Source organism: Lithobates pipiens, unplaced genomic scaffold (assembly GCF_037356315.1).
Source record: "Lithobates pipiens isolate NorthernLeopardFrog02 unplaced genomic scaffold, aLitPip1_a1.2 Scaffold_27, whole genome shotgun sequence".
NCBI classification, from domain to species: Eukaryota; Metazoa; Chordata; class Amphibia; order Anura; family Ranidae; genus Lithobates; species Lithobates pipiens.
Genome location: NW_027507788.1, coordinates 228,875,543 through 228,947,341, shown reverse-complemented (window position 1 = coordinate 228,947,341; position 71,799 = coordinate 228,875,543). Strand labels below are relative to the sequence as shown.

At 49.2% G+C, this 71,799-nt stretch overlaps 2 protein-coding genes across 3 annotated transcripts; both read right to left on the bottom strand.

Moving 5' to 3' along the window:
* Window positions 1-19,214: 19,214 nt before the first annotated feature.
* PARK7 (Parkinsonism associated deglycase) lies at window positions 19,215-27,681 on the bottom strand. Of its 2 annotated transcripts, XM_077458365.1 has the most exons (6): window positions 27,515-27,681; window positions 26,076-26,177; window positions 23,734-23,793; window positions 23,376-23,445; window positions 22,396-22,482; window positions 19,215-19,939 (listed from the first exon to the last, which is right to left on the bottom strand). In XM_077458365.1, exons 1-6 carry the CDS (start codon window positions 27,602-27,604, stop codon window positions 19,779-19,781), a joined length of 570 nt encoding a protein of 189 aa, XP_077314491.1. In that variant the 5' UTR covers window positions 27,605-27,681; the 3' UTR covers window positions 19,215-19,778. The 2 variants fall into 2 exon arrangements, with proteins under 2 accessions (XP_077314491.1, XP_077314492.1); XM_077458366.1 differs by lacking the exon at window positions 22,396-22,482.
* Window positions 27,682-37,357: 9,676 nt separating this feature from the next.
* Window positions 37,358-66,332, bottom strand: RCN2 (reticulocalbin 2). The gene is made up of 7 exons (XM_077458364.1): window positions 66,133-66,332; window positions 60,355-60,460; window positions 59,880-60,076; window positions 58,617-58,730; window positions 55,839-55,935; window positions 41,814-41,956; window positions 37,358-37,675 (listed from the first exon to the last, which is right to left on the bottom strand). Exons 1-7 carry the CDS (start codon window positions 66,292-66,294, stop codon window positions 37,523-37,525), a joined length of 972 nt encoding a protein of 323 aa, XP_077314490.1. The 5' UTR covers window positions 66,295-66,332; the 3' UTR covers window positions 37,358-37,522.
* Window positions 66,333-71,799: the final 5,467 nt, after the last annotated feature.

The following is a 71,799-nucleotide window of genomic DNA, read 5'->3' as shown; positions in this document are numbered from 1 at the left end:
TGACAGGTACTTGGGTACTCTGATGGGCTGTGACAGGTACTCAGGTACTCTGATGGACTGTGACAGGTACTCGGGTACTCTGATGGGCTGTGACAGGTACTCGGGTACTCGGATGGGCTGTGACAGGTACTTGGGTACACTGATGGACTGGTGACAGGTACTCGGGTACTCTGATGGACGGTGACAGGTACTCTGATGGGCTGTTGACAGGTACTCGGGTACTCTGATGGACTGGTGACAGGTACTCGGGTACTCTGATGGGCTGTGACAGGTACTCGGGTACTCTGATGGACTGTGACAGGTACTCGGGTACTCTGATGGACTGGTGACAGGTACTCGGGTACTCTGATGGACTGTGACAGGTACTCGGGTATTCTGATGGACTGTGACAGGTACTCGGGTACTTATATGGACTGTGACAGGTACTCGGGTACTCTGATGGACGGTGACAGGTACTCTGATGGGCTGTTGACAGGTACTCGGGTACTCTGATGGACTGGGGACAGGTACTCGGGTACTCTGATGGGCTGTGACAGGTACTCGGGTACTCTGATGGACTGTGACAGGTACTCGGGTACTCTGATGGGCTGTGACAGGTACTCGGGTACTCTGATGGGCTGTGACAGGTACTCGGGTACTCTGATGGGCTGTGACAGGTACTCTGGTACTCTGATGGGCTGTGACAGGTACTCGGGTACTCTGATGGGCTGTGACAGGTACTCGGGTACTCTGATGGGCTGTGACAGGTACTCGGGTACTCTGATGGGCTGTGACAGGTACTCTGGTACTCTGATGGGCTGTGACAGGTACTCGGGTACTCTGATGGGCTGTGACAGGTACTCGGGTACTCTGATGGGCTGTGACAGGTACTTGGGTACTCTGATGGGCTGTGACAGGTACTCAGGTACTCTGATGGGCTGTTGACAGGTACTTGGGTACTCTGATGGACTGGGGACAGGTACTCGGGTACTCTGATGGGCTGTGACAGGTACTCGGGTACTCTGATGGACTGTGACAGGTACTCGGGTACTCTGATGGGCTGTGACAGGTACTCGGGTACTCTGATGGGCTGTGACAGGTACTCGGGTACTCTGATGGGCTGTGACAGGTACTCTGGTACTCTGATGGGCTGTGACAGGTACTCGGGTACTCTGATGGGCTGTGACAGGTACTCGGGTACTCTGATGGGCTGTGACAGGTACTCGGGTACTCTGATGGGCTGTGACAGGTACTCTGGTACTCTGATGGGCTGTGACAGGTACTCGGGTACTCTGATGGGCTGTGACAGGTACTCGGGTACTCTGATGGGCTGTGACAGGTACTCTGGTACTCTGATGGGCTGTGACAGGTACTCGGGTACTCTGATGGGCTGTGACAGGTACTCGGGTACTCTGATGGGCTGTGACAGGTACTCGGGTACTCTGATGGGCTGTGACAGGTACTCTGGTACTCTGATGGGCTGTGACAGGTACTCGGGTACTCTGATGGGCTGTGACAGGTACTCGGGTACTCTGATGGGCTGTGACAGGTACTTGGGTACTCTGATGGGCTGCGACAGGTACTCAGGTACTCTGATGGGCTGTGACAGGTACTCGGGTACTCTGATGGGCTGTGACAGGTACTTGGGTACTCTGATGGGCTGTGACAGGTACTCAGGTACTCTGATGGACTGTGACAGGTACTCGGGTACTCTGATGGGCTGTGACAGGTACTCGGGTACTCTGATGGGCTGTGACAGGTACTTGGGTACTCTGATGGGCTGTGACAGGTACTCGGGTACTCTGATGGACTGTGACAGGTACTCGGGTACTCTGATGGGCTGTGACAGGTACTCGGGTACTCTGATGGGCTGTGACAGGTACTCGGGTACTCTGATGGGCTGTGACAGGTACTCGGGTACTCTGATGGACTGGTGACAGGTACTCGGGTACTCTGATGGGCTGTGACAGGTACTCGGGTACTCTGATGGGCTGTGACAGGTACTCAGGTACTCTGATGGGCTGTGACAGGTACTCGGGTACTCTGATGGGCTGTGACAGGTACTTGGGTACTCTGATGGGCTGTGACAGGTACTCAGGTACTCTGATGGACTGTGACAGGTACTCGGGTACTCTGATGGGCTGTGACAGGTACTCGGGTACTCGGATGGGCTGTGACAGGTACTTGGGTACACTGATGGACTGGTGACAGGTACTCGGGTACTCTGATGGACGGTGACAGGTACTCTGATGGGCTGTTGACAGGTACTCGGGTACTCTGATGGACTGGTGACAGGTACTCGGGTACTCTGATGGGCTGTGACAGGTACTCGGGTACTCTGATGGACTGTGACAGGTACTCGGGTACTCTGATGGACTGGTGACAGGTACTCGGGTACTCTGATGGGCTGTGACAGGTACTCGGGTACTCTGATGGGCTGTGACAGGTACTCTGGTACTCTGATGGGCTGTGACAGGTACTCGGGTACTCTGATGGGCTGTGACAGGTACTTGGGTACTCTGATGGGCTGTGACAGGTACTCAGGTACTCTGATGGACTGTGACAGGTACTCGGGTACTCTGATGGGCTGTGACAGGTACTCGGGTACTCTGATGGGCTGTGACAGGTACTTGGGTACTCTGATGGGCTGTGACAGGTACTCGGGTACTCTGATGGGCTGTGACAGGTACTCTGGTACTCTGATGGGCTGTGACAGGTACTCGGGTACTCTGATGGGCTGTGACAGGTACTCGGGTACTCTGATGGGCTGTGACAGGTACTCGGGTACTCTGATGGGCTGTGACAGGTACTCGGGTACTCTGATGGGCTGTGACAGGTACTCGGGTACTCTGATGGACTGGTGACAGGTACTCGGGTACTCTGATGGGCTGTGACAGGTACTCGGGTACTCTGATGGGCTGTGACAGGTACTCAGGTACTCTGATGGGCTGTGACAGGTACTCGGGTACTCTGATGGGCTGTGACAGGTACTTGGGTACTCTGATGGGCTGTGACAGGTACTCAGGTACTCTGATGGACTGTGACAGGTACTCGGGTACTCTGATGGGCTGTGACAGGTACTCGGGTACTCGGATGGGCTGTGACAGGTACTTGGGTACACTGATGGACTGGTGACAGGTACTCGGGTACTCTGATGGACGGTGACAGGTACTCTGATGGGCTGTTGACAGGTACTCGGGTACTCTGATGGACTGGTGACAGGTACTCGGGTACTCTGATGGGCTGTGACAGGTACTCGGGTACTCTGATGGACTGTGACAGGTACTCGGGTACTCTGATGGACTGGTGACAGGTACTCGGGTACTCTGATGGGCTGTGACAGGTACTCGGGTACTCTGATGGGCTGTGACAGGTACTCTGGTACTCTGATGGGCTGTGACAGGTACTCGGGTACTCTGATGGGCTGTGACAGGTACTTGGGTACTCTGATGGGCTGTGACAGGTACTCAGGTACTCTGATGGACTGTGACAGGTACTCAGGTACTCTGATGGGCTGTGACAGGTACTCGGGTACTCTGATGGGCTGTGACAGGTACTTGGGTACTCTGATGGGCTGTGACAGGTACTCGGGTACTCTGATGGGCTGTGACAGGTACTCGGGTACTCGGATGGGTTGTGACAGGTACTTGGGTACACTGATGGACTGGTGACAGGAACTCGGGTACTCTGATGGACGGTGACAGGTACTCTGATGGGCTGTTGACAGGTACTCGGGTACTCTGATGGACTGGTGACAGGTACTCGGGTACTCTGATGGGCTGTGACAGGTACTCGGGTACTTATATGGACTGTGACAGGTACTCGGGTACTCTGATGGGTTGTGACAGGTACTTGGGTACACTGATGGACTGTGACAGGTACTCGGGTACTCCGATGGGCTGGTGACAGGTACTCGGGTACTCTGATGGACTGTGACAGGTACTCGGGTACTCTGATGGACTGTGACAGGTACTCGGGTACTCTGATGGACTGGTGACAGGTACTCGGGTACACTGATGGATTGTGACAGGTACTCAGGTACTCTGATGAACTGTGACAGGTACTCGGGTACTCTGATGGACTGTGACAGGTACTCGGGTACTTATATGGACTGTGACAGGTACTCGGGTACTCTGATGGACTGTGACAGGTACTCGGGTACTCTGATGGACTGTGACAGGTACTCGGGTACTTATATGGACTGTGACAGGTACTCGGGTACTCTGATGGACTGGTGACAGGTACTCGAGTACACTGATGGATTGTGACAGGTACTCGGGTACTATGATGGACTGTGACTGGTACTCGGGTATTCTGATGGACTGTGACAGGTACTCGGGTACTTATATGGACTGTGACAGGTACTCGGGTACTCTGATGGACGGTGACAGGTACTCTGATGGGCTGTTGACAGGTACTCGGGTACTCTGATGGACTGGGGACAGGTACTCGGGTACTCTGATGGGCTGTGACAGGTACTCGGGTACTCTGATGGACTGTGACAGGTACTCGGGTACTCTGATGGGCTGTGACAGGTACTCGGGTACTCTGATGGGCTGTGACAGGTACTCGGGTACTCTGATGGGCTGTGACAGGTACTCGGGTACTCTGATGGACTTGTGACAGGTACTCGGGTACTCTGATGGGCTGTGACAGGTACTCGGGTACTCTGATGGGCTGTGACAGGTACTCGGGTACTCTGATGGGCTGTGACAGGTACTCGGGTACTCTGATGGGCTGTGACAGGTACTTGGGTACTCTGATGGGCTGTGACAGGTACTCAGGTACTCTGATGGACTGTGACAGGTACTCGGGTACTCTGATGGGCTGTGACAGGTACTCGGGTACTCGGATGGGCTGTGACAGGTACTTGGGTACTCTGATGGGCTGTGACAGGTACTCAGGTACTCTGATGGACTGTGACAGGTACTCGGGTACTCTGATGGGCTGTGACAGGTACTCGGGTACTCGGATGGGTTGTGACAGGTACTTGGGTACACTGATGGACTGGTGACAGGAACTCGGGTACTCTGATGGACGGTGACAGGTACTCTGATGGGCTGTTGACAGGTACTCGGGTACTCTGATGGACTGGTGACAGGTACTCGGGTACTCTGATGGGCTGTGACAGGTACTCAGGTACTCTGATGGACTGTGACAGGTACTCGGGTACTCTGATGGGCTGTGACAGGTACTCGGGTACTCTGATGGGCTGTGACAGGTACTCGGGTACTCTGATGGGCTGTGACAGGTACTCGGGTACTCTGATGGACTGGTGACAGGTACTCGGGTACTCTGATGGGCTGTGACAGGTACTCGGGTACTCTGATGGGCTGTGACAGGTACTCGGGTACTCTGATGGGCTGTGACAGGTACTCGGGTACTCTGATGGGCTGTGACAGGTACTCAGGTACTCTGATGGACTGTGACAGGTACTCAGGTACTCTGATGGGCTGTGACAGGTACTCGGGTACTCGGATGGGTTGTGACAGGTACTTGGGTACACTGATGGACTGGTGACAGGTTCTCGGGTACTCTGATGGACGGTGACAGGTACTCTGATGGGTTGTGACAGGTACTCGGGTACTCTGATGGACTGGTGACAGGTACTCGGGTACTCTGATGGACTGTGACAGGTACTCGGGTACTCTGATGGGCTGTGACAGGTACTCGGGTACTCTGATGGGCTGTGACAGGTACTCGGGTACTCTGATGGGCTGTGACAGGTACTCGGGTACTCTGATGGGCTGTGACAGGTACTCGGGTACTCTGATGGACTGGTGGCAGGTACTCGGGTACTCTGATGGGCTCTGACAGGTACTCGGGTACTCTGATGGACTATGACAGGTACTCGGGTACTCTGATGGGCTGTGACAGGTACTCGGGTACTCTGATGGGCTGTGACAGGTACTTGGGTACTCTGATGGGCTGTGACAGGTACTCAGGTACTCTGATGGACTGTGACAGGTACTCGGGTACTCTGATGGGCTGTGACAGGTACTCGGGTACTCGGGTGGGTTGTGACAGGTACTTGGGTACACTGATGGACTGGTGACAGGTACTCGGGTACTCTGATGGACGGTGACAGGTACTCAGGTACTCTGATGGGCTGTTGACAGGTACTCGGGTACTCTGATGGACTGGTGACAGGTACTCGGGTACTCTGATGGACTGTGACAGGTACTCGGGTACTCTAATGGACTGGTGACAGGTACTCGGGTACTCTGATGGGTTGTGACAGGTACTTGGGTACACTGATGGACTGTGACAGGTACTCGGGTACTCTGATGGACTGATGACAGGTACTCGGGTACTCTGATGGACTGGTGACAGGTACTCGGGTACTCTGATGGACTGTGACAGGTACTCGGGTACTCTAATGGACTGGTGACAGGTACTCGGGTACTCTGATGGGTTGTGACAGGTACTTGGGTACACTGATGGACTGTGACAGGTACTCGGGTACTCCGATGGGCTGGTGACAGGTACTCGGGTACTCTGATGGACTGTGACAGGTACTCGGGTACTCTGATGGACTGTGACAGGTACTCGGGTACTCTGATGGACTGGTGACAGGTACTCGGGTACACTGATGGATTGTGACAGGTACTCAGGTACTCTGATGAACTGTGACAGGTACTCGGGTACTCTGATGGACTGTGACAGGTACTCGGGTACTTATATGGACTGTGACAGGTACTCGGGTACTCTGATGGACTGTGACAGGTACTCGGGTACTCTGATGGACTGTGACAGGTACTCGGGTACTTATATGGACTGTGACAGGTACTCGGGTACTCTGATGGACTGGTGACAGGTACTCGAGTACACTGATGGATTGTGACAGGTACTCGGGTACTCATATGGATTGTGACAGGTACTCGGGTACTCTGATGGACTGTGACAGGTACTCTGGTACTCATATGGATTGTGACAGGTACTCGGGTACTGAAATGGACTGTGACAGGTACTCGGGTACTCTGATGGACTGTGACAGGTACTCGGGTACTTATATGGACTGTGACAGGTACTCGGGTACTCTGATGGGCTGTGACAGGTACTCGGGTACTCATATGGATTGTGACAGGTACTCGGGTACTGAAATGGACTGTGACAGGTACTCGGATACTCTGATGGGCTGTTGACAGGTACTCGGGTACTCATGTGGATTGTGACAGGTACTCGGGTACTCATATAGATTGTGACAGGTACTCGGGTACTCTGATGGGCTGTTGACAGGTACTCGGGTACTCATATGGATTGTGACAGGTACTCGGGTACTCATATGGATTGTGACAGGTACTCGGGTACTGAAATGGACTGTGACAGGTACTCGGATACTCTGATGGGCTGTTGACAGGTACTCGGGTACTCATATGGATTGTGACAGGTACTCGGGTACTCATATAGATTGTGACAGGTACTCGGGTACTCTGATGGACTGTGATAGGTACTCGGGTACTCATATGGATTGTGACAGGTATTCGGGTACTCAGATGAACTGTGACAGGTACTCAGGTACTCTGATGGACTGTGATAGGTACTCGGGTACTCATATGGATTGTGACAGGTACTCGGGTACTCATATGGATTGTGACAGGTACTCGGGTACTTTGATGGGCTAGTGACAGGTACTTGGGTACTCATATGGATTGTGACAGGTACTCGGGTACTCAGATGAACTGTGACAGGTACTCGGATACTCTGATGGGCTGGGACAGGTACTCGGGTACTCTGATGGACTGTGACAGGTACTCTGGTACTCATATGGATTGTGACAGGTACTCGGGTACTGAAATGGACTGTGACAGGTACTCGGGTACTCTGATGGACTGTGACAGGTACTCGGATACTCTGATGGGCTGGGACAGGTACTCGGGTACTCATGTGGATTGTGACAGGTACTCGGGTACTCATGTGGATTGTGACAGGTACTCGGGTACTCTGATGGACTGACAGGTACTCTGATGGGTGGTGACAGGTCCTCTTTATTGGGGGGGGGCAATCAGTGTGATTGGTGTACACTGTAAGTGGTAACAAGATGTTCCCACAATCTCCTCCTCACACATGATCAGTGTGAGGAGGAGTTCATTCAAGCAGTATGTCTGACTGTCCCTAGACAGACTACGGGATTGTCCTGTCAGGATTCAATCCGACAATGCCACGTCTGTGGCTTACATCAATCGCCAGGGGGGCACGAGAAGTTGTGCAGCCCAAAACAGGTGAATCGTGTTCTAGCTTGGGCAGAACACAACATTCCTTGCCTATCGCCAATTTTCATTCCTGGGATAGAAAATGATGGCGGGCTACTTAAGCCGCCAACTATTATTTCCGAAGGAATGGTCTCTTCACCCCGACATCTTCCTAGCGATATGTCAGAAATGGGGTATTCCGGACGTGGGCCTGTTTGCATCCAAATTCAAAGTCGACAACTTTGTGTCAAGAACGAGGGATCCGCTAGCATGGCATGCGGAACAGACGCATTAGAATTCCCGTGGGATCGGTTTTCTCTGATCTATGTGTTTCCTCCAGTTCTGCTACTTCCGCGTCTTCTCCGCAGGATCAAGCGGGAATGAAAGGAGGCGATTCTGGTGGCCCCAGGGGGGCCCAGAAGATCTTGGTTTACCGAGATCATAAAGATGGCGGTAGGAGTCCCTTGGACTCTACCATTATGGCCAGTCCTTCCCGCACAAGGTCCGGTATTCCATCCTACCTTACGGATGTGAAATTTAACAGGTTTGACTGTTGAAATCCACTTTTATAAAGGATGGTGGGTTGTCTTCTTCAGTAGTGTCTACCTTGATTAATGCCAGGAGTCCGGCTTCCAGAATCCTTTACTATAGAGTCTGGAAGGGGTATGTTTCCTGGTGTGGATCCAGGGGTTGGCACCCCAGGAAATATGTCATAAGTAGGATCCTTGATTTCCTGCAAATGGGATTAGAAATGAAGCTGGCCTTGACTTCTATCAAGGGCCGGATCTCGGCCTTGCCAGTGTTTTTTCAATGGCCTCTTGCTTCTCACTCTCTGGTGCGTAGCTTTATTCAGGGGGTAACATGGATTATTCCCCCTATCAAGGCACCTCTAAATCCTTAGGATTTAATTTTTGGTCTTATTGGCTTTGCAGAATCAGCCGTTTGAGACTTTACGGGAAATTCCCTTGGTTCTTTTGACAAGGCAGATAATCTTTTTTTGGTTGTCATTTTTTCTGCTAGAAGAGGATCAGAACTAGCGGCTCTGTCTTGCAAAGAGCCACATCTGATCATACATAAGGATAAGGTGGTTTTATGTCCTCATCCTGAATTCCTACCAAAGGAGGTGACAGGTTGTCACTTAAACCAAGATATTGTTCTTCCTTCTTTCTTCCCAGAGCCTCAATCTAGGGAAGAGAAGGCACTACATTCTCTTGATGTAGTAAGAGCGATGTAATAAAGGCGACCCCTCAGGTTCGCAAAACAGAGGTTTTGTTTCTACTGCCAGAAGGTCCAAAAAGTGGACAGGCGGCATCAAGATCTATTTTCCAAATGGATTTTTTAAGTGATTGTTCAAGCTTCAGCTTAAAGAAAATTCCTCCTTTTCATGTTAGAGCGCCCTCTACCAGGGTGATGAGTGCCTCTATGGCTGAGATCTGTAAGGCCGTGACTTGGACTTCAGTTCATTACCAGATTTTATCAAATCAATATTAAAGGTCATGAGGATATTGCCCTCGGGCGCAGTGTGCTGCAGGCTGCAGTATGAGTCCTCTGGTCCCCTGTTTTGTTGTGTCCCCCCCCCCCCCCCTTCAGTTGCCATTGTTATGGGACATCCCACATAGTAATTACTACGGCTCTGTGTCCCCCGATGTATAGAAAAGAAAACAGGATTTTTAAAACGGCTTACCTGTAAAATCATTTTCTTTGGAGTACATCAGGGGACACAGAGGCCCCTCCCTTCTTGGTATACACTTGTATTGCTTGGCTACAAAACTGAGGACTCCCAGTAGTGGGAGGGGTTATATAGGGAGGTGGGAGGGGTTATATAGGGGGTACACGTCTTGCCTTAGGGGCGTGCCAGTGTCCTATCGGTGGCCCCTATAACCCACATAGTAAGTATTATGGCTCTGTGTCCTCTGATGTACATCAAAGAAAAGGATTTTATAGGTAAGCTGTTATAAAAATCCTGTTTTTTGTTGTTTCTCCTGATAAATGTGTTTGTGGACAGTGAGGCCAAAAGCTTTGAAGCGCCGCTCAGGGACCCGCCCTGCCGCCTGCATTTTACGAAGCTCATCCGTGAACCAAGGAGCGGAGCGGGTGAAGGGGACTCTTCTTGTTTTAACAGGGGCATGGAGGTCCAAAGGATAAGGCTAAGTTGGCTGATGAGAGATGCTGAAAGTCTACTGCCAAGAGTTCTGGGTTCATGTTTTTTAGGTTTCTGAAACAGATATTCCACTTGGATGGCAAATCCATGGAAATGAATAGTGCCCCATCATTGGTATCAGTGGGAGGAATAGTGCCCCATTATTGGTGTCAGTGGGGGGAATAGTGCCCCATCATTGGTGTCAGTGGGAGGAATAGTGCCCCATCATTGGTGTCAGTGGGAGGAATAGTGTCCCATCATTGGTGTCAGTGGGGGGAATAGTGCCCCATCATTGGTGTCAGTGGGAGGAATAGTGCCCCATAATTGGTATCAGTGGGAGGAATAGTACCCCATCATTGGTGTCAGTGGGAGGAATAGTGCCCCATCATTGGTATCCGTGGGAGGAATAGTGCCCCATCATTGGTGTCAGTGGGAGGAATAGTGCCCCATCATTGGTGTCAGTGGGAGGAATAGTGTCCCATCATTGGTGTCAGTGGGGGGAATAGTGCCCCATCATTGGTATCAGTGGGAGGAATAGTGCCCCATCATTGGTGTCAGTGGGAGGAATAGTGCCCCATCATTGGTGTCAGTGGGAGGAATAGTGCCCCATCATTGGTGTCAGTGGGGGGAATAGTGCCCCATCATTGGTGTCAGTGGGGGGAATAGTGCCCCATCATTGGTGTCAGTGGGAGAAATAGTGCCCCATCATTGGCGTCAGTGGGGGGAATAGTGCCCCATCATTGGCGTCAGTGGGGGGAATAGTGCCCCATCATTGGTGTCAGTGGGAGGGATAGTGCCCCATCATTGGTGTCAGTGGGAGGAATAGTGCCCCATCATTGGTGTCAGTGGGAGGAATAGTGCCCCATCATTGGTGTCAGTGGGAGGAATAGTGCCCCATCATTGGTGTCAGTGGGAGGAATAGTGCCCCATCATTGGTGTCGGTGGGAGGAATAGTGTCCCATCATTGGTATCAGTGGGAGGGATAGTGCCCCATCATTGATATCTGTGGGAGGAATAGTGCCCCATCATTGGTGTCAGTGGGAGGAATAGTGTCCCATCATTGGTATCAGTGGGAGGGATAGTGTCCCATCATTGGCGTCAGTGGGAGGAATAGTGTCCCATCATTGGTATCAGTGGGAGGAATAGTGCCCCATCATTGGTGTCAATGGGGGGAATAGTGCCCCATCATTGGTGTCAGTGGGAGGGATAGTGCCCCATCATTGGCGTCAGTGGGAGGAATAGTGCCCCATCATTGGTGTCAGTGGGAGGGATAGTGTCCCGTCATTGGCGTCAGTGCGAGGAATAGTGCCCCATCATTGGCGTCAGTGGTGAGAATAGTGCCCCATCATTGGTGTCAGTGCAAGGAATAGTGCCCCGTCATTGGTGTCAGTGGGAGGAATAGTGCCCCATCATTGGTGTCAGTGGGGGGAATAGTGCCCCATCATTGGTGTCAGTGCGGGGAATAGTGCCCCATCATTGGCGTCAGTGGGGGGAATAGTGCCCCATCATTGGTGTCAGTGGGAGGAATAGTGCCCCATCATTGGTGTCAGTGGGGGAATAGTGCCCCATCATTGGTGTCAGTGGGAGGAATAGTGCCCCATCATTAGTGTCAGTGGGGGGAATAGTGTCCCATCATTGGTGTCAGTGGGAGGAATAGTGCCCCATCATTAGTGTCAGTGGGAGGAATAGTGCCCCCTCATTGGTGTCAGTGGGGGGAATAGTGCCCCATCATTGGTGTCAGTGGGAGGAATAGTGCCCCATCATTGGTGTCAGTGGGAGGGATAGTGTCCCGTCATTGGCGTCAGTGCGAGGAATAGTGCCCCATCATTGGTGTCAGTGGGAGGGATAGTATCCCGTCATTGGCGTCAGTGCGAGGAATAGTGCCCCATCATTGGCGTCAGTGGTGAGAATAGTGCCCCATCATTGGTGTCAGTGCAAGGAATAGTGCCCCATCATTGGCGTCAGTGGGGGGAATAGTGCCCCATCATTGGTGTCAGTGGGAGGGATAGTGCCCCATCATTGGTGTCAGTGGGAGGAATAGTGCCCCATCATTGGTGTCAGTGGGAGGAATAGTGCCCCATCATTGGTGTCAGTGGGAGGAATAGTGCTCCATCATTGGTGTCAGTGGGGGGAATAGTGCCCCATCATTGGTGTCAGTGGGGGGAATAGTGCCCCATCATTGGTGTCAGTGCGGGGAATAGTGCCCCATCATTGGCGTCAGTGGGGGGAATAGTGCCCCATCATTGGTGTCAGTGGGGGGAATAGTGCCCCCTCATTGGTGTCAGTGGGGGGAATAGTGCCCCATCATTGGTGTCAGTGGGAGGAATAGTGCCCCATCATTGGTGTCAGTGGGAGGAATAGTGCCCCATCATTGGTGTCAGTGGGAGGAATAGTGCCCCATCATTGGTGTCAGTGGGAGGAATAGTGCCCCATCATTGGTGTCAGTGGGAGGAATAGTGCCCCATCATTGGTGTCAGGAAGTCAGAGGTCACGCTCTTGGGAAAGTGGTTCCTGCCTTCTGCATTCATTATTCTCAGTGTCAAAATGGACTTCAAAATCCTTGGGGTCCGGTTTGGAGGTGAGGGGTGCAGCCCTGAAGTCCTGGGAGGAGAGACTGGCCAAGATGGGACAGAAGTTTGGCCTTTGGAGCCTCAGAGAACTCACCATTGAAGGTAAAACACTGGGGTACTCCGCAGTGAGATCCTCCCCGTGTTGCAGTACCTCGCCCGGGCCAGGGGCGGATCCAGAGTCTAATCTCGGGAGGGGCACTGCTATAAAATATGTTTTTTTGGGGGCAATTTATCAGGGAAATGGCTGGTATTGGCGCTTCAATCAATACGGCACCATGGCTGTTATGGTGTCAGGATGATTGAAGCCGATTATTTATATTAATACATTGTAATATAAAGTGAAATGGTTCAACTCACCATAATGCAGAATCAGTGGGAGCCCTGAGGGTGTCACTTGCCACACACTGCACATTGTCACCTACTGTGTCACTTTTCTGCTAAGGTGGTCTCTTGTTGTGTCCCAGAGCGAAGATAGGCAGCAGAGAGATGATGCAATCTCTCTGCTGCACACAGCTTCCCGCACAGTGAGGGCGGAAGTGGAGGGATGCAGGGCAGTGAGAGATGATGTCATCTCCCTGCTCCCCTGCCCGCTGGCTTCCTGATTGGCCAGCAGCCCTCAGACCCTAAGCTGCCTAGCTGTCCCCCACCCGTCCATTCACCAGCACTCGCAGTCACCCCCGGAACCGGCCGCGCTGTCACCTGCCGGCCGTATTCTCAGAGGGGGCAATTGCCCTGTTGCCCCCCCTGGATCCACCTTTGGCCCAGGCCTGGTCCCATCCCCCCCCCCCCCCGGGGTTAACACCTGCAAGGCCATCACTAGAGCGGAGTTTTACTTCATCTGGAGCTCAAAAATGGACAGAGTGAAGCGGCTGGTTATGTTCAAGGAACCTCTCGAGGCCGGTAAGGGCGTGCCCGACATCGCCACTCTACTGGGGGTGCTCTTTGCTTGTAACTGCATCCGCAGGACTTTGGTTGACAGAACTTTGGACTCCGGCGGTAACTCCATGTACCCGGTTTTTTCCTCCCGCCTCTTTGGAGGTCCCTTGGATGGGACAGCTCCATCCCCTACAACTGGGACCCTCCTTGCTATTACTTTGCCAACCTGACATTTATCAGGGAGCCGCATGGAGTGAAGCCAAAAACGATCCACAAGTTGATCGGAGCCTCGGACATCGAGACTGTTCCGGGCCTCCCTGCAGCCACTTACAAAGTAGACATGTGCAAAAGGAAAAAATTTGTTTCGTTTCGTTTCGTTTTAATTCGTTAATTCATTAATTTCGTTTAGTTATATTCGTTTTCGGATTTCGTTTAGTTTTCTACCGAATTCGAAAAATCGGCCAAATTTCGAAAATATTTCAACGAAATTCGAAAATATTTCTACCGGATTCGAAATGATTTCAACATGATTCGACATTATTTCAACCGCATTCGAAAATATTTTGTGACCCGACTTTAGGGCCATGTATCTCGGGATCACTTGGTGCTAGACACTTCAAATTTGGATATGTTGTAGTGCTAGTATTATTGTGTTTGCATACCAAATTTGGGGTTTCTAGCTATAAGTGACCCCGAGATATGTGGCCCCAAAATCGAGTCGCAAAATGTCATTCTCTGCTCTAATAACTAATAGCATTTTGCGACCCGATTTTGGGGCCACATATCTCGGGGTCACTTATAGCTAGAAACCCCAAATTTGGTATGCAAACACAATAATACTAGCACTGCAACATATCCAAATTTGAAGTGTCTAGCATCAAGTTACCCCGAGATACATGGCCCTAAAGTTGGGTCACAAAATATTTTCGAATGCGGTTGAAATAATGTCGAATCATGTTGAATTCATTCGTTATATTTCTTTCGTATTCGTTGTAATTTGTTATTTTTTTATTCGGACATTCGGATGCATCCGAATGTCCGAAAGATGCAAAATTCGGCCGAATTTCGATTCGTTACGAAACGAATTGCACAAGCCTATTACAAAGTAGACTGGAGGAAAGTTTCTTCAAAGAGACTCACCAACCGTCACAAAGATCTGGCATGGATGGCAATCCGGAGGGGGGGGGGGGGGGGGAATGTCGCTCAGGACATTCATCCAAGAAACCTGTGCAGATACAGACACTGCCCCTTTTTTTGCATCATCCAGGAGGAAACGGCTTTGCATGTTTTCTGGGAGTGCCGCTTTGCACCGGGCCTGTCGAGGGTCTTGGAACCAGAACTTCAAGACTTTGTACCACAGACTGCAATCGCACTCTTCTGTGGAACCCAATCACAGGGGGACATTGACAGTGCCTGGCGGGGGCTGAGCTGCTTTATGGTGCACCAGACACCCGCGGCAGAGGATGTCCATCGAGGACGGTCACAGACTGGTTCAGTCTGCTCAGAGACTATCACTTCCCATCACCCGCACGCCGATATACATCGGCACAATGACAGCGGTGGGCAAATGGGCGTACCTGTACGTCCTCTTTAACTGGTGGAGCAAGCGCCCTTCGCATCCAGCGTGACCATGCCCGCGGGTCCCAATGTCTTGTCAGTGTCCTGCGATCACATGACGGAGCCGCAGAGCGGGGAGATGTCCGTGTAAGCAAGGCATTTCCCCGTTCTGGCTTGTGTCATGACAGAGATCACAGCTCCCTGTGAGCGGGAGCAGTGATTGCTGTCATGTGACTTGAAGCCCACCCCCCCCCCCCCCCCCCAGAGTTAGAATCACTCCCTAGGACACACTTAACCCCTTCATATCCCCTTAGTGTTTAACTCCTTCCATTGTCATTCCCGCATTAATCAGTGCATTTGTATAGCACCGAACGCTGTATAAACGAGAATGGTCCCAAAATGGTTTCAAAAGTGTCCGATGTGTCCGCCATAATGTTGCAGTCATGACAAAAAGGTCACAGATCATCGCCATTACTAATTAAAAAAAAAAAAAAAAAAAAAAAAAAAAATCCATAAATATATCCCCCATTTTGTAGACACTATAAGTTTTGCACAAACCAATCAATATACGCGAATTGTAATTTTTTTTTTTTTTTACCAAAAATATGTAGAAGAATATGTATCGGTCTAAACTGAGGAAGAAACTTGTTTTTATATATTTTTTGGGGATATTTATTATAGAAAAAAGTTAAGATTTTTTATCAAAAGGTCATTTTTTTGTTTATAGTGCAAAAAAAACAAAAACAAAAACAAAAAAAAAAAAAACACAGAGGTGATCAAATACCACCAAAAGAAAGCCCCATTTATGGGGAAAAAACAAAAAAGCATCAATTTTCTTTAGGTGTAACGTCACACGACCACGCAAATTGTCATTTAAAGCGACAGTGCCAAATCGCAAAAATTAAGTAAAATTTTCCGGGGCTAAAGTGGTTAAGGAGGTCTGAAGATTTCCCCTCCCCCCTGCGGTACCCTTTGGCAGTTCAATAAAGCTTCAGGCCTATGAACTCTAAGCGTGCAGAATGCCCACTTTAAAAACACCTCCTCTTCCCCCCCATGGCATCAGTTATTGTGACCTTCCGACACTGGAAAACAAAGCACAGAAAACCACACCACCATGCTAGAAACTTAAAGTGGTTGTAAACCCTTACAACCAACTTTGACCTACAGGTAAGCCTAGATTAAGGCTTACCTGTAGGTGCAAGAAATATCTCCTAAACCTACACGGTTTAGGAGATATTTGCCGAAAGACAGGCACCGCTGAAAAGGGGCAAGCGACGAAGCTTGACCTTAGAGGCCGTGTGCACCGACCACGTTTTCAACCAGATTGCCCTCCTGGCCGAATTTACAAGAGCCGAAGACCTGACGACTAGCTTTACAGACTCTGCTGATGCGCCCGCCATATATTTGACCGCATTCAAGATTAGCAGAAAAGGATACCAAGAGATCCTTGCGGGACGTCCCCGCTCCTACAGGACTTTTTAATTTCTCCACCCAGCATTCCAGGTTCCTCGCCACCACTGTAGCGGCCATGGCTGGCTTCAGACTGACGCTGCATCCCAGGCTTTTTTTGAGGATGGAGTCAGCTTTTTTTTTTGTCCATCGGGTCTTTTAGGATTCCCATATCCTCGAAAGCCAGGTCCGTTCGTCTAGATACTTGCGAAAAAGCTGCGTCAACTCGAGGCCTCTTGTTCCATCCCTCCAAGTCCTTGTCCTCAAAAGGAAATCTTCTCTTGAGAGCTTTGGAGAAAAAAAAGGGGCTCTTTCCATTCTTTTTTTTAACTGTATCCGAGAGGACCCTGTGGACCTGGAAAAACTCTACGTTGGGTTTCATCCATCCCCTGGTACATCTTGTCGTGAACCGACAGCTGTACTTTCTCCTCCTGAATTTCCAGAGTTGTGTAGCTGGACCTTAAAATATCATCTACCTCCTCTAGTGATGGCTTGTACCGAGAGGCCCTGCCATCTTCTTCCTCTTCAGAGTCCCTGAGGGTACTACCCCCTTCATCGCCAGAGTCCTCGGTCTCTACTGGTCTAGAAGGTGCCTTGGGACTAGGCGGTAGGTTCTGAGGCTCGGCCTGCCCGATGGGTTTTGTATCAGGATGGACCTGACCGAACGCAATGAGTTTGTCAGCTCTTTAACCGAGGAAAATAACTCCTTATACTGCTGGGATGTTTCCTCTTCCACCAGCTCCTTGATACAAACTCTGCACATCGCCTTCTGCCACGAGTCTCTAAGGGGGTTCTTGCAAGAAGGACATTTCCTCTGGCTTGGTTTAGACTTTCCTTGAAATGACATACAGTTTTAACTCGCTAAGTGTTTAACTGTAACCACACTACCACCAAGCCAGTGCAGGGACCCACCACCAACAGGCCACCAGTGAGACCCCTGAACCATGCTGCAGGGTCCGAGAGACGTCACCTCTGACCCTGCAGCGACAGGGCCCCCCCCCCTCCCCCGACGGGGGGGGGGACATATAAGTTAACCCAAGGACGGCCCATTAGGGTAGCAAGAAGGAAGCGCCGCTGCACCTCACCTACCTGGGCTGGACCGGTGCTGGGGGCACCTGCCTCCGCCGTCTTGCCCTCGTCCATTCCGCCGAGTAGGACAGCTCTTTTTCTTTCAATTCCGCCATTAATTTGAATTTTCCCGGCCGCGGCGTCATCAGTGCTGGGTGGAAGCGGAAGCACCGGTCACCTGACCCGCCCGTTGGTCCCTGCGCACCAGGCGCTTGAACCACAGCGCCACTCCCCCTCAGAACGCCCTGCGTCGCCGGAAACGACGGCCGGGACCTGGACCCGAAAACGGGGGGGGGGGGGGGGGGGCGATGTGCTGCTGACCTGCAGCGACCCCCGCCAGCAACAGAGCCCTCCCTGCGCTATCCAGCGGCCTCCAGGCTCACAACGCCAGCGCTCTGAGGGTCCTCGCTCCCCTGAGATGGCGAGACCATGAGCCCCAGGACACCCCTCACCCCTGGAGAAGCTGCTGGGGGGCCATGAAGAACAATCCACATACTGCTGTTAAGCCTGCTCTCCCCCGGAGAGAGTGTAGCTTTCCCTGGTTCCAGGCACATGCTTCCCCCATGGAGGAAACACAATAACTGAAGCCATGGGGGAAGAGGAGGGGTTTTTAAAGTGGGCATGTGTTTCCTGAGAAGAAGGTGGAGCTACATTCTCCGGGGTTGTCCTGAAAGGCGATATGAGAAAAAATAAAAAAAAATCTACACACACACCTCTTTAAGAGGTATGGGCGGAAGTGGCGTTTTGACGTCGCTTCCGCCCTGCTATGGTATAGAGACGAGTGGGAGCCATCTTAGCCTCATTCATCTCCATACCCAGCTAGGAAGAGGACCCGATCGCCTCCGCCGCTACCAACGGCTCCGGTATGCGGCGGAAGGCGCAGGAGGGGGGGGGGGTGGTACTTCTCCCGCCGTGGAGACCACTGTTATCGTACAGACGACCGGCGCCTGAAGAGATGGATATCTTGGTTGTGGCAGCAGCTGCCACCATTACCGAGATATCCCTCTTCAAAAAAATAGGACGTACATCGGCGTGCGGCGGTCGGCAAGTGGTTAATAATAAGAATAATAATATATATTAAATAACTAATTATTTTATTTATTAAATAATAACTATTTTATTATTATTAATAATAAGAGTAAGAATAAGCGCTGTGTCGCAGTACAGAGTGGAATGTTACGTTTTTTGTATTTTTTTTATGCGAAAAAAATAAAAAAATAAAATAAAAAAAATAGTATACATTTTCAATTAAAAAAAAAAAATACATCCTGCCTAGGAACATCCATCAAAGCATTTTTATATTTGCATAGCTCCTCCCACTGCTCCTATCCGGAGAGGAGATCGGCCACCATCTGCCTCCATTGCATAGAGAAGACGCATCAATTCTTTTCAAGACTTTTTATTTTAAATCTGAGAAGAAACATCACAGATATTAAGTGCTTTCATTTAAGTGCAATTCGATTGATTCTCTGAGGAGGAAAAACGGATCTTCTAGGAAGGAAATTTTTCTAACGTATGGGAGGGGGGGGGGGGGGGGGAAGTTTAAAGTCCAACTTCAGCCAATCAAAAAATGTTTTTTTTTTCCGTTTTGCATAGAACGGGGAGGGGCTCTGGATTCTGTGAGGGATAAGATGTGTCGTTTTCCCTTCATTGCGGTCCAGGTGATGGACACGCCCCTTTTCTTATATCGCGGTCACAGGAAGAAGGGAAAATCCCTACAGAGGGGTCACCGAAATAAGAACTTCAGTCCAAAAGAAATATAAAAGACATTTTTGTCTGAAGCCGGATTTTAAGCCTTTCCAGCTGGATGAGAATTTGGTTCTTTCATACTTGAGGCCGAACGTCTCCCCAGGATGAGATGTGAAAGTCGATCGATGAAAGTTTTTGGTTTCTGAATCTAACCTAGAACCAGCGATTGGGGGAGGGAGGGGGGGACGGGCGGCGGTCTCAGTCCTTGAGGACCAGAGGGGCCTTCACCTGATCCGCCGTCTCCTTCCCCACCAAATATTCCACAATGGCCAAACCAAACTCAAAGCTGGTGCCGGGACCGCGACTGGTGAGGATGTGCCCGTCCTTCTCCACCCGATTCTCAGAGTATTTGTAGTGATCTGGAGGGGAAAGAAAAAAAAAAAAAAATTATAAAATGTCAATTTTATTTTTATTTAATTTGCACGAGTCAAACCCACCAAATGCCCCCCCCCCCCCATGTGACCCTCACATCCTGGGGGGGGGGGGGGGCATTTGGACAGGCTGTGAAAGAGCAGAACTCCACACCCTGTACTCCTATTGCTCCTACTGTTAGAGCCCTGTCACACTGCCAGCGCGGACGCAAAGCGCTGATCATTTTAGCTCCGTTTTTTTGGGCGCTTTTCACACCCCACTAGCGACCGAATAAAAGGGTTAAAAGCACCACTGCTGAGGCGGTGCCCATTGATTTCAATGGGCAGGGGCGTTTTAGGAGGGGTGTATACAGCGCTCCTAAAGCGCCACAAAGATGCTGCTTGCAGGACTTTTTTTTAAATTGTCCCGCCAGCACAGCTCCCCCGTGTGAGAGCTCTCAGGATTGCAGATGAGGCTTTTTCCAGGCACTTTACAGTCATATTCCACTTCATCCTCCGCTGTTACACATCAAAGTGATGATAATAAACTTTTATAAAAAAAAAATTTTTTGAACATAAGTGACAAAGTAAAAACCGATCTGAGATGAAATGATTACAAGAGTTGTACAAAATCACCAGAGAGATCCTCCCAAATCTCCCGGTGATCATCAGTGTCAATCTGGTGATTTTTGTACAAATCATTTCATCTCAGATCGGTTTTTACTTTGTCACTTATGTTAAAAAAAATAAAAAAAAATGCTTTTTATAAATGATGGGGCCTTTGAAGTCCACTTGGGGTAGTTTTCTTGTGTTTAGATACCTCAGATGTGGCACCCCCATGAGGACACAACCAACAACAATTTTCTTTCATATCGAAGTGATGAGAGATCTGCAATATGCAAATTACAGTGGCTATGTGGTCAGCACTTCTGCCCGCCAGCACCGGGGTCATTGGTTTGAATCCCAACCACGGCGCTACCTGCATGGAGTTTGCACGTTCTCTCTGCGCCTGCGTGGGCTTCCTCCCACACCACGAAGACATGCTGGGAGTCAAAAGGTGTGTGCAGACTATTACATTAGGGGTGGGGCACCCCAAAGCTCACACACACACAAACACTTCTCTGCAGCCTCCGCTGCACTGGGCAGTGCTGGGACAAGACCATCCAGTGCCCAGGGCATGGTGCCAAATTGCTTCCCCCTCCGTTATGTGCGAGCTTATGGGGAGGAGGGGGGAGAAAGCACAGCCTGCACCTCCTCCCTGCTCTCTCCTCCTCCTTGCTGCTTCCAGCACTGGGTTGACAGTAGTAGTGATGTCGCTCTCACTACTCCTGTCAGCCTTATAGCAGAAGGAACTTGCGGCGCCCCCATCTCTACAATATACACTGCGCCCCTTCTGCCCTCCACTTGTCCCGGCCCTGAGTGAATGAGAGGGAAGTGCTGAGGCTTCCTGTTCATTCACAAACAAGCATAGAAAACACCGTCTACTATGCATCAAATATGAATGGACACAGTGAGCGTGCGCATTTAGAAGAGGAAGGGGCTGGCAATACATATTGATAAGCCCCTTGCCCCGCTCTCCATCCTGCAACAGCCCCCGCAGCAATTTGGGGGGGGGGGGGGGGTAAGAGGGAAGCCAACAGCACTGAAAAGTATTTTGCCCCCCTTCTGATATTTTTTTACTTTTTGCTCATTTGTCACACTTAAAAGGATTCATAAAGATAACCCAAGGAGAGAAAAAAAAAAAAAAAAAAAAAAAAAGCCTGCTCAAACCTGCCTGGCCCTGTGTGAAAAAGTAATTGCCCCCTAAACCTAACAACTGGTTGGGTGCACCCCCCCCCATGACTGCAATCAAGCACTTGACTGTTGGGATGATGTTTTTATGAAACACGGAGTTCGCTTTATGCCAGACGCCCGGTTAGCGGGACGCGCACCTTCCGAAAAGTTCAACTTTTCTCTCATCAGTCTACAGAATATTTTCCCAAAAGTCTCGGGGGTGATGCCGAGGTTTTTGGTAAATGTGAGATGAGTCTTTGTGTTCTTTGTTCAGCGGTGACTTTGGCCTCGGAATTCTCTCCCATGGACGCCAAATTTGCCCGGTCTCCGATCGGTGAATTGTGAACACCGATCTCACCCGAGGTAAGTGAGTTCTGCTGATTTAGAGGTAAAAAAAAAATAAAAAATAAAAAATGATATTTGCATTCGGTTCTTCCTCAGGTTATGTTTGTGTCATTGTAACATTTGTTTAACTAGGTGACAAAATATACAAAAGAGAAACCCCACACTACAGGTAGGGGGCGCTGTGTGGTAGTCTGTGATAAATAAATTGACTTCACTTGTAATCCGAGCAAAATACAAATCATTTGGGATGAGGAAGTTTCCAGTCCGCCGCACTCCCTCAAGCTAAACCCAATTTTATTTGCTGTAGAGGAGAGAGAATCTCCGAATCACCAGTGATCAATAATTACCTCCAACCATCATCTTGTCCTTGGCCAGGGGGTGGGTGGTGACACTTTTTCCGAATCCAATTCCGTGTGCCAGGAGGGCGGTGGGGCCTGGAGAACAACAAGAAGTCCATGTAAATCCCTGTATAAAAAGGTCAATGTTTCACTTCAGAGAGAACGATTGCTACAAATGAAGAGGAGCCGCCATCGGGGCCAACAAAGTTGGGGGGGGGGGGAGAGGGAGCGCCACCGGGGCAAGGTTGGGGGGGGGGGGTTTAGGGGCCCCCACCGGGCGAGGTTGGGGGACAGGGAGCGGCACGCTGTTATATCGACTGAAGACTTTCATGTATACCAGAGTTACCCCCCAGCACCAAATGTCACCATAGCAGTGCTAGGAGGGTCGGCGGGTGACTTGCCCAGAGAGGAATGTAGAGATATAAAGTTCTAATTCAAATATAAACTTCTAGATTCAGTTCTATAACTTTTACATTCCTTTTATATAAAAAAAATCTATAAAATTTCGATAAATAAAGCTAGGAGGCGGCACATTACTTTATTGCCCCAATTCCCGGTTTATGCCCCTCACCCAGGAGAAAAGGGAAACCAAATGTCTCTTGAGATTTTCTGCAAGATTCTCACTTGTGCTGCTGCCGGCTCTGCAGATTCTGGTCACATGATTCTGTTTAAGAGGCAGTGAAAGGACTACAAAGTAAAAAGGTTCAATAATACTTTCGGGGGGGGGGCACTTGACCCCCCTTGCCCCCCCTGCTGCAGACACCCATGACTGCGGGGATCACATCATTCACTCTGACTTTACATGAATGGATGAGGGGGAATTTACCCCCCCATGTTTCCTCACAACAGAATACAAAGGTGTTCTGTGAATGGATGAGGGGAGAGCGATGTGATCCCTGCAGTCTATGAGAGACGGAAGTCGCAGTATTAGAAGTAGAGCGCAGAGCACACTGATGTGGAAAGAGAGAAAGAGAAATACATTTCCATACCGGCACATATGGCGGCGATCAGAGCTTTCCTCCCATCTTGTTCCTGCAACACTTCCTTCACCGCCGGAGACTGCGGAAGACAAATCAGCGATCGTTATACCGACCGACCCCCCGCCATACCGACCTCCCCCCACCCCCCGTCATACCGACCTCCCCCCACCCCCCGTCATACCAACCTCCCCCCCCACACCGACCGACCCCCCCCCCCCCCCATCATACCGACCGACCCCCCCCCCCCCCCCAGTCATGGCTCTCGGTGACGACAGCGGCGTGTTACCGGCACACACGCGGTTTCCAGTGCCCCGCCTTCACGGAACGCACATTGAGGGGCGAATCGGCTCTATGAAGACATTCTCACCTCGGACAAGTTCTGAGCTCCGAGATTCCCTCCAGGAAGAACCACCACATCATACGGACCCTGAAATAGAAAAACCGACCAATCAGAACCCGACATTCCGCCCCCACACAGCCGCTCCATTTCACGTGTTCATAGATAGGGGGCGACCTTTTACCACCCGATTACATACAAACATAATTTAGAGGCCTGTAGTGTGGAAGTGGTGGCCAAAAAAAAAAAAAAAAAATGGCAGCCAGACGGCATTGCTCGTGTTCTCCCTGCAGATCCCCTCCCCCAATCCCTGACCTACCATGTCCGGTTCTTCACTGTGTCTGTATGGAGGCGGCCATCTTGGAAGAGGCGGGGCTTTGCTTCATGTCCAACAAGAACAGTGACCAGCAGACTAATGACATCACCACAAATCTTCAGAGACCAGCAGTGCCCGAGATCTCACACCACAGATATACAGCAGGGGTGCCCAGGCAGAGGCCTGATAGTGGGGGGGGGGCGGTGCTCAGGCAGAGGCCTGATAGTGGGGGGGGGGCGGTGCTCAGGCAGAGGCCTGATAGTGGGGGGGGGGCGGTGCTCAGGCAGAGGCCTGATAGTGGGGGGGGGGGCGGTGCCCAGCAAGCGGCCCGATAGCGGGGGGGAGGGGGCGGTGCCCAGCAAGCGGCCCGATAGCGGGGGGGAGGGGGCGGTGACCAGGCAGAGGAAGCGGCCAGATAGCCAAAACCATCTACAGAGTAACCAATCGGGTTTGTGTCACTTTATCACCTGACTTCGGATCCGACACCGGGAGGAGACCAAATAGAATTTCATTTGATAATTTTCTGGACTTTACTAAAAAAAAAAAAAATGAAAGTAAAGGAAGACGACGCCCTCCATAGTTGGCGACATCTGAAGCCGCCTCCATTTATTGGCTCTTTAAACTGCAGAGGAAAGAATCGGCGTCCCGAATTAGACCGAGGGGGGGGGGGGGGGGGAGGGAGGTTGCGGGACGGTGCCAGGAATTCTGACCTTTCCATCTGCAGTATTCGGCCATCATAGACGACGATCACCCCCCCTCCCCCCCCGTCCCTCCGTCACAGATCCCTCCCCCCACATCAGATGTGAGTCCATCACTGCAGGGGGGTGTAAGAGTGCTGGGGGAGGGGAGGACCGGGTAGGTAAAACTGACATAGGTGACCATTTAACCCTTAATGTGCCGAGGGGGAGCCCAATACAAAGAAGTGTTCTTGTCCCAGGGATTGGCTTTGTCCCATCTCTGTCCTGCTAATCTCCTGCAGCCTCTTTGCGCCCCACTTCTTGTCTGTGTGTCCCCCAGCAACGTCGACTTGGCATTCTCAGGGCGGGTTCCCCCGATGGGGACAATAGAGGGCCAGGTCTGTACAATGTGTGTTGGGGGGGCCATTTGTGTGGCGGAGGGACAATAGTCGGGGGAGGGGTGGGGACAATAGTAGCAGATTTCAGTCCCATTGAACTGGGAGAAAAATCACCAACACTTCCCGGTAGAGTTGGCGTTCGCCCCGTACCCACCACACGCCACACAATACATTCTTCTTGGCCAATTACTATGATAGGCAGCAGTCCTGGGAAACAGGAAGTGGGAGGAGCCAGGCAAGCATCATCATCACCAGGAAGTGTCTGAATTCTGCCACACAGGGGGGCTGAACATCCAGAAATTGCCACGTGGGGGCCATGGACCGGGGGGGGGGGGGTGCAGGAACCTCCAGGGAGGTTATTAAGTACCAAGTGTACGCAGGAGGAGCCCGGCATGGATCAGCGCCACCAGAAGTGCCCGACCTCCGCTGGGCAGGAGGACTCAACATCCACCATCAAGAAAGGTGCAGGAACCTCTACAGGGTGCAAGAATCTGCAAGTGCGCAGGAACGTGGGGGAGGGGAGGGGGGGGCTCAGTGTGCATCATCTAGAAGAGTGCAGGAACCTCTGGGGGAATTCAGGAACCAACAGCAGAAAGGACGGGGTGGGGGAATCAATAGGGGCATGTAGGAACCTCTGTCCCTGTGGGGGGGGTCAGGAATGTGGGAGGAGCCAGACAAGTGTTGGCACTACCCGGAACGTGTCTGAACTCTGCCAGGCAGGAGGGTCAGGGACCTCCAGGGAAACTGGGGGGAGGGGGGGAGGGGGGTACAGGAACCAATAATGGAAAGACGGGGGTGGGGGGGATCAATAGGGACGTGCAGGAATGTAAAGGAACCTTATACCTGAAGGAGGAGCTTCACAAGGTCCAGAACCCCCCAGACTGACACGCCCCTCACGTCTCTCAGCCCTTCAATAGAAGCACACAATTCTCCTCCCACAACACAGATCTGGGAGGAGCTTGGTAAAAGGGGCGGGGTTACCTGTTTGCGCGCCTCCTCTAGGCTGCTGTCCGGACAGATGAGGACGTCTCGGCTGCACTGGACGGGTTCTTTGCCTGTCAGACCGGCGACCGTCACCGAGATCTGGAGAGAAAACGTCACATTGTATCATCTTCATTATATCCCAGAGATATTATATACCCCCGGAGTATATATATATATATATATATATATATATATACCTTCATACAAATCCCAGTTCCTCCAGTAAGGATCCAGATTGGCCCCGTGCCCCTCCCCCCGAGTGTGCTGATTGGTCTTTATTGTTTAATAAAAACATTTTGTACAATAAAGGAGGACTCCCCCCAGAAGCGCACACCCCCTATACACAGAGGTCCAATGTGGCGGCTGCTTTGGTTTTTCTTTGTAGGGTGACAACGCTGATTGCACTGCATGTATAGAGGAGCAGCGTTGTCACCCTAGAACAGAACTACAGAACACCTCCCACATCCATTGTCACCATAGAACAGAACACCCCCCCCCCCCATCCATTGTCACCATAGACCAGAACTACAGAACACCCCCTCCATAACACAGGGAGGTGTTCTGTTATCACACCTCCATATCCAGGGAGAAGCTCGGGTGTGATTGGATCCCGGTCTGATGCCACCGCTGCTCCCCACCAATTATAAGCAGCTGAAGTATTCCCCGCCCCCACAGCTGCACATATACAGGGTGGGGGATGCCTCGTCCTGTTCTGATTGGTGGGGAGCAGCGATGGCTTCAGAACAGGATCCAATCACACCCGAGCCCCTCCCTGGATATGGAGGTGTGTGATAACAGAGCGCCTCCCTGTGTTATGGATGGGTTGGGGGGGGGGGGGTGTTCTGTAGTTCTGGTCTAGGGTGACAACGCTGCTCCTCTATACATGCAGTACAATCAGCGTTGTCACCCTACAAAGAAAAACCAAAGCAGCCGCCACATCGGAGCTCTGTATATAGGGGGGAGGGAGCAGAATTCAGTGTCACCCTGCAGAGGGCACGGCGCTTCTGCCCGCATTTCTGGCAGGATCAATTATTTATTTATTTTTTTTCAAACAGCTTTGAGCTGATTGATGGTTTATCGATCATCTATCGGGGTTTAGTGAGGTCCGCTGAGGGAGTGAGAGATGAAATCGGCTCGTATCCCGAGGTTTGGGGGGGTCACAAAGAGCAACGATCTGTATGGTGGATCCAGAAGAGGTATATACCGGGGGGAGGGGAGGGTTCAGATCTAGACGAGGGTCAGAGGGAAGTTTTGGGTGATGTTGTGTATTGTATTCTCATGCAATCTGTCCGGGGGGAGGGGATACATTCTACTGATTGGTAGTTTGTATCCTGAGATTTGGCAACAATGTTGCAATTCTCAGTATACTGGAGGGGGGGAGGGGGCAGATTTCTGGGTGATGCATACTCTCTGCATTGCTCCTCTGCAATACTCACCCCAGCCCTCCTCATCAGATCAGTAGGGATCACAGTCTCCATCTCCTCCGCTCCCTTAGCGAGGATCACCAGAGCTCTCTTACAGGACATGTTGCTGGGAGAATCTGCAAAAGTGAAATGTCAGAGAGAACCCCTCCCCCCCTCCAACACCCCCCTTTATGGCCAGAGGACAGGGCCCTGCACAGGACAAACTTCATCACTGCGCTCTACACCGACATCTAGTGGCTTCTCTATGTATTACACGTGCGCTCTACACCGACACCTAGTGGCTTCTCTATGTATTACACGTGCGCTCTACACCGCCATCTAGTGGCTTCTTTATGTATTACATGTGCGCTCTATCTAGTGGCTTCTCTATTTATTACACGTGCGCTCTACACCGACATCTAGTGGCTTCTCTATGTATTACACGTGCGCTCTACACCGACATCTAGTGGCTTCTTTATGTATTACACGTGCGCTCCATCTAGTGGCTTGTCTATGTATTACACGTGCGCTCTACACCGCCATCTAGTGGTTTTCCCTATATATTACACGTGCGCTCTACACCGCCATCTAGTGGCTTCTTTATGTATTACACGTGCGCTCTACACCGCCATCTAGTGGCTTCTCTATGTATTACACGTGCGCTCTATCTAGTGGCTTCTCTATGTATTACATGTGCGCTCTACACCAACATCTAGTGGCTTTCCCTATACATTACATGTGCGCTCTACACCGCCATCTAGTGGCTTCTCTATGTATTACATGTGCGCTCTACACCGACATCTAGTGGCTTCTCTATGTATTACACGTGCGCTCCATCTAGTAGTGGCTTCTCTATTACACGTGCGCTCCATCTAGTGGCTTCTCTATGTATTACATGTGCTCTCTACACCGCCATCTAGTGGCTTCTCTATGTATTACACGTGCGCTCTACACCGCCATCTAGTGTCCTTTCTCTATATTACACAATGCACAGACTGCCCTCCTCTACTGCAGCCCAGGCCTAAGATAATGGTTATTATTAAAACTTGACCTCCAAAAGATTTACCCCCCTTCAATGACCCAGGCCATTTTTTGCAATACGTTCTGACAAAATGTTGACCCCGGCGGAATGAGCGACCCGTATCACTTCCATTTTCTTTAACCACTTCAGCCCCAGAAGGATTTACCCCCCCCCCCCTTCAATGACCAGGCCATTCTTTTGCAATACGCCCCTGCATCACTTTAACTGACAATTGCGCGGTCGTGCGACGCTGTACACAAACAAAATCGACATCCTTTCCCCCCCACAAATAGAGATTTCTTTTGGTGGGATTTGATCACCTCTGTCGTTTTTATTTTTTGTGCTATAAACAAAAAAAAAGAGCAACAATTTTTAAAAAAAAAATTAAATTTTTTTTTTACTTTCTGCTATAATAATTATCCCCAAAAAAAAAACGAATTTATTCCTCAGTTTAGGCCGATACGTACTCCTCTACATATTTCTGGTAAAAAAAAAAAAAAAAAATCACAATAGGTGTTAATTGATTGATTTGCACAAAAGTTATCGCTATTATAAATGCACTGATCAATGTATAAATGTCACTGGTAGTGAAGGAGTTAACACTAGGGGGCGATCAAGGGGTTAAGTTGGCTGCTAGTCCAGGTGTCCTGTCAAATAGTGTCCCCCGTCGGATAGTGTCCGCTGTGTAGTGCGCATGCGCAGTACACAGGACAAGCAGATTCCAAAAATAGTCGAAGATGAACGGCGCCTGCGCACTGAGTCCGGGTTCACCCCCCACCATCCAAGTGGACATAGAGCTAAGATAAAAAGACCCGAGCGAAGTGCGGCCGCGAGGGGCCCTCTAATATGTGTAGCCCTGTGTCCACTTGGATGGTGGGGCTTGTACCTGGACTCAGTGCGCAGGCGCCATTCATCTTCAGAGATTTTCTGAATCTCCTTCTGTTCCGTACTGCACAAGCGCTGCGCCTGCACAGTACACAGCGGACTCTATTCGATAGGCGGACATTTTTGGACAGAACACCTGCCCCACTGTGACATCATTCAGAGGCTCGGGAGGCGGGATAGAAGAGGAGAAGAAAGTGCTGCCGGCGCTGCGAGGGAACAAGTGAGGAATAACCTGACATCCGTTCTGCTGTTCACACACCGCCAGGAGCCCAAAAGCTCTGCCCCCCCCCCACCTGCAGTGGCTCCCGCTGGTAAGACATGAATGAATGTCTTAAAGAGGGTTGGGGGGCTCTGACATAAGGGGGGGTCTCTCTGATCTCTTGAGGTCTCTAAGGAGGGGGGAGGGGCTGTGAGCTAATGGGGATCTCTAAGAGGGAGTACTGACTGCTGATCTAATGTTTGGTAACCAACCATTAAATCAACAGCACCCACCTTGGAGACCCCCATTAGCTCACAGCCCCCCTTATATCAATGCCCCCCCTCCTTATCAGTGATGCCCATCATTGCTGCCTATCTGTGTCATACATCAGTGCAGCCTCATCGGTGCCACTTCATCAGTGCCCATCGTTTCCACCTATCAGTGCAGCCTCATCGGTGCCACTTCATCAGTGCCCATCATTTCCACCTATCAGTGCAGCCTTATCGGTGCCACTTCATCAGTGCCCATCATTTCCACCTATCAGTGCAGCCTTATCAGTGCCCATCATTTCCACCTATCAGTGCAGCCTCATCGGTGCCACTTCATCAGTGCCCATCATTTCCACCTATCAGTGCAGCCTCATCGGTGCCACTTCATCAGTGCCCATCGTTTCCACCTATCAGTGCCGCCTTATTGGTGCCACTTCATCAGTGCCCATTGTTTCCACCTATCAGTGCAGCCTCATCGGTGCCACTTCATCAGTGCCCATCATTTCCACCTATCAGTGCAGCCTCATCGGTGCCACTTCATCAGTACCCATCGTTTCCACCTATCAGTGCCGCCTTATTGGTGCCACTTCATCAGTGCCCATTGTTTCCACCTATCAGTGCAGCCTCATCGGTGCCACTTCATCAGTGCCCATCATTTCCACCTATCAGTGCAGCCTCATCGGTGCCACTTCATCAGTGCCCATCGTTTCCACCTATCAGTGCAGCCTCATTGGTGCCACTTCATCAGTGCCCATCGTTTCCACCTATCAGTGCAGCCTTATCGGTGCCCATCATTTCCACCTATCAGTGCAGCCTCATCGGTGCCACTTCATCAGTGCCCATCGTTTCCACCTATCAGTGCAGCCTCATCGGTGCCACTTCATCAGTGCCCATCGTTTCCACCTATCAGTGCAGCCTTATCGGTGCCACTTCATCAGTGCCCATCATTTCCACCTATCAGTGCAGCCTCATCGGTGCCACTTCATCAGTGCCCATCGTTTCCACCTATCAGTGCAGCCTTATCGGTGCCACTTCATCAGTGCCCATCATTTCCACCTATCAGTGCAGCCTCATCGGTGCCACTTCATCAGTGCCCATCGTTTCCACCTATCAGTGCAGCCTTATCGGTGCCACTTCATCAGTGCCCATCATTTCCACCTATCAGTGCAGCCTCATCGGTGCCACTTCATCAGTGCCCATCGTTTCCACCTATCAGTGCAGCCTCATCGGTGCCACTTCATCAGTGCCCATCGTTTCCACCTATCAGTGCAGCCTCATTGGTGCCACTTCATCAGTGCCCATCGTTTCCACCTATCAGTGCAGCCTCATCGGTGCCCATCATTTCCACCTATCAGTGCAGCCTCATCGGTGCCACTTCATCAGTGCCCATCGTTTCCACCTATCAGTGCAGCCTCATCGGTGCCACTTCATCAGTGCCCATCGTTTCCACCTATCAGTGCAGTCTCATCGGTGCCACTTCATCAGTGCCCATCGTTTCCACCTATCAGTGCAGCCTCATCGGTGCCACTTCATCAGTGCCCATCGTTTCCACCTATCAGTGCAGCCTCATTGGTGCCACTTCATCAGTGCCCATCGTTTCCACCTATCAGTGCAGCCTTTTCGGTGCCCATCATTTCCACCTATCAGTGCAGCCTCATCGGTGCCACTTCATCAGTGCCCATCGTTTCCACCTATCAGTGCAGCCTTATCGGTGCCACTTCATCAGTGCCCATCATTTCCACCTATCAGTGCAGCCTCATCGGTGCCACTTCATCAGTGCCCATCGTTTCCACCTATCAGTGCAGCCTCATTGGTGCCACTTCATCAGTGCCCATCGTTTCCACCTATCAGTGCAGCCTTTTCGGTGCCCATCATTTCCACCTATCAGTGCAGCCTCATCGGTGCCACTTCATCAGTGCCCATCGTTTCCACCTATCAGTGCAGCCTCATCGGTGCCACTTCATCAGTGCCCATCGTTTCCACCTATCAGTGCAGCCTCATTGGTGCCACTTCATCAGTGCCCATCGTTTCCACCTATCAGTGCAGCCTTTTCGGTGCCCATCATTTCCACCTATCAGTGCAGCCTCATCGGTGCCCATCATTTCCACCTATCAGTGCAGCCTTATCGGTGCCCATCATTTCCACCTATCAGTGCAGCCTCATCGGTGCCACTTCATCAGTGCCCATCGTTTCCACCTATCAGTGCAGCCTCATCGGTGCCACTTCATCAGTGCCCATCGTTTCCACCTATCAGTGCAGCCTCATCGGTGCCACTTCATCAGTGCCCATCGTTTCCACCTATCAGTGCAGTCTCATCGGTGCCACTTCCTCAGTGCCCACCATTAAGAAGAGTAAAGACAGATGATTGATAAGAAATATCTTCAGCCAATCACTGACCACGAGTGAGAGGAAAGATTTTGTGTTATTCATATTCTCTGAAAAATGGCCAAGAAATCATCAATTCTCCGGGGTGTGTAAACTTATGAGCACACTTGTATGCTGCGGTGTGTGGCACCAAGCCGTCAGTAGCAGATCTTTTATTACGGGTGTCAAACTGGCGGCTTTCTAGCTGTTGAGGAACTACAAGTCCCATGAGGCACTGCAAGGCTGACAGTTACAAGCATGACTTCCACAGGCACAGGCATGATGGGACTTGTAGTTCAGCAACAGCTGGCGGGCCGCCAGTTTGAAAGCCGAGTCCTGTCAGTAGGGGGGTGGGGCCTCCATGGATCGGACTTGTTTCTCCAGCACATCCCACAGATGTACGATTGGACTGAGATCTGGAGAATTTGGAGACCAAGTCAACACCTCAAACTTGTTGTTGTGTTCCCCAAACCATCCCTGAACCATGTTGGCAGTGTGGCAGCTTTGTATGTTCTGTATATTTTCTGTATATAGTCATTTGATTATATTATACGGCTTTGTCATCATAGATAGTTATATTTATGGTACCGACCCTTTACCAGCACTCCAGTCCTGAGGAAGAGAGGCATTTACCTGTGAAACGCGTTGGCTTCATCAAATACCTTCGTTCAATATACATTTTTGGATTTGCCTTCTGAGCGTCATGAACTTTTGTACTGGGCGCTCCTCAATATCTGCCCCGGTGGAGGTATCTGCCAAGTATAGTGGACAATAAAAACACTCGCAGACTGTGGGGAGGACGATTGTCTTCCGGATCGGCATTTCGCCGGTGCAGTGTTATTGTGATCCGCTGAGTTTCCAGGCAAAGAAGAGGAGACACAACGCCTTCTATGTTGTGTGTTTACTGACAAGTGTGATCATTGCTGAGTGTGAATGTAGAACTCACCGGCGCCTTCTACAGGAGCCCAAATCATCCGCAAACCACAAGACCTCCCGTGTCCAACCTCTGGGGATAGACAACGTTTTATATGTATGGAGACAAGACAGGAGCTCTGCTAAAGAGTTGACAAATGTTGGACATCCTCTCATGTATTATGGATTGTGGTCACCCGACCATCACACATACAGGATGTGACAAAAGTAAGTACACCCCTCAGTGACATTTCTTCTCTCTTTTCATGTGACAACACTGAAGAAATGACACTTGTCTACAATGTAAAGTAGTGAGTGTACAGCTTGTATAACAGTGTAAATTTCCTGTCCCCTCAAAATACCTCAACACACAGCCATTAATGTCTAAACCGCTAGCAACAAAAGTCAGTACACCCCCTAAGTGAAAATGTCCAGATTGGGCCCAATGGGTCAATATTTTGTGTGGCCGCCATTATTTTCCAGCACGGCCTTCACCCTCTTGGGCATGGAGGTCACCAGAGCTTCACAGGTCACCACTGGAGTCCTCTTCCCCTCCCCCATGATGACACAGAGCTGGTGGATGTTGGAGACCTTCCCCTCCTCCACCTTCCCTCTGAGGATGTCCCACAGATGATCAATAGGGTTTAGGTCTGGAGACATGCTTGGCCAGTCCATCACCTTTACCCTCAGCTTCTTTAGCAAGGCAGTGGTGGTGTTGGAGGTGTGTTTGGGGTGGTTATCATGTTGGAATACTGCCCTGCGGCCCAGTCTCTGAAGGGAGGGGATCATGCTCTGCTTCAGTATGTCACAGTACATGTTGGCATTCATGGTCCCCTCAATGATCTGTAGCCCCCCAGTGCCGGCAGCACTCATGCAGCCCCAGACCATGACACTCCCACCACCATGCCTGACTGTAGGCAAGACACACTTGTCTTTGTCCTCCTCACCTGGTTGCCCCCACACACGCTTGTCACCATCTGACACCAAATACCTTTATCTTGGTCTCATCAGACCACAGGACATGGTTCCAGTAATCCATCTCCTTAGTCTGCTTGTCTTCAGAAAACTGTTTGTGGTCTTTCTTGTGCATCATCTTTAGAAGAGGCTTCCTTCTGGGATGACAGCCATGCAGACCAATTTGATGCAGTGTGCGGCGTATGGTCTGAGCACTGACAGGTTGACCCCCCCACCCCTACAACCTCTGCTTTAATGCTGGCAGCACTCATATGTCTATTTCCCAAAGACAACCTCTGGATATGACGCTGAGCACGTGACCTCAACTTCTTTGGTGGACCATGGCGAGGCCTGTTCTGAGGGGAACCTGTCCTGTTATACCGCTGTATGGTCTTGGCCACCGTGCTGCAGCTCAGTTTCAGGGTCTTGGCAATCTTCTTATAGCCTAGGCCATCTTTATGTAGAGCGACAATTCTTATCTTCAGATCCTCAGAGAGTCCTTTGCCATGAGGTACCATGTTGTACTTCCAGTGACCAGTATGAGAGAGTGAGAGCGATAACACCAAATTTAACACACCTGCTCCCCATTCACACCTGAGACCTTGTAACACTAACGAGTCACATGACACCGGGGAGGGAAAATGGCCAATTGGGCCCAATTTGGAGATTTTCACTTAGGGGTGTACTGACTTTTGTTGCCAGCGGTTTAGACATTAATGGCTGTGTGTTGAGTTATTTTGAGGGGACAGGAAATTTACACTGTTATACAAGCTGTACACTCACTACTTTACATTGTAGACAAGTGTCATTTCTTCAGTGTTGTCACATGAAAAGAGAGAAGAAATGTCACTGAGGGGTGTACTTACTTTTGTCAGAGACTGTATGAGCTTAGTGAGCATCTAACTTTAAAACCAGATGGATAAAACCCGGTATATATCCGAGCAATCTCCATTATCTCCTATTACTAAACAGAGAAAGTTCAGACAATTCTCCTCTTCCAACATGGGGGGGGGGGGGGGGGACCATTTTTTGCTCTGCTAGTGAACACCTTTGGAAGAATTGGAATACCAATTGTGAGCCAGGACTTTTTTTTTTGGAGCTGAACATGAGGTCCAATGTGTGCCTAGGTCTTTTTTGGTGCTCAATGTGGGGCCGGGTATTTTTTTTTGGTGCCCAACGCGAGGTCAAACATGAGCCAGGTCTTTTTTTTTGGTGCCCAACGTGAGGTCCAACGTGTGGCCAGGTCTTTTTTGGTGCTCAATGTGGGGCCAGGTATTTTTTTTGGTGCCCAACGCGAGGTCAAATGTGGGCCAGGTTTTTTTTTTGTTGGTGCCCAACGTGAGGTCAAACATGAGCCAGGTCTTTTTTTTTGGTGCCCAACGTGAGGTCCAACGTGTGGCCGGGTCTTTTTTGGTGCTCAATGAGGGGCCAGGTATTGTTTTTGGTCCCCAACATGTGAGCCGGGTCTTGGCTCTTGGCAGGTTGGTCTCAACCAACATCAGTACCTGACCTCACAAATGGTCACAAATTCCCAGAGACACCCCCCAAAATCTTGTGGAAAGTCTTCCCAGCGGAGTGTTCTGGACACCAAGTGGGGGGTCGGTAACTCCATATTACTGGCCATGGTTCTGGAATGGGGGGATGGGTCTCACAGTGTTTTAGGGTAATGATCCGCCCACACAGGACATCCAATAACAAAGCAGTAAATTCAGCAAAAAAAAACAAACAAACTTCAGACTTGAAAAAGAGTTACTGTTTTGTAAACTTTATCCAATGGAAGTAAAATTAAAAGGTAATACCAATCCAATCAATGCTCCGCCCACACCAGGAAGTGCCCCTCTCTCCGCCTCTGAGCAGCTCCCTCTAGAGGCAGCAGAAGTATCACAGCCGATGTACACGGAATTGAGGAGGGTGCAGATGGTGGTGGGGGAGGGGAGGGGGGCACACTGATCACTTCACAGAAGATACTGGAGGTCCATTCAGTCTTTTGTGGCCATAAAAATGACAAGTAAAAGTGCAGCCGCCCTCCTAACACACATCTATGGAATCTGATGCGTTATAAGTGACCCCGCCCCTGAGGAGATTCGTTTCATCTCGGCGTATCTCCCGAGGCCGGTCACCGGGGAAATGGAAGAAAGACTGGAGGGAGCCGCCAGATTAGATCCGGATTTCAGGAAATTAAAAAAAATGTATCAGGATAGGAAATCATCCCCTGTGTGGCGCCCCCCCCATGTCTCATCCCCCGCGTGGCGCCCCCCCCCCCATGTCTCATCCCCCGCGTGGCGCCCCCCCCCCCATGTCTCATCCCCCGCGTGGCGCCCCCAATGTCTCATCCCCACATGGCGCCCCCCCCATGTCTCATCCCCCGCGTGGCGCTCCCCATGTCTCATCCCCCGCGTGGCGCTCCCCATGTCTCATCCCCCGCGTGGCGCTCCCCATGTCTCATCCCCCGCGTGGCGCTCCCCATGTCTCATCCCCCGCGTGGCGCCCCGCCATGTCTCATCCCCCGCGTGGCGCCCCGCCATGTCTCATCCCCCGCGTGGCGCCCCGACATGTCTCATCCCCCGCGTGGCACCCCCCCATGTCTCATTCTCCCCGTGGCACCCCCCATGTCTCATTCTCCCCGTGGCACCCCCCATGTCTCATTCTCTCCGTGTGGCACCCCCCATGTCTCATTCTCCCCGTGGCGTGCACCCCCATGTCTGACTATTATTCCAGAGTTCAGATTTCCTCTAAATAAAAAGTTAAATATGTAACAAAATCTGTCATTGATGAGGGGGTACGGTGAAGGCGGGTAGGCGATGACCGATGACGGGCGCGGCGATGACCGATGACGGGCGCGGCGATGACCGATGACGGGCGCGGCGAGGACCGATGACGGGCGCGGCGAGGACCGATGACGGGCGCGGCGAGGACCGATGACGGGGGCGGCGAGGACCGATGACGGGCGCGGCGAGGACCGATGACGGGCGCGGCGAGGACCGATGACGGGGGCGGCGAGGACCGATGACGGGGGCGGCGAGGACCGATGACGGGGGCGGCGAGGACCGATGACGGGGGCGGCGAGGACCGATGACGGGGGCGGCGAGGACCGATGACGGGGGCGGCGATGACCGATGACGGGGGCGGCGATGACCGATGACGGGGGCGGCGAGGACCGATGACGGGGGCGGCGAGGACCGATGACGGGGGCGGCGAGGACCGATGACGGGGGCGGCGAGGACCATCTTCTACACACTGACCGCTAACATTCGTTGTGACCTTCATAAAGGATAATAGATTTATTCCTCTAATATTTGCTCCGCGAATTTCAAGAACAAAAAAAAAATCTATAAAGTTCAGTTTTTTAAAAACGTGATTCGGTTTTCTCTATAAACGGCGAATCTCTCCCCTCCACTCACACAAGTCAGTCATAGAAAAATACAGAGTTCAGCCAATCAGAGCTCGTCGTGGTAGAAATGTTCGTCCTGAAGCTGCCGGCCGTAATCTGTGGCTTCGCTGGTGAGGAAGATGTCCCGACTCTGCAGGATCTCCGCTTCCGAAAGTCTCCCATCCCCGTCCTTGTCGATGCTTTCCACCAGGTGACTGGCCTGTGCAACAGAGAACATTCGTCATAGAGAGAGAGAACATTCGTCATAGAGAGAGAGAACATTCGTCATAGAGAGAGAGAACATTCGTCATAGAGAGAGAGAACATTCGTCATAGAGAGAGAAGAACATTCGTCATAGAGAGAGAGAACATTCGTCATAGAGAGAGAGAACATTCGTCATAGAGAGAGAGAACATTCGTCATAGAGAGAGAGAACATTCGTCATAGAGAGAGAGAACATTCGTCATAGAGAGAGAGAACATTCGTCATAGAGAGAGAGAACATTCGTCATAGAGAGAGAGAACATTCGTCATAGAGAGAGAGAACATTCGTCATAGAGAGAGAGAACATTCGTCATAGAGAGAGAGAACATTCGTCATAGAGAGAGAGAACATTCGTCATAGAGAGAGGAGAACATTCGTCATAGAGAGAGGAGAACATTCGTCATAGAGAGAGGAGAACATTCGTCATAGAGAGAGAGAACATTTGTCATAGAGAGAGAGAACATTCGTCATAGAGAGAGAGAACATTCGTCATAGAGAGAGAGAACATTCGTCATAGAGAGAGAAGAACATTCGTCATAGAGAGAGAGAACATTCGTCATAGAGAGAGAAGAACATTCGTCATAGAGAGAGAGAACATTCGTCATAGAGAGAGGAGAACATTCGTCATAGAGAGAGGAGAACATTCGTCATAGAGAGAGGAGAACATTCGTCATAGAGAGAGGAGAACATTCGTCATAGAGAGAGAGAACATTCGTCATAGAGAGAGAGAGAACATTCGTCATAGAGAGAGAGAACATTCGTCATAGAGAGAGAAGAACATTCGTCATAGAGAGAGAGAACATTCGTCATAGAGAGAGAAGAACATTCGTCATAGAGAGAGGAGAACATTCGTCATAGAGAGAGAACATTCGTCATAGAGAGAGAGAGAACATTCGTCATAGAGAGAGAAGAACATTCGTCATAGAGAGAGAGAACATTCGTCATAGAGAGAGAAGAACATTCGTCATAGAGAGAGGAGAACATTCGTCATAGAGAGAGGAGAACATTCGTCATAGAGAGAGGAGAACATTCGTCATAGAGAGAGAGAACATTCGTCATAGAGAGAGAGAACATTCGTCATAGAGAGAGAGAGAACATTCGTCATAGAGAGAGAAGAACATTCGTCATAGAGAGAGAGAACATTCGTCATAGAGAGAGAAGAACATTCGTCATAGAGAGAGAGAGAACATTCGTCATAGAGAGAGAAGAACATTCGTCATAGAGAGAGAGAACATTCGTCATAGAGAGAGAAGAACATTCGTCATAGAGAGAGAGAACATTCGTCATAGAGAGAGAGAACATTCGTCATAGAGAGAGAAGAACATTCGTCATAGAGAGAGGAGAACATTCGTCATAGAGAGAGAGAACATTCGTCATAGAGAGAGAAGAACATTCGTCATAGAGAGAGAGAACATTCGTCATAGAGAGAGGAGAACATTCGTCATAGAGAGAGGAGAACATTCGTCATAGAGAGAGGAGAACATTCGTCATAGAGAGAGGAGAACATTCGTCATAGAGAGAGGAGAACATTCGTCATAGAGAGAGGAGAACATTCGTCATAGAGAGAGGAGAACATTCGTCATAGAGAGAGGAGAACATTCGTCATAGAGAGAGGAGAACATTCGTCATAGAGAGAGGAGAACATTCGTCATAGAGAGAGGAGAACATTCGTCATAGAGAGAGGAGAACATTCGTCACAGAGAGAGAGAACATTCGTCATAGAGAGAGAGAACATTCGTCATAGAGAGAGAGAACATTCGTCATAGAGAGAGAGAACATTCGTCATAGAGAGAGAAGAACATTCGTCATAGAGAGAGAGAGAACATTCGTCATAGAGAGAGGAGAACATTCGTCATAGAGAGAGGAGAACATTCGTCATAGAGAGAGGAGAACATTCGTCATAGAGAGAGAGAACATTCGTCATAGAGAGAGGAGAACATTCGTCATAGAGAGAGGAGAACATTCGTCATAGAGAGAGGAGAACATTCGTCATAGAGAGAGGAGAACATTCGTCACAGAGAGAGAGAACATTCGTCATAGAGAGAGAGAACATTCGTCATAGAGAGAGAGAACATTCGTCATAGAGAGAGGAGAACATTCGTCATAGAGAGAGGAGAACATTCGTCATAGAGAGAGGAGAACATTCGTCATAGAGAGAGGAGAACATTCGTCATAGAGAGAGGAGAACATTCGTCATAGAGAGAGGAGAACATTCGTCACAGAGAGAGAGAACATTCGTCATAGAGAGAGAGAACATTCGTCATAGAGAGAGAGAACATTCGTCATAGAGAGAGAGAACATTCGTCATAGAGAGAGGAGAACATTCGTCATAGAGAGAGGAGAACATTCGTCATAGAGAGAGAAGAACATTCGTCATAGAGAGAGAGAGAACATTCGTCATAGAGAGAGGAGAACATTCGTCATAGAGAGAGGAGAACATTCGTCATAGAGAGAGGAGAACATTCGTCATAGAGAGAGAGAACATTCGTCATAGAGAGAGGAGAACATTCGTCATAGAGAGAGGAGAACATTCGTCATAGAGAGAGGAGAACATTCGTCATAGAGAGAGGAGAACATTCGTCACAGAGAGAGAGAACATTCGTCATAGAGAGAGAGAACATTCGTCATAGAGAGAGAGAACATTCGTCATAGAGAGAGGAGAACATTCGTCATAGAGAGAGAGAACATTCGTCATAGAGAGAGAGAACATTCGTCATAGAGAGAGAGAACATTCGTCATAGAGAGAGAACATTCGTCATAGAGAGAGAGAACATTCGTCATAGAGAGAGAGAAGAACATTCGTCATAGAGAGAGAACATTCGTCATAGAGAGAGAGAACATTCGTCATAGAGAGAGAACATTCGTCATAGAGAGAGAACATTCGTCATAGAGAGAGAACATTCGTCATAGAGAGAGAGAACATTCGTCATAGAGAGAGAACATTCGTCATAGAGAGAGAACATTCGTCATAGAGAAAGAACATTCGTCATAGAGGGGAGAACATTCGTCATAGAGGGGAGAACATTCGTCATAGAGAGAGAGAACATTCGTCATAGAGGGGAGAACATTCGTCATAGAGAGAGAACATTCGTCATAGAGAGAGGAGAACGTTCGTCATAGAGAGAGAGAACATTCGTCATAGAGAGAGAGAACATTCGTCATAGAGAGAGAGAGAACATTCGTCATAGAGGGGAGAACATTCGTCATAGAGAGAGAACATTCGTCATAGAGAGAGGAGAACGTTCGTCATAGAGAGAGAGAACATTCGTCATAGAGAGAGAGAACATTCGTCATAGAGAGAGAGAAGAACATTCGTCATAGAGAGAGAAGAACATTCGTCATAGAGAGAGAGAAGAACATTCATCATAGAGAGAGAGAAGAACATTCGTCATAGAGAGAGAGAAGAACATTCGTCATAGAGAGAGAGAAGAACATTCGTCATAGAGAGAGAACATTCGTCATAGAGAGAGAGAACATTCGTCATAGAGAGAGAACATTCGTCATAGAGAGAGAACATTCGTCATAGAGAAAGAACATTCGTCATAGAGGGGAGAACATTCGTCATAGAGGGGAGAACATTCGTCATAGAGAGAGAGAGAACATTCGTCATAGAGGGGAGAACATTCGTCATAGAGAGAGAACATTCGTCATAGAGAGAGGAGAACATTCGTCATAGAGAGAGGAGAACATTCGTCATAGAGAGAGGAGAACATTCGTCATAGAGAGAGAGAACATTCGTCATAGAGAGAGAGAACATTCGTCATAGAGGGGAGAACATTCGTCATAGAGAGAGAGAACATTCGTCATAGAGAGAGAACATTCCTCATAGAGAGAGAACATTCGTCATAGAGGGGAGAACATTCGTCATAGAGGGGAGAACATTCGTCATAGAGAGAGAACATTCGTCATAGAGGGGAGAACATTCGTCATAGAGGGGAGAACATTCGTCATAGAGAGAGAACATTCGTCATAGAGAGAGAACATTCGTCATAGAGAGAGAGAACATTCGTCATAGAGAGAGAGAACATTCGTGGATGGAATGATGGAATGATGGAATGATGGAATGAGTAAAGAGCAGATCTGTAGAAGGACTCACCTCCTCCTGTGACACCCCGACATTGTTTGGGACGATCCAAGACAGAAGTTCTGAGGGGTTCAGCTTCCCATCACCATCCTTGTCATAGTCATTCTCAAATCGATCTCGTTCCACAATCACCCACTGAGGGTCTTCTGTGGCGTCTGCAGGAAATAAAAAAACAAATTGGTGATAATTCCATAATCTTCTCACCGGTCAGGAGGACCAACTCTGGAGGAGGAAACACCGGGCAAAAAATGTGCAATTTTACATAAAGCCCACTTTATGTTTTCACATCTCCTATCCCAATTCCTGCCAGCCATATGTACAGTATATCCACTATATTACCAAAAGTATTGGGACGCCTGCCTTTACACACACGTGACCTTTAATGACCCCCTAGTCTTAGTCCGGAGGGTTCAATATGGAGTTGGCCCTTTGCAGATATAACAGCTTCACCTCTTCTGGGAAGGCCGTCCACAAGGTTTAGGAGGGTGTCTATGGGAAGGCACACACTCCACGTCAGGCAGGCACACACTCCCTCCCCGTCAGGCAGGCCCACACTCCCTCCCCGTCAGGCAGGCCCACACTCCCTTCAGGCAGGCACACTCCCCGTCAGGCAGGCCCACACTCCCTTCAGGCAGGCACACACTCCCGTCAGGCAGGCACACACTCCCGTCAGGCAGGCACACACTCCCTTCAGGCAGGCACACACTCCCTTCAGGCAGGCACACACTCCCGTCAGGCAGGCACACACTCCCGTCAGGCAGGCACACACTCCCGTCAGGCAGGCACACACTCCCTTCAGGCAGGCACACACTCCCAGTCAGACACCCTCCCCGTCAGGCAGGTACATTCCCATCAGACACCCTCCCCGTCAGGCAGGCGCACCGTCAGGCAGGCACACACTCCCCGTCAGACATCCTCCCCGTGAGGCAGGCGCACACTCCCCGTCAGGCAGGCACACACTCCCCGTCAGGCAGGCACACACTCCCCGTCAGGCAGGCACACACTCCCCGTCAGGCAGACACACACTCCCCGTCAGGCAGGCACACACTCCCTCCCCGTCAGGCAGGCCCACACTCCCTTCAGGCAGGCACACACTCCCGTCAGGCAGGCACACACTCCCTTCAGGCAGGCACACACTCCCAGTCAGACACCCTCCCCGTCAGGCAGGTACATTCCCATCAGACACCCTCCCCGTCAGGCAGGCGCACCGTCAGGCAGGCACACACTCCCCGTCAGACATCCTCCCCGTGAGGCAGGCGCACACTCCCCGTCAGGCAGGCACACACTCCCCGTCAGGCAGGCACACACTCCCCGTCAGGCAGGCACACACTCCCCGTCAGGCAGGCCCACACTCCCTTCAGGCAGGCACACTCCCCGTCAGGCAGGCCCACACTCCCTTCAGGCAGGCACACTCCCCGTCAGACACCCTCCCCGTCAGGCAGGCACACACTCCCTCCCCGTCAGGCAGGCCCACACTCCCTTCAGGCAGGCACACACTCCCGTCAGGCAGGCACACACTCCCTTCAGGCAGGCACACACTCCCAGTCAGACACCCTCCCCGTCAGGCAGGTACATTCCCATCAGACACCCTCCCCGTCAGGCAGGCGCACCGTCAGGCAGGCACACACTCCCCGTCAGACATCCTCCCCGTGAGGCAGGCGCACACTCCCCGTCAGGCAGGCACACACTCCCCGTCAGGCAGGCACACACTCCCCGTCAGGCAGGCACACACTCCCCGTCAGGCAGGCACACACTCCCCGTCAGGCAGGCACACACTCCCCGTCAGGCAGGCACACACTCCCCGTCAGGCAGGCACACACTCCCGTCAGGCATCCTCCCTGTCAGGCAGGCATACTTCCATCAGGCAAGCACCCTCCTGTCAGGCACACTTCCTTCAGGCAAGCACACTACCATCAGGCACCCTCCCCTCACACGAATGTCAGGCAGGCACACTCCCTCTCTTACTCCCTATCCTCCTTTTCTGTTGCCTACATTTCTTGGAAAAGGCCTTGACGGTAGTTTATAGATCAGGACTCATCTTTGTTGATATTCCTATGATTGGTCAGTACATTTGTTTCAAATCTTCTTTTTATTATTATTTTTTAGAAAAAATAAATAAAATAATCAACCATAATACATTCTAGTACATTTACAACATTATACATAAACCCCATTCAATATATACCACCTTTATTATCATCAACATACCCCCATACACACAAAAAAAAAAAAAAATAAAAAAAAAAAAAAAAAAAAAAAATCCACCTTACCCTTCTCTCTCCTCTTACCTCTCCCTCCCTTTTTACATTATAAATACTCCCTCAGTCCATTTGAGAGCCTGAACTCTTCCCACTGCTTCCACACCATTGGTAACTGATTATTTATATATCCTTCTTCTCTTATTTGTTTTTCCATGTAACATATTTCGTTCAATTCACATACCCATTCCCACACTGTTGGACTCACTGTTTCTTTCCATTTACGTGCTATTATTGTTCTAGCTGCTGTTGTCATATGTTGTATTATCCCATTTTTCATACTATCCACGGTATCTGATGTAAGAGAGAATAATGCTACCTTCACATCTGGAGCCAATTTTTTTCCAGTCACTTTTTGACATATCTCAAAAACATTTAACCAAAAGTTTTTTAGTTTTTTACAGCTGAACCAAATATGTTCCATTGTCCCTTTTTCTATCCCACACCTCCAACAGTTCTCTGTATTTCCTTTGTTAATTTTTTTTAATGCCACTGGACTCCAATACCATCTCATTGTCACTTTATAATTTCGTTCTTGATATTTTACCGCCGTTGAGGTTTTATGTATTTTTCCTAAGATTTTTTTCCATTCCTCTTCTGTAATTATTTCTCCTAGTTCTTCTTCCCATTTTCTTATTCCTATTAAATCTCTAATATCTCCTGTAGGTAACAGCGATACATATACTTTAGATAGTTTATTCTTACGATTCTGCTCTTTTAATATTATCTGCTCAAATTTAGTTAGTGGTCTATTTATTAGGTTTTTATTTGTTTCAACAAATGTTTCTAATTGATGATATTGTAGCCAGTGTTTTTTTACTTCTAATCCAAAATCAGTTAGGTTAGGCATATTTCCATCCACCAGTATCTGGACCAATCTTATATTCTCCATCTTGTTCCATTTCAAATATCTGACGCTTTCCAATGCTGGCTTAAATTCTGGGTTGGACATCAATGGAGACAAGGGTCCAGTCCTGGAGGATAGCTTGCCTTTTTTTAACACAGCATCCCATATTTTTAAAGTAGCTCTTACAAAAATTGGCAGATCCCTATTTTTTTCCCTTAATTCAGGTTTTATCCACGGCAAAAATTTCAGCTGTGTCCCCGCAATATCTTCTTCCAAAACAACCCATTGTTTATTTTTACCATCGTGTTGCCAGTTTATTATTCTAACCAATGAGGCCGCCTGCATATATTTTACAAAATCAGGTAGTGCTAAACCTCCATTTTCTTTTGTTCTAGTTAACGTTTCCCTTTTTATTCGGGAGTTTTTTTTTGCCCATATAAAACTATTTATGGCCTTCTTTAAATCTATCATTATCCTCTTAAGTGGAACAATGGGTAGTGTTTGGAAGATATATAAAATTTTTGGTAATAGCTCCATTTTTATTATATTTATTCTCCCTAGCCATGAGTATGTTATTTTTTCATATTTTTGCAGTTGTTTTATTGCTTTACGTATAACCACATTATGATTTAATTCCTGTAACCGTTTCAGATCCCTCGGGATCATAGTACCCAGGTATTTGATCGCCTCTTTCTGCCATTTGAAAGGGAAATCTTTTTGTAAAAGTGATTGCATTTCTTCTTTTAGAGTAATATTCATCATTTCTGATTTATCGTAATTTACCCTAAAATTGCTCAGTTCCCCAAATCTATCCAGTTCTTTTATTATATTAGGGATTGTTATAATAGGGTTTGTTATATATAGCAATAGATCGTCTGCATATACTGCCAACTTATATTCTTTATCCTTAATTTTAATCCCTTGTATATCTTTATTATTCCTTATTGCATTAATTAAATGTTCCATTACTATTATGTATAATAACGGGGATAGAGGGCATCCTTGACGGGTCCCGTTTGACACTTTTATATACTCTGAAAACATCCCGTTTATTCTAACTTTGGCCCTTGAATTGGCATATAATGCCATAATCCTGCCTAACATTCTAGGGCCTAGTCCTATCTGTAATAGTGCCTCCTCTAAGAACTGCCATCCCACCCTATCGAAAGCTTTCTCAGCATCTATAGTTAGTAAACAGGCTGGGACGGCGGCCCTCTGAGCATGCTCCATCAGTGTGCATGTCTTTATTATGTTGTCCCTGGTTTCTCGCCCCTTTATAAACCCTGTTTGATCTAGGTTTATATATTCTGGCATTCTTAAAGTTAATCTATTAGAGATAATTTTTGAGTATAATCTAATGTCAATGTTTGTTAATGAGATAGGACGAAAGTTTTTACTTAACCACTTTCAGACCGGACCATTTTGCTGGTAAATGACCAGAGGTCTTTTTACACTTTGGCACTGCGCTGCTTTAACTGGTAATTGCGCGGTCATGCAATGTTGTACCCAAACAAAATTTGCGTCCTTTTCTTCCCACAAATAGAGCTTTCTTTTGATGGTATTTGATTGCCTCTGCGATTTTTATTTTTTGCGATATAAACGTAAAAAGACCGCAAATTTTGAAAAAAAATGATATTTTCTACTTTTTGTTATTAGAAAAATCCAATAAACTCAATTTTAGTCATACATTTAGGCCAAAATGTATTCAGCCACATGTCTTTGGTAAAAAAAAAGTCAATAATTGTATATTTATTGGTTTGCGCAAAAGTTGTCACATCTACAAACTAAGGTACGTTTTCTGCAATTTACGCAGCTTTTAGTTTACGACTGCCTATCTCATTTCTTGAGGTGCTAAAATGGCAGGGCAGTACAAAACCCCCCCAAATGACCCCATTTTGGAAAGTAGACCCCCTAAGGAAATTGATAAGAGGCATGTTGAGCCCATTGAATATTTTATTTTTTTGCCTCAAGCGATTGAATAATGACAAAAAAAAAAATTTTTTTTTTTTTTTACACAAAGTTGTCACTAAATGATATATTGCTCACACATGCTATGGGCGTATGTGAAATAACACCCCAAAATAAATTCTGCTGCTTCTCCTGAGTACGGGGATACCACATATGTGGGACTTTTTGGGAGCCTAGCCGCGTACGGGGCCCCGAAAACCAAGCACCGCCTTCAGGCTTTCTAAGGGCGTACATTTTTGAGTTCACTTCTCACTACCTATTACAGTTTTGAAGGCCATAAAATGCCAAGATGGCACAAAACCCCCACAAATGACCCCATTTTAGAAAGTAGACACCCCAAGCTATTTGCTGAGAGGCATGTTGAGTTCATGGAATATTTTATATTTTGCCACAAGTTGCGGGAAAATTACAAACTTTTTTTTTTTTTCACAAAGTTGTCACTAAATGATATATTGCTCACACATGCCATGGGCATATGTGAAATGACACCCCAAAATAAATTCTGCTGCTTCTCCTGAGTACGGGGATACCACATATGTGGGACTTTTTGGGAGCCTAGCCGCGTACGGGGCCCCGAAAACCAAGCACCGCCTTCAGGCTTTCTAAGGGCGTTACAGTTTTGAAGGCCATAAAATGCCAAGATGGCACAAACCCCCCCCAAATGACCCCATTTTGGAAAGTAGACACCCCTAAATTTAGGGGTACACTAGTGAGACTAGGTAATAAATGGCGGGTGCCCTGAAACTATAAAAAATAACTAACCAACCAGCGTCACCTGTAACAGTTATATGGTGATCACTGGTGAAAGGGTTAACTAGGGGGCAATCAGGGGGCTTTATGCGGTAGTATATGGGGGTCCCTGGCGCTATAAAAAGCTGCGGCGAACCTAAATACCTACCTGCCTAACTAGCGTCACCTGTGACACTAATACGGCGATCAGAAAAATGATCGCTTATTAGGCTGGGTTCACACTGGAGCGATGCGGAAACGCCGCAAATCCGCGGCGGGTTCCCGCATCACATGCCTCCCGGCGGCAGTTCACACTGCCCTATGCGAACTGCTGGGAGTGTCAGTGAAATGTTACTGACACCCCCAGATCAGTTCGCATATCGCAGTGCGATCTGCAAACTCGGATCGCATGGTGTGAACACCCATGCGATCCGATTCTGCTGCGGGCCAAAAAAAGGGTCCCGTGCGAATTTGCGGCGGGTGTGGCGGGTGCGGCGGGTGCGGCGAATGGCTGAACTCGAATCGCACAGAGATCGGATGTGATTTGCACTGCAGTGCGGTGCGAATCACATTCGTTCTCATAAACCGCTGCAATGTGAACCCAGCCTTAGTGACACTGGCGACGGGGGGTGATCACGGGGTTAAACCTTTATTGGGGGGGTTAGGGGGGTACATTAGAACTAAAGGGGGCTAACTCTAACTGCCCTAACAGTTATTACAGTCACAAATGACACCAATGCAAAAAAAAAAAAAAAAAAAAAAATGACATTGGTGTCACTGTGACTGGGGGGCAGGGGTAATTGGGGGGGTGATCGGGGGGTAAAGGGGGGGTGTGAGTGTGCCTGGCATGTTCTACTGTGTGTGTAGAGTGTTGGTGCAACTCACCGATCCGCTCTCCTCCGTGTCGGAACGAAAAATACCGACACGGAGGAGAGAATACATCACTTCCTCTCCTGTGTTTACATTACAGGAGAGGAAGTGATGTCACGGGGGATTCCTATTCGTCGGGAGCGATCGCGAGGGGGTGGCCATGAACGAATGGCCGTCCCCTCGTCCGGGATCGCTCCCGCACGAATACCGACCGCCGCAGGCACCGGGCGGGGGCCCGATCGGGCCCCCGACCCGCGGGAGGCAAGGGACGTACATGTACGCCAATATGCCTGCCCGTGCCATGCTATCGACGTACATCGTCGTGCGGCGGTCGGCAACTGGTTAAAGTATGATCTTTTTCTGGTTTTGGGATAAGTATAATATGTGCTTCCGTACTTTGTGGTACAAAGGTTTGCGTTTTAGTTATAGAATTATATGTTTTTTTGAGTAAGGGTATAATTAAATCTTGAAATTCTTTATAAAATCTTGCTGTATAGCCGTCTGGTCCTGGGCTCTTTCCCAGGGCCATTTCATCTATTGCCCGCTGTATCTCCTCCCCTGAAATTTCTTCTTCCATTTCCTCAATTATTTCTCTAGGGAATCTAGGCAAAGCTGTTTCGTTAACGTATTTTCCAATCTTTTCCGCCCTTTCCTCTTTTTTCTTTTCTTGTTGAATTTCTATATTATATAATTTATCATAATAGTTTTGGAATGTTTTTATAATTTCAGTTGGGTCGTATGTTATTTCCCCGTTTGTTTTAAAAATCTTTACTATAGATGTTGTGGGCTGTTGTTCCCTCAGTGTTTTTGCTAATAATTTCCCCGTTTTATTTCCTTGTTGGTACCATTGTGTTCTATTCCTGTCCCTTATACGCAGAGACTCCTCATCAAGCACGGTTTGCAGCTCAATTCTTTTATCTTTTAAGAGTATATTATCCTCTGCCTTCAAATTCTGTTTGTGTTTGCTTTCCAATCTCCCGATTTCCAGCAACAATTGAGTTTTCCTTTGTTCTTTTTCCCTTTTTAACCTACAACCGTGCTTGATGAACAGTCCCCTTAACACACATTTTAAAGTTTCCCACTGCATGGGGAGTGAGGTATCATCTTTATCATGGATTAGCTGAAATTCCTTTATCGCTTGTTGAATATCCTCCACACATTTTTTTTCTTTAAGCAGATTATCATTCAAACTCCATCTTCCTCTTGTTTTTTTATATTCTGTTATTTCTAATTCTAGATATATCGGTGCATGATCAGACCATAAAAATCCTCCTATGTTTGTTGTTGGATTCATCAATAGCCCAGTTTGATTCAAAAAGAAATAGTCTATCCTATGATAAGAGTCGTGAATATTTGAGTAGTATGTGTAGTTCTTATCCTTTTGATGTTGTACCCTCCATATATCAATCAGTTGGTGTTTATCTAATAGTTCTTTAAATTCTTTTAGTTGTTTATTTTTTCTTTGGGAATTAGTATTAGTGGTGTCCCTTTTCATATCCATTATAAAATTCAGGTCTCCCCCAATTATTATTGTTCCTTCTGCACTGTCCAGTGCCTCCCTCAGGATTTTTATCCCTGTCTTAATTGGTTCATAGTTTGGTAAGTAAAGATTGATAATTGTAACCATCCTCTCAAATAATTTAACCTTTACCACTAAAGACCTACCATCCTTCCCTTTATATTTCTGAACTATTTGATGTAACATATCTCTGTGAAATGCAATTGATACCCCTCTTGATTTGGAGTATGGGAATGTGTCGTGAATCCAATTAACATAGTTCTTATTAGTTAATTTCGGAATGTGGTCAGAACGGAAATGCGTTTCCTGTAATAGGACTATTTTTACCTTTTGTTTATGGAAGAAGTTTAAGATTTGATTTCTTTTTGAGGGAGAGTTAAGGCCTCTTGCATTGAAAGAACAGATTTTTAACCCTTCCATTTTATACTTCAAGGAGGAGGTGTACTATTCCCCAAGGGGATCCTCTCTAGTATTAAAAAGAGGGGGAAGGAAGAAGAAGAAGAAAAAAGAAAAAAAAAAAAAAAAAAAAAAAATTATATTTATTCTACACACTTAAACCTAATACACTTTATCCCTACTTTCCTCCCCACCCCCTAAATCTCTACTCCATTCGCTCCCCACCCCACTCACTCCTCATTCACTTCCCTATAACTAATGACTTCAATAAGTCTAACTTACTTAATAAGTAAGGTCCCTATTAGGAGGGGGAATATCGGAACCACTGGTTCAGGTTAGTTGTCCGTCAGTTTTTCCCATACCGCTTATGCTACCTATCTATTCTCATCTATTTCTGTACTTATGGCTTCTATTGCTAATCACCTTATCCCTTATTTTATATCCCTAGGCCTCTCCTCTCTCTCCCCTCTCGCCCTTGATCTCCCAATTATATTCTGGGAGCAGATGACACAAGTATGAGGCAAGGGGGGAGGGAAAGAAGAGGGGGGGAGAGAGAGGCAAAAAAAAAAAAAAAAAAAAAAAAAAAGTAAAAGGAACGCCAAATAAATAAATACATAAATAAATTAATGATAATTAACATATTAAAAACCTACTCACCCATTTTTACCCCTATTTATAGTGGATAATAAATAAAAAATTTCTTTTTTTCCCTTCTTTTTCCTTTCCCTTTTAAATTCTATATCTGTGTGTGTACACCCATATATATGTATTATTTTTAATAATCGTTTTTTTTTTATTTCATCTTCAATTACTCTTTAAATCATACCCACCTCCCTTTTAATTAATCTTTTACCTGTGAAAGAGAGGAAGGAAAAGAGAGAGAGAAAAAAAAAAAAAAAAAAACGTGTTTTATACCACCCTTATTACTCTATAGGACACCCCCATCTCTCACTATTAAATCAATTAACAGTGAGAGATAGAAAGAAAAAAAAAACAAAAAAATAAAAAAGAAAGAAGAAATAGTAAAGAGAAACATTCTCCTTTCTTTTTCCCTTTCTTTCCCTTCCTCTGTGATACTTCAGTAAAAAAAAAAAAAAAAAAAAAAAAAAGGTAAAAGGAACGCCAAATAAATAAATACATACATAAATTGATGATAATTAACATATTAAAAACCTACTCACCCATTTTTACCCTTATCTATAGTGGATAATAATAATAAAAAATAAATAAATAAATAAATAAATAAAAAAAACCCTGCAGGTAATTTATAATACTACAACATATTAAAATCTATACCTATACACTCCTTTATCCCTTTATTTATGGTGAGGCCAACAACAAAAAAAAAAAAAAAAAAAAAAAAAAAAAAAAAAAAAAGAAGAAAAACTTTTTCCTTCCCCTTTCTCTTCACTCTCCTTTTTAAATTAACAATACTTCAGCATATCGAAAACCTGTTCCCCCAATTTACCCCTAGTTGTGAAAAAATTCTTAACCTTAATTCAACATATCAAAACCTACATATCCTTTTAACCCCTTAAAAAAATAAAAAAATAAAAAAAAAATAAAAAAAAGCTTACAAATATTCCACATATTCAACATATTAAAACCTATATCCCCTTTTAACCCCTTATTTAAAAAAAAAAAAAAAAAAAAAAAAAATTTTAAACCATAAATCGCAAATCAAGCCTCCCTTTCGTAATCTCCCCCTCCCCCCTCCCCCCACCCCATTCCTCAGCTCCCTATACATCTTTTACTCATTTTCATTTTCTGTAAGGTTTTGGTCATTCTGGTAAATCTACTAGTGAGAGACCAAGAGTCTTTACAAATTCCGGTAGATCTTCTAAATTCCTGTAGACTACTGTCAAACCTTCATACTGAACTTGTAATTGAAATGGAAATTTCCATCTATACTGTAAGTTCCTTTTTCTAAGTTGTTCCAGCAGCGGTTTTAACGCTCTTCTTTTGTCCAAAGTATATTTAGATAGATCCTGAAAAAATGTCAGTTGTTTCCCATCGTATTCTATATTCTCTTTATGTCTTATTGCAATCATTATTTTATCCTTTGTTCGTGCATAATGTAATTTACAGATAACGTCTCTAGTTCCACCAGATTTTTCTCTTCTTACTCCAGCTATTCTATGCACCCGATCGATCAACAGATCATCTATGGACAAATCCTCGTCCAGTCCTTGGAAGATCCCCTGTAAAACCGGGGTCAGGTCCCTTGAGTTCACCTTTTCATCCAGACCTCTAATTCTTATATTATTTCTTCTGCTTCTATTTTCATATTCATCTAAAGCAGTTCTAGCTTGTGATAGTTCTTTTTCTTGTTCCTGTAATCTCTCTTTTAGTTGAAACATCTCTTGCTCCATATTTGTCATTCTTACATCCAATCTACCCATTGACTCTTGCGTTTTTTGGGTGGATGTTTTAACCTCTTGTATTTCAGCTCTATAAGTATCCTCCAATCTGTGTACATATTGATCCATGTCCACCCTAGTAGGGAGGGAGCGAATATATGTCCTTATGTCCCAACTTTCATTATCCCCTTCCCTTTGTTCTGTTAATAATCCCGTTATCTCTATCGGTGAGCTGTTCCTGGGGTGATTTGTTGTTTCTTCTCCTAGTGTCCCCAAAGACGCTGATGTTTCTGTTTCTGTCATTTCTAGTACTTCCTGCGATATTTGTAATGTATGTCCTATATGTGATGTTTGTTGGGGTGATTGAGATTGAGGTTGAGATTGACCCTGTATCTCTTTCTGTGAATGCATTTGCTGAAAAAACTCCTTAATATCAGTGGTTTGAGTGGCTTGGGCCTCTGTGGTACCTTTAATTCCTTCTTTTTTTATCCTTTTTATTTTTTTGGCTTTGTGGTGTTTTGCTACCCTTTTTTGGTGCCATATTTTATCCTTCAGTATTTCTATGGAGCTTTTCTGTAGGGGTATCGGCCTTTTTCTAAACACCGTTTTTTTTTCCTTCTCCCTTCCTTCCCTTTCTCTGCACTGTTTATCAGCAGTAGCCTTAAATAATTTATCGACCGTCCAGTATACCATCCAGCATATCACAATAGTACTTTAGATATAATCCTCTTGTATGTATATCTGGTTAACCAATCCGTTATGGGTCATTCCTAACTTATACCAAGTCCTTTCATTTTGAACTTTTTTTTTTTTTTTTGGTTTAGTTGGCTTACGATTAAACTCCCATAACTAGAGCATTAGACCCAACAACAAACATCCGTCTAAGATTTAAACACTTTTATGTTTATGTTTAAGTAAACTCCTCCCTTTTACTTTTTTTTTTTTTTTTTTCCCCAGGGTCTTTTCTCTTCTTCTTTCTTTCTTTGTAATTTTAAATAATATTCATACAATTCATTTATCTTTATCTTATCTTTAGAGCTTTAGAGCCAAAACAACAGGAAAGGTAGATAGGGAAAAAAAAAAATTTTTTTTACTGTGTCTTGCTGTGTCCACGCTGTGTCTTTGAATCCCTCTGGAGCTTTAATCCCTCATCTGGGGCTCCTCTGAGGATCTGCGGTTTCTGCTCTCCCCCTCCACCATGGGCACCTCCGCTGTTCCCCCTGGGGTCTCTCCTGGTCCCCGCTGGTTCCTCCGGGACCGCCCTGCCGCGTGGATGGTCAAACAGCTAACGGCATCGGACGCCGGCTTCCACCCGCGCACCGATGCCCTCGCCGGACCTCCTCCACCTCTTCGGCTCAACTCGGCTCAACTCGGCTCGACTCGGCTCAGCTCGGCTCGCGCCGTTCCGCGGTGCTCTGCACGCTGGCGTGTTCCACACGCTGGCTCCACGAGTCTCACAAGCAGGCTCCGGTCCTCTCGGCTCACTTCTCCAGAGTCCGCACAGCCCCCCGAAGGAAGATACAGACAGCCGCTGCTGGTCCACAGGTATGCTAGTGTTTGAGGGTCTTTTTCTCTCATCAAGGCATATTAGGGTAATGTCCTCATCGTCCAGCCATATACACCAGGCTTAAACAGCAGCAGCAGCAGCAGCAATGGGTTCACTCTACGGAACAGCCATCTCCCCCAGCAGCTCCGCCCCCTCCTCCTCTCAGGCCGTGATCCTTCAGTACATTTGGTGGTCACTGAGCGTGTAGCTGGGGGGCGCTCATAGTCACGGTTTAGTTATTTTTTTCTCGTTGAGTGTGACGCCTTGACAATGATTCTCTCACCCATCGCATGTATTCTCGTGGTTTCTGGTACGACCCGCAAAGCATGGTTGCTGTTGCTGTCAATATTTCTATTTATGTTATTAAAAATAAAAAAAGAGATCAGGCTTCCAGAAATACAGTGATAACGTCTACAAACTAGGGGATATTTTTATTTATTTATTTACTAGTAATGTCGGCGATCAGCGACTTATAGCGGGACTGCGATATTGTGGCGGACAAATCGGACACTTAGGCCGCGTACACACGCGGGGACTGTTCGCCCAACTTTGTCCGTCAAACAGTTTCAGCAAACAGTCCGCTCAAAATTAGCATGGACGGACATGGCCACACACGACGGACGAACAGTTTGCTGAAACCGTGCGCGATGACGTGAACGGCACGTACGACGGGACGAAAAATACGACGTCCTATACACTGCATTATAACTTTCGGCGTGAAAATCCTTTCTGAGCATGCGCGCAACTTAGTTTGACGAACAAGCCTACACACGAGGGGACTGTTCGCTGAAACAAAGTTTCAGCGGACAGTTTTTCGGAATTTCCGAAAAACCTTGTTCAGCGGACTGTTCGCTGAAACTGTCCGCTGAAAGCCCACACACGGGCGGACTGTCCGCCCAAACACTGTTCAGCGGACAAAGTTGGCCGAACAGTCCCCGCGTGTGTACGCGGCCTAACTGACACTTTCTTGGGGAGTGATTGATACTAATACAGTGATCAGTGCTAAAAATATGTACTGTCACTGTACTAATGATAGGGGACGGGGTTAACATCAGGGACAATCCAAGGGTTAACTGTGCGCCTAGGGAGTGTTTACTAACTGTGGGGGAGGTGATTGTAGTATTGGAAGACACGGATTGGTGTTTCTGCTTCACAGGATCCATGTTTTCTGTACTCGCAGAATAACAGTCTTCCTTGTTTACATAGGCAGACCATCTGTGTGTCAGAGTAATGAATGAATGGCGGGTCCCGGCGGACATCAGGTCAGTGGGACCCACCAATCAGCTCAGTGATTTTACACAGCGGGAGAGAGCCGGCGGTAGCGGGTTCACCCAAAACCCGGAACTGCAGAATCGCATATTTATATATATATATACATACACACGTGATTCTGCGCAGAGCGGCCGCCTTGTAGCAGTGAATGTTCTATGGGGTGGTCAGGAACCGGTTAAGCAGGCAGAGAAAAGATAGCCAGCCCCTCCCCCCAATGTTTGGCCTTGCAGCGATAGGTCGGTGGGTTGGTGTGACATTTGTGGCCCTCATACCTGGATCCTGGGAGTATTCACCGAGATATTCTTCTAAACTCACAAATCCGTCCCCATCCTTGTCATGTTCTTCTAATGCTCCTTCAATAACGAACTCCTGCAATGTAATGAACAATTCACTGCGCTTTATTTCCACACCAAACATTCCACTTGTATTATTCCTGTCCCTCTATATTAGGAAGTGTTTGTATTTTATTTTTCTGAGATAAGAATAAGAGCGCCGCCGTTATAATCCGACCTTTCTCCTCTTCTCTCCTGAGCAGCATCCCCCCCCCCCCCTATTTTCCTGCTAGGAGACCACTCTCCTCCCGGGGGGACCCCACCATACACAGGGGCCCTTATATACACAGAGATATGACTGCTCCACACTCCGGTCGGGAGCCGCCGTACTAACTATGTGAGGTTAGTCCAGCGATCTCCCCCGCTGAGCTGTTGTGTTCTGACAGGGGGATGCCCCCCCCCCCCCCCCCGGGGCCCTGTGGAAGAGTACATGTGCTCCTACAATTTCACATTAGGAAACGAGAGTTGCGGACATCCAGGTTATGGAGAACCTCACTATGACCGAGGGAAGAAGAAGACAAATACTGGAAGATCTGGACTCCCTATTTTTTTCTATAGGGATCAGACACTTTTGGCATCACAGTCACTGGGAAATCCAGGGGAGTCACCTGGTTGAAGGGACTCGCTTATCCCTCCTACCGCCCCCCCCCCCCCCCCCCGTTTTTTTCTTTTTGTGCTTTGTCTTTTCTCTTGGTTTCTTCCTGTTTCTTCTTCCCTTCGATCTTCTAGGGTTGGGTTGCAGGCCTGGCCAACCCTCTCAAAATATATAACAAAAATGTTCGAGGAATTCATCAGAAGCCGTGTCTGGCCATTGAGGAACGTGCATCTTGTTTTCTGTTCTCTCCTTTCTGATTACTTCAGTGATTTGTAGCTTCCAGGGGTATCAGCCGGGTATAGTATATACAAAGTTCAGGGCTACTAGCCAGGTCTCAAGGGTTACTCGCCACCAATTGCCCCACCCAACCCTTACCCTGCCCCGCCCCTAATCACGCCATCAAAAATGATCTCATTAAATTACACTTAAAGTGGGGGTGCCCCTAAAAAAATAAAAAAATAAAATGAAAAGTAAGCAGCTACAAATACTGCAGCTGCTGATGTTTAATAATCGGACACTCACCTGTCCCGGGGTCCAGCGATGCCGGGGAACGAAGCTCCGATCATCCCCCCCCTCCACTCGGCGGCGCCGGCATTCCTACTGTGGGCACCCACTGCACATGTGCGAGCAGCGCCGCGTAGTCATCTGGGACATGTGACTGACTGCGCCGAGGAGAAGTGACGTCGGGTGCCCGGGCACTGAAGGAAGCAGACTACGAGGGACCCCCCAGCAATAGGCATTTAGAGGGGAGTTAAAAAAAAAAAATCTAATTTTTTTTAAAATCTTTTTGGGGAATTTTACTCATATTTTTTTTTTTTGGGCAGAAACCCCACTTTAAATGTTTTATGCAGAATTAAGTTACAAAAATAAATATTAACAACAACTTTATCAGTTCCCCTCACCAGTGCCCACCAATGCAGGCTCACCTGTGCCCATTATTGCAGCGTGACCTGTGCCCCCTTTTGCAGCCTCACTGTTGCCCCAAATTGCAGCCTCACTGCTGCCCCAAATTGCAGCCTCACTGTTGCCCCAAATTGCAGCCTCACTGTTGCCCCAAATTGCAGCCTCACTGTTGCCCCAAATTGCAGCCTCACTGTTGCCCCAAATTACAGCCTCACTGTTGCCCCAAATTACAGCCTCACTGTTGCCCCAAATTGTAGCCTCACTGTTGCCCCAAATTGCAGCCTCACTGTTGCCCCAAATTGCAGCCTCACTGTTGCCCCAAATTGCAGCCTCACTGTTGCCCCAAATTGCAGCCTCACTGTTGCCCCAAATTGCAGCCTCACCGTGCCCCAAACTGCAGCCTCACTGTGCCCCAAATAGTAGCCTTGCCAGGGTGGAGGAAGTGAGAGGGCGGCCGGATCAAGACGAGGAGAGCCAGGATCGCAGAGCGGTAATACACGCTGTAACAGCTGACATTGAAACTGTCTCCGCTCTGCTCACTCTCACACAGCCCCGCCTCCTCCTAACCCCGCGCCTGTAATAGAACGCGGGTCCAATGCTGGGAGGCATTCTGTCTATTACAGGCGCGGGGTTAGGAGGAGGCGGGGCTGTGTGAGAGTGAGCAGAGCGGAGACAGTTTCAATGTCAGCTGTTACGACGTGTTTTACCGCTCGGTGATCCCGCAGCTCTCCTCTAACTCCATGCACTCTTCCACCGGGAGAACGGCTCCTGGTCAACTCCGCCCACCGGCGGTGCTCCCCCCCTAATCCCAGGCAGCCCAGCTCCTCGCCAGCCCTCATTTTCTAGCAGAAAATTTGAGGGCTGCAAAGTTACATCCATTCAAGCTCTACTAATGCAACATAGAAGCAAGACTACAACAAGCATAACAACAAAAACCTGGCATTGCGTTGGATGTTTGTGTTCCTCTCAGTGTAGAGAGTATCAGACGATGAGATGTCAGTCTCTCTGGTTAAGGATTAACTCGGGCGTGTTCAGAACCCGCATGTGCAGATCCCGCCACGATCGCCAATCACAGGCGGTGAGGCATTTTCCCGATCCACGGCTGCAGAGATTGAGAAATGTCTCACTGCCTGTGATTAGTGCAGCACCGACTTCCCGGCGGACTCCGCACACGCGGGTTCCGAACATGCCTGAGGTAATCCACATCTCTGAGCTCTCACCGTCATGTAATCGGTTTCCTCGGGATGCTCGAAGTCTGTAAACTCCCTCAGATCCAATCCCGGGATATTATCGCGGTCCGCACGCTCAAATCTCTTCTTGTCCCTCAGGTGGATCTTTTGGAAAGACAAAAACACTTTTATTAAATGAGATGCAGTTTCTGTTGGCAGCTTTAGTTACACTTTAGATATTTCATCTCTGCAGAGACGGGGGTGAGGAGATACACTATATTGTCAAAAGTATTGGGACACCCGCCTTAACATGCACATGATTGTATGATATTTTTTATTTATTTGTATGGTTGAACTAGATGGACTTTTCTCAAACTGACTAACTATGTAACTTATATGACCTTTAATGACATCCCAGTCTTAGTCCGGAGGGTTCAATATTGAGTTGGCCGCCCTTTGCAGCTATAACAGCTTCACCTCTTCTGGGAAGGCCGTCCACAAGGTTTAGGAGGGTGTCTATGGGAATGTTTGACCATTCTTCCAGAAGAGCATTTGTGAGGTCAGGCACTGATGTTGGACGGGAAGGCCTGGCTCAGCAATCGGTTGCCTTGCCTTAGGAGGCCGATGCAGCTCCTCGCTCCAGCTTGCCGAGGGAAGAGCCGAGGCTGTTGCTTCTCCTCCCAGCCGAACAGGAAGTGGGTCCTAACACCCGATTGACCGGGAGTCCTAAGACCCCCTAGCCAATCGGGTCCCAGGGCCTGCTTCCTGATTTCCTGCTTCTCCTCCCAGCTAGACATTAAATTTGCTATTGTCACACAATTGTGTGGGCGCCCCCCCCCCCCCCCTGAGCCCACATTTTTTTTAAGCCTATTAGAGCCTCAACGTCTAATCACATGATTCCCCAAAAAAAAAAAAAAATTGAAATCAATGCGTCTGGCACCCTATATGTAGATTAGGGGCTGGACGAATGGATTATGGGTGCGGTGCCCCTGTGCCCCTAATGTATGGGCCCCACCACTGGCTGAGATACAGAAGTTGCCATTGGCTCCCACTACTGTCATTCAGAGCCAGCAAGGACCAAGCAGGGTGTGGGGGGGGGGGGGGGTAGGGCTGAACCTTGCTGTGTGTGTCTTATGGAGTGGAGCTCAGGTGCCTGATCGCACAAGTGCCCCCCATAGCAAGTGGCTTGCTATGGAGGCACTTGGTGGGGGTGGAACCCAGAGTGCTGGCGAGGGAACCCCAGATGAGGAGGATGGTCCTATATATCCAAAGGTCCACCTTCTGCAATGGTACCCATCATGAGGAGTAACTCACCAGACGGAAGGATTCCTCCTCGTCATCCTCCAGGACGGTGTCCTCATTGTAGTCGATGATACGATCGTACATGTGCAGGTTGTACTCCTCCCAGGTGACAATCCCATCACCATTCTGGTCCACCTCAGAAAACTGCTCCTTGGTGTCTTCCAACACATAATGCTTGAAGGACATCTGAATCCACAAACTCAGCTCCTCTACGAGATCAATAAAACAAGAAACACCCCAAATGATGGACAGAAAGGTAATCAGGTATATCACGGGAACATCTGCCGCCCGCCCAGCCGGAGGAGCCACATTCCCTACAATTTTCTTACACATGTTAAAATCCCTTGTCATTTTTTTATGTCACGTGATATTTGCTCAGCTGTTTATTAAACACACGTTTTCAGGGGGGTCTCTTTCAGGGGTGGGGGGGGGGAGCAGTCATTGTCATTACACACTCAGACTCATCCGCTTTGATGACCGGCTTTACCTTCGGTGAGGAATCCATCGGCATCAATATCGATTTTTTTGATGATAGATTTTAATCTTTTCAGCTGTTCTTCTGGACTCAGTTCAGCAAATTCTTCCGCTTCTTCCTTAGAGAAGGACAAACAGAGCAATGATTGGTCAGACGGCCAACACATTCACCTCTAACAATTCCTATATATATATATTAGAGCTGCAACTAACGATTAATTTGTCTGTCGACTAATCTATTGATTACTTTTTTCGAATAGTCAACGACTATCCGATTATTTTTTTATTTTTTATGAATCTAGTGTTTTTTTTTTGATTAGCTAATTAATCCTTTGGATAACTGAGAGTATTGGCTGGCAGAGTATTGGTGGGTATTGCAGAGTATTGGTGGGTATTGCAGAGTATTGGTGGGTATTGCAGAGTATTGGGCATTGCAGAGTATTGGGTATTGCATTGCAGAGTATTGGGTATTGCAGGGTATTGCATTGGCAGAGTATTGGGCATTGCAAAGTATTGGGTATTGCAGAGTATTGGGTATTGCAGAGTATTGGGTATTGCATTGCAGAGTATTGGGTATTGCAGAGTATTGGGTATTGCATGGCAGAGTATTGGGAATTGCAGAGTATTGCATGGCAGAGTATTGGGAATTGCAGAGTATTGCATTGCAGAGTATTGGGTATTGCATTGCAGAGTATTGGGTATTGCAGAGTATTGGGTATTGCATGGCAGAGTATTGGGAATTGCAGAGTATTGCATTGCAGAGTATTGGGTATTGCATTGCAGAGTATTGGGTATTGCAGAGTATTGGGTATTGCAGAGTATTGGGTATTGCAGAGTATTGGGTATTGCAGAGTATTGGGTATTGCAGAGTATTGGGTATTGCATGGCAGAGTATTGGGTATTGCATGGCAGAGTATTGGGTATTGCATGGCAGAGTATTGGGTATTGCAGAGTATTGGGTATTGCAGAGTATTGGGTATTGCAGAGTATTGGGTATTGCAGAGTATTGGGTATTGCATTGGCATGGTATTGGGTATTGAATTGGCATGGTATTGGGTATTGCATTGGCAGAGTATTGGGTATTGCATTGGCAGAGTATTGGCTGGGTATGGAGGGATGGCTGCTTCCATCCGACCTCTCCCCTCCACTGCACAGATCAGTACAGAGAGGGGAGGGAGGAACGGGCGCCATCTCATGACACCAGTTTGTTTACAAGTGATCGCTCTGTCGGAGCGATCACATTGTAAACGCCTGGGTGTAGTAAGATGGCCGCCGCTTCGGAGCTAGCTAAGGCCGAGACCGCGGAGTACTCCGCGGATTGCGGCATGTGCTGATCCGAGCGGGGTGACCCATTCGGATCACGGATCGGTGACGATCCGTTGCACCCCTAGGGACAGCGGCATGGAGGGGGCTGAAGAGAGGGGGACGGCGGCACGGAGGCCAGCGGTAGATGCTAAGCACTGCGACGCATCGATGCCCTGCACGCACGTCGACGTATTTTTGTAGTCAACATAATAGAGTACGTCGCCTCGTCGTGGCAGCTCTTATATATTATATACATAAAAATCATCACAACAAGAGAAAAATGCATGTTCTGTACAAACCACCCAACTACATTGTATCCACCAATTCCAAAATTCAAATGAAAAGTGCCATTTATTATTTGGCCTCATTCACATGGGGTGTATGCATCCTCTGCCCTGTGTGGCGGCCATGTTTACCCCCCACCGGTATACATACAGTGCCTAAAAAAGTATTCATACCCCTTGAAATGTTCCACATTTTTCATGTTACAACCAAAACCATAAATGTATTTTATTGGGATTTTATGTGATACACAAAGTGACACATAATTGTGAAGTGGAAGGAAAATGATAAATGATACAAATAAATATGTGAAAAGTGTGGGGGGAGGGGCATTTGTATGGCGCCCCCTTTACTCTGATACCCCCAACTAAAATCTAGAGGAACCAATTGCCTTCAGAAGTCACCTAATTAGTAAATAGAGCCCAGCTGTGTGTAATTTATTCTCAGTATAAATACAGCTGTTCTGTGAAGCCCTCAGAGGTTTGTTAGAGAACCTTAGTGAACAAACATCATCATGAAGGCCCAAGGAACACACCACACAGGTCAGGGATGAAGTTGTGGAGAAGTATAAAGCAGGGTTGGGTTATAATAAAATCTCCCAAGCTTTGACCATCTCACGGAGCTCTGTTCAATCCATCATCGGAGAATGGAAAGAGTATGGGCACAACCACAAACCTACCAAGACATGGCCGTCCACCTAAACTGACCGGGCCGGGCAAGGAGAGCATTCATCAGAGAAGAGCCAAGAGGTCCATGGTAACTCTGGAGGAGCTGCAGAGATCCACAGCTCAGGGGGGAGAATCTGTCCACAGGACAACTATTAGTCGTCTCTCCACAAATCTGCCCTTTATGGAAGAGTGACAAGAAGAAAGACATTGGAGAAAGAAAGTCATAAGAAGTCCTGTTTGTAGTTTGTGAGAAGCCATGTGGGGGAGGGGGCAGCAAACATGTGGAAGAAGGTGATCTGGTCAGAGGAGACCAAAATTCAACTTTATGGCCTAAAAGCAAAACGCTATGTGTGGGGAAAACTAACACCACCCATCCCCCGAACACACCATCCCCACCGTGAGACATGGTGGTGGCAGCATCATGTGGTGGGGATGGTTTTCTTCAGCAGGGACAGGGAAGCTGGTCAGAGTTGATGGGAAGATGGATGGAGACAAATACAGGACAATCTTAGAAGAAAACCTGTTAGAGTCGGCAGAAGACTTGAGACCGGGGCGGAGGTTCCCCTTCCAGCAGGACAACGACCCGAAACATCCAGCCAGAGCTACAATGGAATGGTTTACATCAAAGCATATTCATGTGTTAGAATGGCCCAGTCACAGTCCAGACCTAAATCCCATTGAGAATCTGTGGCAAGACTTGAAAATTGCTGATCACAGACGCTCTCCATCCAATCTGACAGAGCTTGAGATATTCTACAAAGAAGAAGAATGGGCAGAAATGTCCTCTCTAGATGTGCAAAGCTGGTAGAGACACCCCAAAAAAGACTTGTAGAGAAAGGGGGTTCTACAAAGTATTGACTCCGGGGGGCGCCATACAAATGCCCCTCCCCCCCACACTTTTCACATATTTATTTGTATCATTTATCATTTTCCTTCCACTTCACAATTATGTGACACTTTGTGTTGGTCCATCACATAAAATCACAATAAAATACATTTATGGTTTTGGGTGTCACATGACAAAATATGGGGAATTTCAAGGGGTATGAATACTTTTTCAAGGCACTGTATAAGCCGACATTTGTGCAATTTTCAGAACCGTGAGGCATCTTCTTCCCACAGGGTCGGTATACGCCATGTTCCATTTGGGAGTGGGTGCCCCTTGTTCCCTTCTCTGGATGGGGAGGAGGGGGATACCAGGAGTGGGTGCACCTTGTTCCCTTCTCTGGATGGGGAGGAGGGGTATACCGGGAGTGGGTGCCCCTTGTTCCCCTCTCTGGATGGGGAGGAGGGGGATACCAGGAGTGGATGCACCTTGTTCCCCTCTCTGGATGGGGAGGAGGGGGGATACCGGGAGTGGGTGCCCCTTGTTCCCCTCTCTGGATGGGGGAGGAGGGGGATACCGGGAGTGGGTGCCCCTTGTTGCCCTCTCTGGATGGGGGAGGAGGGGGGATACCGGGAGTGGGTGCCCCTTGTTCCCCTCTCTGGATGGGGGAGATACTGGGAGTGGGTGCACCTTGTTCCCCTCTCTGGATGGGGAGGAGGGGGGATACTGGGAGTGGGTGCCCCTTGTTCCCCCCTCTGGATGGGGGAGGAGGGGGGATACTGGGAGTGGGTGCCCCTTGTTCCCCTCTCTGGATGGGGGAGGAGGGGGGATACTGGGAGTGGGTGCCCCTTGTTCCCCCCTCTGGATGGGGGAGGAGGGGGGATACTGGGAGTGGGTACACCTTGTTCCCCCCTCTGGATGGGGGAGGAGGGGGGATACCGGGAGTGGGTGCCCCTTGTTCCCCTCTCTGGATGGGGGAGGAGGGGGGATACCGGGAGTGGGTACCCCTTGTTCTCCTCTCTGGATGGGGGAGGAGGGGGGATACCGGGAGTGGGTGCACCTTGTTCCCCTCTCTGGATGGGGAGGAGGGGGGATACCGGGAGTGGGTGCCCCTTGTTCCCCTCTCTGGATGGGCAGGAGGGGGGATACCGGGAGTGGGTGCCCCTTGTTCCCCTCTCTGGATGGGCAGGAGGGGGGATACCGGGAGTGGGTGCCCCTTGTTCCCCTCTCTGGATGGGCAGGAGGGGGGATACCGGGAGTGGGTGCACCTTGTTCCCCTCTCTGGATGGGGGAGGAGGGGGGATACCGGGAGTGGATGCACCTTGTCCCCCTCTCGATGTGGGAGGAGGGGGGATACCGGGAGTGGGTACCCCTTGTTCCCCTCTCTGGATGGGCAGGAGGGGGGATACCGGGAGTGGGTGCCCCTTGTTCCCCTCTCTGGATGGGGGAGGAGGGGGGATACTGGGAGTGGGTGCCCCTTGTTCCCCTCTCTGGATGGGGGAGGAGGGGGGATACCGGGAGTGGGTGCCCCTTGTTCCCCTCTCTGGATGGGGGAGGAGGGGGATACCGGGAGTGGGTGCCCCTTGTTCCCCTCTCTGGATGGGGGAGGAGGGGGGATACCGGGAGTGGGTGCACCTCGTCCCCCTCTCGATGTGGGAGGAGGGGGGATACCGGGAGTGGGTGCCCCTTGTTCCCCTCTTGATGTGGGAGGAGGGGGGATACCGGGAGTGGGTGCACCTTGTTCCCCTCTTGATGTGGGAGGAGGGGGGATACCGGGAGTGGGTGCCCCTTGTTCCCCTCTTGATGTGGGAGGAGGGGGGATACCGGGAGTGGGTGCACCTTGTTCCCCTCTTGATGTGGGAGGAGGGGGGATACCGGGAGTGGGTGCACCTTGTTCCCCTCTTGATGTGGGAGGAGGGGGGATACCGGGAGTGGGTGCCCCTTGTTCCCCTCTTGATGTGGGAGGAGGGGGGATACCAGGAGTGGGTGCACCTTGTTCCCCTCTCGATGTGGGAGGAGGGGGGATACCAGGAGTGGGTGCACCTTGTTCCCCTCTCGATGTGGGAGGAGGGGGGATACCGGGAGTGGGTGCCCCTTGTTCCCCTCTTGATGTGGGATGTACAGGTGACCCTCTTACAGAAAGGGGTAATACAGCAGCTTGTGTTTGGCAGACACGTTGAGGACAACAAATTGCCACCCATCTACAAACTGCCTCGGCATATAGAGATCTCCTCTTCATAATATATGGCCTCGGCTTTGTCTCCTAACCCTGGGAGAAACCCCTCTAACATGTTTCGCCCAGAAGGGACGTAATCCTGGGGGCCTCTATTGAAGCAGCACCCGCAGACCATGTGGCCAGTCGGCTGGGACAACAGATCGGGGTATTGGAGCCGGACCTCTTTTATGTGGTTTTTGGTTTATTAGGCTTGTTGTGATGTTAGACTCATCACACTGATTGTCTTTTTGAGTTGTTTTTAATAATCAGGTTATTATCCCAGAGGGTTTAAATGTCCTTTATCCTCAGCCACTCCTACCTCTACAAATAAGCTTTATCGGGGGAAACGGGCCAGCTGGGTGTGGCTTAGGGCGGGGCCTATGTCATAAGACTGGTATATTGAATCAATCCAATGGTGTTAGAGGTGAACAGACCTCATGAAGGTCCAGTGTTCCGGAATATATAAGGGGAAGCCCCGCCCATTGCTTACTGTACCTCCCCTCCCAGGAACATCTTCTTGTCATAGTCTGCGTTGTGCTCCCCATTCCCGTAGTGCTCCTCGCTGGGGTGATGGGGGGAGCCGTGAAGGTGGGACGCGCTCAGAGTCAGGCTCAGGGATACAAAGACCACCAATACATTCATCATCATCATCATCATTCTGGATGGAATCACTGCAAAGAGGAAGAATATTCTTATTACAATGGAGCTCCATTATAGAACCATAGACTGGCCTGGAAGGAATTATCATTTAATATCATTTAGACAAGTCAGAAACATTGCAGGTGAACTGGGGGAGAGGAGGATGAAAGAAGAGTCTGGAGAGAGGAGGAGGAGAGAAGAGCCTGGGAAGAGAAGGATGAGAAGAGAAGAGTCTGGAAAGAGGAGGATGAGGAGAGAAGAGTCAGGGAAGATGAGGAGGAGGAGAGAAGAGTCTGAGAAGATGAAGAGCAGAAGAGAAGAGTCTGGGAAGAGGAGGAGGAGGAGGATAGAAGAGTCTGGGAGAAGAGTCTGGGAAGAGGAGGAGAGTCTGGGAAGAGGAGGAGGAGGAGGAGAGAAGAGTCTGGGAAGAGGAGGAGAGAAGAGTCTGGGAAGAGGAGGAGAGAAGAGTCTGGGAAGAGGAGGAGAGAAGAGTCTGGGAAGAGGAGGAGAGAAGAGTCTGGGAAGAGGAGGAGAGGGAGAGAAGAGTCTGGGAAGATGAAGAGGCGGACAGAAGAGTCTGGGAAGATGAAGGAGGACGACAGAAGACTCTGGGAAGATGAGAAGGAGGAGAGAAGAGTCTGGGAAGATGAGAAGGACAACAGAAGAGTCTGGGAAGATGAGGAAGAGAACAGAAGAGTCTGGGAAGATGAGGAGAGAAGAGTCAGGGAAGATGAGGAGGAGGAGAGAAGAGTCTGAGAAGATGAGGAGGAGGAGGAGGAGGAGAGAAGAGTCTGGGAAGATGAATATGAGGAGAGAAGAGTCTGGGAAGATGAGGATGAGGAGACAAGAGTCTGGGAAGATGAGGAGGAGGACAGAAGAGTCTGGGAAGATGAGGATGAGGAGACAAGAGTCTGGGAAGATGAGGAGGAGGACAGAAGAGTCTGGGAAGATGAGGAGGAGGACAGAAGAGTCTGGGAAGATGAGGAGGAGGACAGAAGAGTCTGGGAAGATGAGGAGGAGGACAGAAGAGTCTGGGAAGATGAGGAGGAGGACAGAAGAGTCTGGGAAGATGAGGAGGAGGACAGAAGAGTCTGGGAAGATGAGGAGGAGGACAGAAGAGTCTGGGAAGATGAGGAGGAGGACAGAAGAGTCTGGGAAGATGAGGAGGAGGACAGAAGAGTCTGGGAAGAGGAGGAGGAGGACAGAAGAGTCTGGGAAGAGGAGGAGAGAAGAGTCTGGGAAGAGGAGGATGAAGATTAGAGCATGTGAGGAGGATGGTGAAGAAATGAAAGTGAGCGGCGGGCACACACGGGAGGAGTGCGGTCTGTACTATGAGTGTGCGGTTATTGCTCAGAGTTTCAGAATGACGGGTGTCGCGTCTCCCTCTGATTTCCGGTAAATAATAAACGCCATCCAGAGACGTTCTACAAACACAAATAAATGTTTCCTTTGTCTGATTTCCAACAGAACTGGATGACCTTCTGCTGAATGAAGATCTTGGAATTCCTGAAGATGGAAATGTCACAATGTCTCCATATTTCTCACATCCGTGTTCATTATTCCCGACTTCCTGTTATGTACACTGATGAGCTGGAAATGGGAGAATTCCAGAAAAGGGAAACTAAACTGATATGGGGGAGGAGGGGCTCAGTTATGGGGGACGGAGGGGCTCAGTTATGGGGGACGGAGGGGCTCAGTTATGGGGGACGGAGGGGCTCAGTTATGGGGGACGGAGGGGCTCAGTTATGGGGGACGGAGGGGCTCAGTTATGGGGGACGGAGGGGCTCAGTTATGGGGGACGGAGGGGCTCAGTTATGGGGGACGGAGTAGCTCAGTTATGGGGGACGGAGGGGCTCAGTTATGGGGGACGGAGGGGCTCAGTTATGGGGGACGGAGGGGCTCAGTTATGGGGGACGGAGGGGCTCAGTTATGGGGGGTGGAGGGGCTCAGTTATGGGGGACGGAGGGGCTCAGTTATGGGGGATGGAGGAGATCAGTTATGGGGGGTGGAGGGGCTCAGTTATGGGGGACGGAGGAGCTCAGTTATGGGGGACGGAGGGGCTCAGTTATGGGGGACGGAGGGGCTCAGTTATGGGGGACGGAGGGGCTCAGTTATGGGGGACGGAGGGGCTCAGTTATGGGGGACGGAGGGGCTCAGTTATGGGGGACGAAGGAGCTCAGTCATGGGGGACGGAGGGGCTCAGTTATGGGGGACGGAGGGGCTCAGTTATGGAGGACGGAGGGGCTCAGTTATGGGGGACGGAGGGGCTCAGTTATGGGGGACGGAGGGGCTCAGTTATGGGGGACGAAGGAGCTCAGTCATGGGGGACGGAGGGGCTCAGTTATGGAGGACGGAGGGGCTCAGTTATGGGGGGTGGAGGGGCTCAGTTATGGGGGACGGAGGAGCTCAGTTATGGGGGACGGAGGGGCTCAGTTATGGGGGACGGAGGGGCTCAGTTATGGGGGACGGAGGGGCTCAGTTATGGGGGACGGAGGGGCTCAGTTATGGGGACGGAGGGGCTCAGTTATGGGGGACGAAGGAGCTCAGTCATGGGGGACGGAGGGGCTCAGTTATGGGGGACGGAGGGGCTCAGTTATGGAGGACGGAGGGGCTCAGTTATGGGGGACGGAGGGGCTCAGTTATGGGGGACGGAGGGGCTCAGTTATGGGGGACGAAGGAGCTCAGTCATGGGGGACGGAGGGGCTCAGTTATGGGGGACGGAGGGGCTCAGTTATGGGGGACGGAGGGGCTCAGTTATGGGGGACGAAGGAGCTCAGTCATGGGGGACGGAGGGGCTCAGTTATGGAGGACGGAGGGGCTCAGTTATGGGGGACGGAGGGGCTCAGTTATGGGGGACGGAGGGGCTCAGTTATGGAGGACGGAGGGGCTCAGTTATGGGGGACGGAGGAGCTCAGTTATGGGGGACGGAGGGGCTCAGTTATGGGGGACGGAGGGGCTCAGTTATGGGGGACGGAGGGGCTCAGTTATGGGGGACGGAGGGGCTCAGTTATGGGGGACGGAGGGGCTCAGTTATGGGGGACGAAGGAGCTCAGTCATGGGGGACGGAGGGGCTCAGTTATGGAGGACGGAGGGGCTCAGTTATGGGGGACGGAGGGGCTCAGTTATGGGGGACGGAGGGGCTCAGTTATGGAGGACGGAGGGGCTCAGTTATGGGGGACGAAGGAGCTCAGTTATGGGGGACGAAGGAGCTCAGTTATGGGGGACGGAGGGGCTCAGTCATGGGGGAGGAGGGGCTCAGTTATGGGGGGTGGAGGGGCTCAGTTATGGGGGACGGAGGGGCTCAGTTATGGGGGGGGGATTGGCCCTTAACGTAGATCTGTGATCCGCTGTCTCCAGACACTTCTCAGAACATCCAGGGACGCCCTCCCAGAACCGGAGAGATACACTGTAGCCGTATATCGGCCATAGAGCAGTATGACCCTCCACCCCCCCCCCCCCAACGAAAAAAATAAAAGTCAGCAGTTCTACATCCTGTATAAATCCTGTACTTTTATTAGGACACTTTCCCGTGTAAAATCCAGTGATGTCCTCCCCCCAAGCGATGTTTCCATCGGCTCTCGGGTGCCGCCATGGCCTGTAAGGGCTCGTGTACACGGGACGTCAGTGCTACCGCAGTGCTAAAAACGTTTTTCGTGTTTTTGATTGAAAACTCTCTATAATGCCAACCATAGGGTGAGGACATGGACTGAAAACTGGCTACAAGGGCGAGTTTAGAGGGTGGTGATAAATGTGGAGTACTCAGGATGGTCGGGGGTGGGTAGTGGGGTCCCCCAGGGTTCTGTGCTGGGACCAATCCTATTTAATTTGTTCATGTGAAGCCATTGACTACTGCGCATGCACGAAGGGGGAGGGAGGAGGGGTGGAGCTCCGCTTTAATCACGCCCATGTGAATGAGGTCTTGGTGCTATTAAAGAAAAGTTCCAAACATTCTGGTGTTCCTTTGAGAGAATGACCCCCATGATTGTCACCTCTCGTTCTTTCAGAATTGTCAGTCGTCACAATTGTCCCCTTTTATGTAGAAGTGGAGAAGTTATCATTCACTTTGTTCTCTTGCTGCAGAGCGCAACCACCCTTACTGTGGGCACGTGAAGCCCGCTGGGTCCCTCTACATACAGAGAGCAGGGTTCAGGGGTGCTCTATGTACAGATAGCAGGGTTCAGGGGTGCTCTACGTACAGACAGCAGGGTTCAGGGGTGCTCTATGTACAGACAGCAGGGTTCAGGGGTGCTCTACATACAGAGAGCAGGGTTCAGGGGTGCTCTACGTACAGAGATCAGGGTTCAGGGGTGCTCTACATACAGACAGCAGGGTTCAGGGGTGCTCTACGTACAGACAGCAGGGTTCAGGGGTGCTCTACGTACAGACAGCAGGGTTCAGGGGTGCTCTACGTACAGACAGCAGGGTTCAGGGGTGCTCTACGTACAGACAGCAGGGTTCAGGGGTGCTCTACGTACAGACAGCAGGGTTCAGGGGTGCTCTACGTACAGACAGCAGGGTTCAGGGGTGCTCTACGTACAGACAGCAGGGTTCAGGGGTGCTCTACGTACAGACAGCAGGGTTCAGGGGTGCTCTACGTACAGAGATCAGGGTTCAGGGGTGCTCTACGTACAGAGATCAGGGTTCAGGGGTGCTCTACGTACAGACAGCAGGGTTCAGGGGTGCTCTACGTACAGACAGCAGGGTTCAGGGGTGCTCTACGTACAAAGTGCAGGGTTCAGGGGTGCTCTATGTAGAGTGCAGGGGTCAGGGGTGCTCTACGTACAGAGATAAGGGTTCAGGGGTGCTCTACGTACAGAGATAAGGGTTCAGGGGTGCTCTACGTACAGACAACAGGGTTCAGGGGTGCTCTATGTAGAGTGCAGGGTTCAGGGGTGCTCTATGTACAGACAGCAGGGTTCAGGGGTGATCTACATACAGAGAGCAGGGTTCAGGGGTGCTCTACGTACAGACAGCAGGGTTCAGGGGTGCTCTACGTACAGACAGCAGGGTTCAGGGGTGCTCTACGTACAGATAGCAGGGTTCAGGGGTGCTCTACGTACAGACAGCAGGGTTCAGGGGTGCTCTACGTACAGATAGCAGGGTTCAGGGGTGCTCTACAAACAAAGTGCAGGGTTCAGGGGTGCTCTACGTAGAGTGCAGGGGTCAGAGGTGCTCTATGTAGAGTGCAGGGGTCAGGGGTGCAGCGCGCGGTGTCCGGTGGGGAACGTCCAGTGCGCAAGTCTCAGGGGTGCTCTACGTACAGAGATCAGGGTTCAGGGGTGATCTACGTACAGACAGCAGGGTTCAGGGGTGCTCTACGTACAGAGATCAGGGTTCAGGGGTGCTCTACGTACAGAGATCAGGGTTCAGGGGTGCTCTACGTACAGACAGCAGGGTTCAGGGGTGCTCTACGTACAGACAGCAGGGTTCAGGGGTGCTCTACGTACAGACAGCAGGGTCCAGGGGTGCTCTACGTACAAAGTGCAGGGTTCAGGGGTGCTCTATGTAGAGTGCAGGGGTCAG

Bases quoted from the DNA above. Each gene is read 5' to 3' on its own strand.
- PARK7 (XM_077458365.1), bottom strand. From the start codon at position 27,604: ATGTCCTGTAAGAGAGCTCTGGTGATCCTCGCTAAGGGAGCGGAGGAG. The intron at 22,483-23,375 runs GTATGGAAATGT...GTTGTTCTCCAG, and splicing joins GATCGCCGCCATATGTGCCG to GCCCCACCGCCCTCCTGGCA. The intron at 19,940-22,395 runs GTAATTATTGAT...TTTCCCCTCCAG, and splicing joins GGACAAGATGATGGTTGGAG to ATCACTACAAATACTCTGAG.
- RCN2 (XM_077458364.1), bottom strand. From the start codon at position 66,294: ATGATGATGATGATGATGAATGTATTGGTGGTCTTTGTATCCCTGAGC. The intron at 58,731-59,879 runs GTGAGTTACTCC...TCTTTCCAAAAG, and splicing joins AGGAGGAATCCTTCCGTCTG to ATCCACCTGAGGGACAAGAA. The intron at 55,936-58,616 runs GTGAGAGCTCAG...ATTACATTGCAG, and splicing joins AGGAAACCGATTACATGACG to GAGTTCGTTATTGAAGGAGC.